Raw genomic sequence first — 61,708 nt, forward strand, 5'->3', positions numbered from 1 at the left:
GGTGTGAGAAGATCAGAGCCCACAAGCTGGGGAGGGTGCGCACTGACACCGGCTCCTTCTAGTGCTGGCCTCCTGACAGCATCCTTCCCCAGACGGATGGAAGAGGGACGGATACAGAGCACAAAGAATCCCAGAAGCTAATTTTAGCCTCGTGCGCCCCACCTCCCCTGCTGACAGTGAGCAGAGACTGGAAGGTGGGGGTTCGCACCCCTGCCTGGCCTCCTGCTTTAAATGGGAGCATCACAGGCAGGGTCTACCCCCAAACTACAAAGTGACACAGCCAGAGAGACCCTACAGCTCACCCAGGGACAGGCTCTGGGCACTGCTGAGAACGCTGAGGCCAGGGTCATAGGTTGTGTGAGTCCCTGTCTCGGCTCTGGTCAGTAAGTCCTCATTCTACCTCAGTTCCTTCACCAATGACACAGGGATAATAATAACACCATCTCAGGCAAAGCGTGTTACGTCCTGAACCCCCGACAGCTCAGAGCTGTCTTCATTTCTGTCACTACCGCATACTTCAGAGGACTGCAAACAGATCTGTCACTCCAGACTTGGGGCTCAGTTCTTCTCTGAGGTACAAAATCGAGGCAAACAGCTAGATCCTGACAGGATCAAAGCCCTGAGAACAACTGATTATTAACGCAACTGATTAATATGAAGGATCCCCATGACTGGACCTTCCAGGGAGGCAGGAGGAGGAGGGCAGAGAGGAGGCAATGGGCTGGAGAACTGTGGGACCAGAGAGGCAAGCGACCCTCCATGGGTAGGCAAAGACATGGAAGCATAGAGAAGGATGAAACCTTTCTCAAGGAAGCTCAGAACTATGGCCTGGGCAACCCACCTCCCCACTGAGATTTTGTGGAAACACACACCCCACAGCAGCCCTGCCACCCAGGGTGACCAGGTCCCATGAGCAGATTCCCCGGCCTCAAAGGTTGTCCTATATCAGCTCTAGCCAGGAAGAGGTTCCGGCAGCTGCCCCACTTACAGGCTGGTCCTCTGGTGGCTTTCCTGGCACACATGTGCCCAATGTAGGCCACACAGGCCTTGGTGAGGGGCTTGGGCCTGATTACCCACAAGACTCCCCTTGGATCCAGAACAGCCTTCTGTCTGGGCAGGTGGTCCAGGGTGCTCTAAATAGGAATTCTCAAGAGCACGGACCGATTCTGAAGCCCTCGCCAGGGGAATTCCCATGTGATGGGGATATGTTCCCACAAAGCAGGGGCAGCTGGAGGTGGGGGGCCTGCTTCTTTAACTGAATTCTGGGGTGGGACCACCCCTCTGTCATAAAAAAGGGTCTTCTGAAGGCTCTTCTACCAAGCAAACTGCAGAGGCCCCTTGTTGGCACTATGGCCACTACCCATGTCATCACTTTATTTGCAAGAGTTTTTTCCCCTATATCTGCATCTCCTTACCAACCTAGTGGTCCACAGATAGGCTCAGAGAGATCAGGAATGGGATATGAAGGAAAGGAAAGGAAAATGAAGAGCAGCACCAAAACTGACTCCAGCCCCACCCAACTAGCCGTGTGGGCCTGAGTGAGTCCTGAGAATCAAGGCAGCAAAACGAGGTGTGCCCAGCCCAGGACCTGGCAGACCTTTCCTGAACACAGGCCTACTGCTCCTTGACTCTGCATGGACAGCAATTCCTTCACTGAGAAGTTTCAGTACTAGGCTACAGGGATGGCTCAGTGATTGAGAGCACGTGTTCTTGCAGAGAACCCAGGTTTGATTCCTTGCACCCACATAGCAACTTAAAAAAATAAATAAACCTGTAACTCCAGTTCCAGGGTATGCCATGCCTTCTTCTAATCTCCATGGGTGCCAGGCATGTCAGGCAGGCAAGACACTCATACACTTTCCATTTTAAAGGAATTAGGTTATGCTGGGCTACCTGGGTGCTAGCTCCAGCTCTTGCCACTATATGTGTCTGTACGATGCCACCCGAGGCAAGTGACCTTCCCTTTCTGGGCCCTCAGAACTAGGCCCTCAACAGAGTTGGCAGAAGTGGAAAGCCTGAGGCACACAGACTACCTCCTAGGTATTTGGTGTCAGTGACAGACATGAACAATCAATCCCAGCACCACAGCCTACTGAAATACTGAATGCAGCTGACTCCCGGCCTCAGAACCGCCATACCACCACTGTTGAGAGAGACAGAGACAGAAAGGGGCAGGGGGCAAATTCCTCAGCCTGGATGTCATAATTGTATGGTTCCACGTTTCAGTTGGGCGACCTTGTGTCTCAGTTTCCTCTCTTGTAAAATGACCACACATAGCAAGAGCACGTGGGTTAAATGAGATTTAAGTAAGACTTATCGGTTTGCACTAGGACTCTTTAGCCCTACTCCAGCAGGGTGACCTCATGCCTCCATTCCCAGAGATCAGTGGCCATCTACTCCCAGGCCCTTTGCAGCCTCTTAAGTGACAGAATGATGTGGTCCAACAGAGAGATCAGGGCCTTGAGTGACCCTGTGGTCAGTGCACCTTTCTGAGTTTTATTTCCCTGATGAGATGGGGAAATGCCGGTATGAGGCTCTAGAGTCCTCAGAGCTGGCTGCCCTGCTGGGGAAGAGCCAGGAACAGGGCAGGGAAGGGCTTTCTTGTTAGATTAGCAGCAAACCTCATGTCCACTGATGGCAGTGGACACACAGGCATTTCTGGTGACTGCCCCTAGCAGATACATGGACCTAAAGAAAGTAATGAAGATGGGGAAAGTGTAGATTGGAGAAAATGTGGGAGCAGAGCATCCCCGTACCTTAGATCACTCACTGCTCCCCCCTCTATCCTCCCTAGTGCCTCCAGAGGGATCTACAGAGGGCCTCGGCCCTGTCGGTGACCTCCAGACTCCAGTTTGATGGCTCTCTCCTTGCTCTTGGAACCCGTCAGCTGCCTCTTCTGCCCTCTCTGAGGCAGAATGGCTTGGGCTTCGGGCACCTCACCAGGCCTCCCAGCTTGGAGAGCTGAGTGTCCATTTGGGATAGCTGAAGAGAAGCATCTCCATTGTGCTCACCTGGACCTAACCAAGCATAGCTGCTGTGTATACAGCGCTCCACAGTGGCCTGCCCTCAGTGGCACCTTTGCTTCCCAGGACCACGCAGCAGGGAATTCCAAACTGTCTCCCCATAGCATCAACTCTACGTGGCCTTCCCCTGCCTCAGACACTTTTTCACCTGGCCACTTTGTGCATTCCTGCTCTAAGACCCAGCCCAGCCCAAATGCCACCTCCTCAGGGACACCTGCTCTTCTCTCTTCTCTCCCTTGCAGGTCAGCTGGTCTCACCGACTTGTGCTCAGTAAGAATACTGTGAGGATGAAAAAGAGTCAGAAAGGTTGGGCAGAGAGTAGAACTTGCCCTAGGAGGGAGACTCAGCTCATCAGGCTGACACTCAAGGAATCCAAGAGTGACCTAACTTCTCCAGGCAACCCTTTAGACACAGGACTCATCTTGCTTATTACAAAATAACCTTTATTGATAAAATAGTTCAGAGTCTTAGAAACACCTGCATATCACAACAGGGGGCCTGGGTCCCAAGGAGCATCCCCAAGATCAGCCAGCAGATGGTTACAAATCAGCCCCTCAGCTGGTGGCACATGCCTTTAGTTCCAGCACTTGGGAGGCAGAGGCAGGTGGATCTCTGTGAGTTCAAGGCCAGCCTGGTCTAGGGAGTGTGAGTTCCAGGACAGCCAGGGCTACACAGAGAAAATGTGTCTCCAAAAAAACTAAAACCAATCAAACAAACAAACAAACAAAAAAATCAGCCCCCAGCCACACCCAAATCAATGTCCTGGCCTCACAACTACAGCCAACCAACCCAGGACCAAGCTGGACAGTCTTCCTTTCTAGGAGGGATTCTATCTGGTACCCACTATTGTCTCTACTTGTGAAAACTCCCTTAGCACCTTCCAAATCTGATCAATCCATCCTGGACTAATAGGCTGCTTGGCTTAAGCCGTCCCTTCCCAGAGGCTAAGAGGTCTGTTGCCCAAGCTACAGGTGCCCTTACAGGTGCCCAGTCACTCTGAGGAGCACTTCCAAAGTTGGGGAGACAATCAGGAGGCAGAGGCGCCCCGGTGCACAGCCATATCACTGTGAGGGTTCTTAACAGCCAGAGAGACGTGCTTCTGGGCTAGGGCAGAATTAGTTATGTCTCCACAGGCCCACATGGGGTTCAGGGAGTTGTCCGGGCCCTGCAGAGGGTGGCTCTGCTCTAGCCCTAGCACTCCACCTGAGGATCTCATCTCAGACTGCTTCCTTGATGTGAGTATTTTTAGCTTAGGGAAACGATTTGCCTGCTCGATGACAAAGGACTTATCCCCTAATGGGGCTGGTACCAAGCCACTGAAAACTGTTGGTGTTACAGGTAACGGATGGAGAAGCCGACATCAGCATAATAGCGCCAACCTTTTCAGGCACAAGAATGTATTCTCAAAGAAATTCTGGAATTCACCTCAACCCACTTCCAGTTTGGGGTAGGAATTCACACACCCCAAGCACAGAACAAAAGTCTACAGGAAGGCTCACAGCGGTAAACACACAGGAAAGGGATTTTTATATCACCAGATAATCACATTTGCTGGCTCTCTAGCGCTTTTCCCCCATGGAGCTCAAAGCTCTCTGCAAAGCCTTTCATCTCCCTGCCACAAGTAGGCGGCAGGCAATTGTCGCCCTGCTCTTTGCAAGGGTGAATGCCAATGATCAGGAGCCCCTATTGAGGCTGAGGCCAGACTTCCAGACCCCCTCTCCCCCGGCATCCACATGCCCACTTGCCTCCCAGAGGGATGCTGAGAAAACCAACCCATGCTTCTAGCCTTAAAAGAGCTACAAATCTAAACAGAACAATGCTAGCCCATAACTACCCCATCCCAGTAGTCAATGAACCACAGGTGCTCAACATGGGTGAATCATCTTCATTTCATCCTCTTTCTCAACATCAGGTCCTCCTGGGACATGCAGAAGACTGGCGTCCTGCTCTTTGAAGGGCATGAGGAAGATCAAGGCTGGGGATGTAGCTCAGTTGGTTGAATGCTTGCCTAGCATGCTTGAAGCCTGGAATCCAATCCCCTGTATCACAAAAACCAGGCATGGTGGTGAACACCTGTAATGCTAACACTGGGGAAGGTGACGGCAGGATTACCAGAATTTCAAGATCATCCTTAGGCTGCACAGCAAGTCTGAGACTGATCTGGGCTAGAAGACCTGTCTCAAAAAATAAAAATAAAAATAAAACAAACAAACAACAAGAACAACAAAACCACCACAAGTGGCCTGCCAAGGCACAGGGGGTCTCCAGGAAAGGGAAGCCTGCCTGTTGGCTTACAGGTGGCTGGTAGGGAGGTATTCTATTCCTGTCTGTCCTTGGCCACATTTGGAAAGGTCCAAGCTACCCTTGCTCAGGAGAGAGTAGGGAAAAGTTACCCCACAGTACAGTCAGCAAGGGGAGGTTTCAAATGGGCCCCTTGGAACAGCACTTTTGTTCTTTCCCCTTTGGGGGGGGCGGAAGGGGGCCTGAGGATGAGGTCTGCAAGTGGGTCCCAGGGAAATGGCCACATAGACTATGGGGGGGGGGGGTGGTCCTGGTACCAACCCAGGCACAGGCAGTGAGCAGGCAGGCTCACCAGGTAGTCCGAGTCCACTGCCGGCAAAGGATCCTGCGAAAGGCACGGCGGAAGTCCTGGTTGAAGATGGTGTAGATAACCGGGTTCAGCGAGCTGTTGCAGTAGCCGATCCAGAAGAAGAACTGGAAGAGGCCATGTGGTACCTTGCAGTGTTGGGGGCAGATGGCCCCCAGGCTGTAGCTGAAGAAGAAAGGGAACCAGCAGACCACAAAGACGCCGATGACCACCGCCAGCACGAAGGTGAACCTCTTCTCTCGGCTCAGCTGTGCCCGCCGGCGCCACCACTGCCCGCTGGCAGCACCCACATTCCTGCCCAGGAGCACCTGGCCACGCAGTGTGGCCAGCACCCGGGAAGCCTGAGGCTGCTGCAAGGCTGGGCCGCACACGGAGGCGGGAGACGCTGGCAGTGTTGGGGGTTCACGTTCTTCCACCTCCTCTTCATCTTCCTCTTCAGCTGCCTCCTCTGCAGTTGCCCCACCAGTGTCCCTCTTCTGGCTCTGGGCTGGTCTGGGAAGGGCAGACCAGCCGGGAGGCAGAGCCCTGGACTCAGCATCTTCAGCGCTCTCCCCCTCCTCCTTCTCTCTTGGAGGCTTGGGGTGTCCATTGGCCTCTCCCACAGAAGACAGAGGAGAGGCCAGGGCGGGCACCTTAGCTGAGGTTGGCGCTCCCCCAACGACAGGACGGGGCTTCTTGGACTCACCTTCCCCTGAGGCCCTCTTGGCCCGGGGACCTCTGCAGTGGCTGCGCTTGGCAATCACGTAGATTCGCAGGTAGACGAGGATCATGATGAGGCAGGGAGCAAAGAAAGAGCCGATGCTGGAAGCCAAGATGTACCAAGCCTCTTGGTTGAGCTCACACTGGGGGAGCCCGCGGGGCTCCGGGCGCTGGTCGCTCTTGTAGATGAGGGGCGGTAGGGAAATGACGGCTGCAATGAGCCACACAGTGAGGATGGTGCATTTGATGCGGCGCGGGGTGCGCTTGGAGTTGTACTCCAATGCTCGGCTCACTGCCCAGTAGCGGTCCAGGCTGATGGCGCACAGGTGCACGATGGAGGAGGTACAGAAGAGCACGTCCAGCGCCAGGTAGACCTCGCACCATGTGCGCCAGAAGTACCAGTAGCCCAGCAGCTCGTTGGCCAGAGAGAAAGGGATGATGAGAGTGGCCACCAGGATGTCGGCGGCCGCCAGGGACACCAGGAACAGGTTTTGTGGTGCGCGGAGCGAGCGGCTGGTCAACACGGCCAGAATGACCAGCGCGTTGCCGAAAATGGTGAAAAGGATGAGAAAGGTGATAACCGACGCGATGGCGGCGGTGGCCTCCACCGAGTAGGGCTCCTGGTAGTCCATGGTGGGGCCGGACGCGTCCAGAGGGACCGGTGCTGGCCAAACCCACGGCGCGTGGGAGACAGCGCCACCCTGGCTCCGCTACTGCTGGGGGTCGTCCCCCCGGCGGTGCAGACGTCCCATAGCCCGCCCGAAAGCGGCCTAGGAGGTCCGGGGACACTCGTGACCAGCCATCCCTCTCCCACAACCTCTCCCACCAGCGCCCGGCGTCTCCGCAGTCTGCCCCAGAGAAGTTTTCCAAGTTGTCCCACCGCCGTCCCGGGACCAGAGGAAAGTCGCGCCGTCGCGCCGCACGGCTGCGGGACGCACAGAAGCGAGCGGGGAAGGCGCAGCCGGCGCTGGGAGAAGGCGCCCTCTCTCCCGGATCCGCGCCTGCACTCCGCGGGCTGAGCAGGGGCGTGGGGAGGAGAGCGAGCGAGGCGGGCGGAGGGAGGAGACGGGGGCGGGAGCTGGAGGAGGGGAGGAGGCGGGGTGGGCGGTCTGACCGAGGGTGGGGGGTGAGGGGGAAGGTGCGCTTTGCGGGGAAAGTGGACCCGCAGCCAGCACCCTTTACTCACCCGGGCCCCAACGCCTTGCTTCTTCCCGCCGCCGCCGCCGCCGCGCAGCCAGGACCCGAGAGCAGGGAGTCTGGGGTCTGCTGTGTTCCGGGAAGGATACGTACAGACCCGGAGCTCGTCTGTCCCGCGAGTCTGGGACGGAGCACCCACCTCTGGGGTGGTAGGTGAGAGCGCACATCGCCTTCAGCAGCCCGACCGCTCTAGAAAGCGCGTAGGGGAGTGTTGGGCGCTTAAGCGTAATAAGCCACACCTCTATTCAGCATCCCAGCGACCGAGAACCTTAGGGGCCGGACCGGAGGGAGGGAGAGTTCCGAACCCCCTTTCCTAAAGCTTCCCCACCCAGGCTCCACTGGGTCCAACTTGCGAGATGCAAGTGTCGCGTCTCTGTGTTGCGAGCGCCCTCTGCTGCCGTCTAAGTGCAGAGCCTGGGGGCCAGCAGCCTCTCGGGTTATAGAGACACCAAAAACGCTGACAGCTCTCCGTGGGAAGTGACCACCCTACGGCCGGCTCAGTTTTCCTCATGAAGAGCAAAAAAGTTAAAGGGGAGAGGGTCAGCTGGAGAGATGGCTCAGAGGCCAAGGGTGCCCCTTGTAGAGAACCCGAGTTCTGGTCCCAGCAGCCACAAGGCAGCTCAAAACTGTAACTCCAACTCCAGGCAGGTATTGACACGCATCTGGCCTCCACCGGTACCTACGCTCCCGTGCACTTACCCATCCGGGGACCCACACTTTAAAACAATTAAGAGGGTTTTTGTTTGTTTTTCGAGACAGGATTTCTCTGTGTAACCCTGGCTGTCCTGGACTCACGTTGTAGACCAGGCTGGCCTCGAACTCACAGAGATCCACCTGCATCTGCCTCCAAGAGTACTGAGGTTACAGGCTTACGCCACCATGCCCGGCTTAAAAACAAACCTTAAAGAGGGAAGCCAGCTTGGGCTCAAGGCAAACGTTTGGAGAGAAGCCTATGGACCAATGAAAAAGGAGGTCCCTCCTCCAGAGCAGCATGAGGAGACCTAGGTCAAGAATGAGACCGCTCTGTAGCTCGGGGAAAAGCTGCTGCTGGTGGCTATGGTGTAGGAAGGAGCTGGCCTTGACCGCTCCAGATGCTCACGCAGCCTCCCTGGTGGCAGCGGGAAGAAGAAACTTCGAAAACTGACTCAGCAGTTAAGAGCACCTGCTGCTCTTGCAGAGGACGGATTTCAGATCCAAGCGCCCGCATGTCAGCTCACAACCGTCTGAAATTCTAGTTCTAGGGTATCCGACAACCTCACCTCACCGCCACAGGCACCAGGCACACACGTGGTGCCTATAAAGACATGCAGGCAAAAAACACTCACACATAAAATAGTAAATCTTAAAAACAAACAAACACTTTGAATAGGCCTTTCCTGACTCCCCCAGCCTCAAGGAGGTTTCTCCACAGCTTGTATGGAAAAAACCAGGCTTTGCATTTATGGCTCCTAGTTCTGAAGGGCATTATATGCATGTATAGAAATTAATCCCTGAAAATAGAGTCCACTCCCAACCCCCACTTCAAGTCAGTGAGTCCACTGGATCTTCACTCCTCATGGCCATCACTGTGCGAGCTGGCATGTGACTTTTGGGTCCCCACAGACTGGTGTAGACACTCTTTTTGCTATTTTATTTGGGTTCTTATATCTCTAACTCCCTTCCAACCCACCTCCCCAACACTAGGTAGGAGAGAAAGAAGTTGGGGGTAAGGGCAGTCTTGAGGCAAGTCCAGTCTTCATCGTCAGAATCTGCGCCAGTTCAGCAAACCAGCAGCCCTGCAATAGCAAACATGGCAACCAGCAGCAAGGAAGCAGCAGCTACTCCTCCTCCTCCTGCCAAGTGCCTCTGGCCCCTCTCAGGTCTCTCCAATTTAGTCCCTCTCAAGAGTCCCCAGAATTCCAAACATAAACAATCTGTAGCTGGCAAAACCACGCCCCTGCTAGGGCATGAGACAATCATAGTTAACAGCTGTGGACAAAGTGAAGCAGCCCCATCTCCCACACCTGGGATTTAAACAAAAACACGTTCACATAACTGGGTTTTTAAAGACACAAAAGCTCACTCAAGACCAGTCTTTCCCCAACTCAGGCTCAGACAGGCAGTGTCCAGACCACCATGCCCAGCCACCTGGGGGCACTTTGAGCCAGGCCTCCTCACCTCAGGCTGTCCTGCCACTAGCTCTCCAGTGAGGTGGAACTGCCACAACCAGAGAGAGGGCCAGAGACACAAATGTGCCCACACCCACTGTGTCTATGGTGCCCTAGAGTGACATCCCTGGAAAGACAGGTGATAGGGGAAAGGTGATTTTGCACATAGGTGATACCATCTTATTCCAAAGAGGGGCAAGCTGGCCGCGGGAACTAGGGAGAAGTGTGACATCCAGGAGCTGAGGCGGTGGCACCGGGTCTCTGGTGGAGGCCTAGCACCTTGTAGCACCTCTCTGCTTTAGGCACCCCCGGGGCTGATCCCACCCTTGTGTGCTTCACATTCTCCCTTCCAAGAGACCCTTATTTCCAGAACACTACGTCACGGTTCTCTGCCTGATGTCACAAGCCTTCGATACAGCTGATGTCGTGGTGACCCCGATCAGAAAATTCTTTCCCTTGCTGCTTTATAACTAAGTTTGCTGCTGTTATGAATTATAATGTAAATGCCTGGTATGCAGGACGTCCGATACGGCACTCCTGTGAGACAGTCGTTCCATCACACACACACAGGAATAGCAACCCACAGGTCGAGAAGCACTGCTCTGTGTGGTTAGCTTCTGTTCCACACTCCGTTCCTCCGGCTACTCCCTCATGCAGTCACTGCTCCCTTCAGTTACTGCTCCCACCCCCCCCTCAGGCTGCCTTCAATCCCCTGTGGTCCCCCCCACACACTCATTCTTTACCCCCTTGGGGTTAGGAATGCATCTGCAGCCTCCCCTCCAGAGCCCCACGAGTCGCCAAGAGCCAGGCCCTGCCTGCGTCCTCTTCCTCAGTAGACTAGGAGTGAAGACAACCCCTTAGCTGTGCAGAACTTTAAGGCACCACTCCTCATCACCCCGTTCCCTCAAAGTCCACCTCAGAGGACCTTGGTCCTATTCACCCCGCAAGGACCCTGCCTTGAGATGTTTTCCTCAGGGAGGCTGCTGCCGACGTCAACACCACAGTGAAGGGCTAGCCCACGGAAGGGGACAGTGGTGTGGAGATCCAGAACCACCGCTTTAACCTTCAATCCTGCATCTAAATTCTGCAGGAGTTTCACCAAGGGATGACACCCCTCCTGCTGGGGCGCATCTGCTATCCCCTTGAGCCCCAGGACCTTTGCGATTACCCCTTCGTTGACCCACCCAGGTGATAGCCTACAGCGGACTCAGGCCTACCAGATCCTCCACCCCTACTTCTAAGTTCAGATTTCAGAGTTGCCGCTCACCTGGCTTTGCCCCTCGCTCATGCTACCTCAAACCACACAACGTGCCCAGGGGACCCACTTCCATCCACTTCCACAAGCCCCTTCCCTCTCACTTTACCACGGCCAAGACTCTGCTTCCAATCATTTCCGATGGGGCATCTAGAATGTCTTTGGTTTGGTTTATGGTTTGTTTTTGTTTTGTTGTTGGTGTTTGTTTTTTCAAGACAGGGTTTCTCTGTGTAGCCCTGGCTATGCTGGCACTCACTCCGTAGACCAGGCTGGCCTCTGCCTTCCAAGTGCTAGGATTAAAGGCGTGACTCAAACACACAGGCCTAGAATGCCTTCTTAAGCCTTAAATTACATTCTCACTCCAGGCTATTCTGGGGACACCCCCCTCCCACCACCCATCTATCCTTGCCTGCCTCACTCTACCTAATGCACCGGCCAGAAATCCCGTTCTTCCTGCCTTTCATTCTTACAGGGGCCCTTCCTAATAGCCTGCAGTGACCCCCCCCTTCCCTGCCATTTATCACCTCAAGATGCCTATCTATTGGCCAGTTATTGTCCCTTTCCCTACCTTGGCGCCCATCATAATAGAGTCTCCCTGCCACCTAACGAATGTTCATAAGTGCTATTGAATAAATCAATCCCAGAAGTAGCACCACCACATAGCCGTGCTGCTGGAGTTTAGGTAGGTGGCTAAGCCAGTCTGATCAGCTTCCAGGTCTGGAACACCACTCCAGTACCCAGAACTGTCATGGAGACCAGGCTCTTACAGGGCCACATGGCTTCCCTCAGGGGAGGGGCTGACAGGATAGCTTTGTCCCTGGCCACCCCCAGGGAGAGGAGCCGCCAGATTCATTCATCCCAATCTCCTGAAACTGGATTTGAACACAAGAGCTACCTACATCTTAGAGGAGCTCGTGATTGTCTTGGGAGAGCAGACCCCCTCTTCTGATCTGGTAGGGCCCCTGAACAGCCTGGTCCAGTGGCAGATGCCTGGTTTGGACACTCAAGAGATGTCACAGGCAACCATATTTAAATGCTTCTGTCTAGTCTCCTTTAGTGGGGCTGTTGCCGTTCTGAGAAACGCTGCCAGAGCCCCACCTTCCTAACATCACAGGCAGACAGCACCTTCTCTTGTATCCAAGATCAAGAAAAGGGACCACGGCTAGAGAGATAGCTCAAAGGTTAAGAGCATTTCCAGAGATCCTGAGTTTAGTATCTAGCAACCACAGGGTAGCTCCCAACCATCTGTGAGATATGGTGCCCTCTTCTGGCCTGCAGGCACACATGCAGGCAGAACACTGTATGCATAATAAATCCAGAAAAGAAGGGGGACAGTGGTGCACAGCTGTAATCCCAGTACTCAGGGAGACAGAGGCAGATGGATCTCTGTGTTTGAGGCCAGCCTAGGCTACAAAGTGAGTCCAGGATAGCCAAAGAAACCCTGGAAAAGAAAAAAAAGAAAGGAGAGAGAAAGGAGAGAGAGAGAGAGAGAAGGAGAGAGAAGGGGTGGATCCCTGGGCATGCTCCTTTGCTGAGATGGATACCCAGCACTGCCCCCCATTCAATCTCAGGAAACCTACTGTTCTGAAGCTTATCCTAGACTGAGGGCAGAGGCTGCAGAGTCCTCGTGGCCCCCGAGGCAAAACCACCACGTGACCTCTCCAGGAAGGCGGCAAAAGCCAAGTTCTCACAACCTTCAGGACTCCAGACTGCTGTACCTCTTGCTTCCTGCTCTGGCACCTCGAGCAAGTCCCCCTGTGTCAGAAGCCCGGCCCTCTGTGGAGCGTGGGATAGGACTCCCTGAGAGCCCACGTGGCCATCTGAACAGTCAGTGCAGCACATAGCATGAAGCAAACACCCAACTTTTATTTCTGCCTTTTCCCCTGTGGAGGAGGTGCCCTGCCTCACTAGCTCAGGGTTCTGGTTCCCCTCCCACACCAAGCAGGGCTTCCCGGGCCTCCCAACAGGCTCCTGGAGAATGAAGGGCTCCTGGCCCAGAGCCTAGTCTAGAAGAAACCTCATGGAAGACCAAGGAGGGGTGTGGCATGGCTGAAGGATGATGAGCACTGTGATTCCCAACCCCCAGTGGCTTCTAGCTCAGCACCTTATGGGCAAAACAGAAACGGTGATCTAAGGTGGGACTAAGGTTCAAGGCTGCTGTCTGGAGACGGTGGTCTTGCCACGGCTTCCATCACAGAGACTGGTAAGGAGCCACGTCTTGCTAGTCCACCTTAGAAGGCAAAGTGGGCTCTCTGCCTCTTGGAGAACAGGGCTGAATCCTAGGGCTTCAGAACATCCTTAGAGCCAGGCATCACAGAAAGGAAGATATTCAGGATCCCAGTGCTCAAAGGAGCATTCTGGGAACTAGTCCTCAGCTGTAGAACTCCCAGAGGCCTTCAGGGCTGGAATCTTGCTCTTTGCCCACCACTCCCAGGATCCTGTCTCCATGCCCAGCATCTTCCATAGCTAGGGCTCAAGTCAAGAACAGACAGACATCCCTAGGAACTCTGCAGAGATGGGGGTGTGGTGGGGAAGAGATCAAGGAGTGTCCTGGAGATCCAAGAGCGGCCAGTGAAGAGGGCAGAAGATAAGAATGGTGCCCAGATGGACAAGGACTAGATGACCTAGCTGCTCTGGGCAGAATACACCCTCCTCCCCACTAAGGGACAGAAGTCAACAGGCTCAGTCTCTAGGTACTTCTCCAGCAGGACTTCCAGGTGCACAACCTCCTGGAAGCAGAGCTGGGCTGTCAAAGGCATCTAGGATGGGTGCTGGCTGGTCTCTGCCTTCTGGAAATGAAGTAGGAGGTACAGTGGGCTCCTGGGATAGCTGGAACTGCCCTGGAGAAATGCTGTCTGCACCTGTTCTGGGCCCCAAAGCAGCAGCTAGCATCTGAGGCGGTCCTGCCAAAGGTCCCCCACTGAACGTGTCCTGAGCAGGATGCCCCAATCCTTGCTGGCTGTCTACTAGCCCGGAAATAATACCCTGGTCTCCGGCGCTGGAGCCACTGGGGGCAGAGCTTCCAGATTCTCCCGACAGTGCCTCCAGAAGTCTCTGTAGATGTGATACGGAGGCAGGAATGAGGCTTCTTTCATCACTGTGGGCCTTGAACCCTAAAGCAGGGAAGGGCAGAAGTTAGGTCTCAGAATCACAGAAAGTGAGTTTGGCACTGCCACAAGGATTCATGTTGGCCTTCGGCTTTACTTAAGAGGGTACAGAGCCAAACTCCCAGTTTCTGCTAAGGCAGAAACTCATACATTCCTACCACACACCGGTACAGCTGTTGGGTGTGGTGGTCTGTGTCTGTATCTCTGTACTTGAGAGGCTGAAGCAGGAGGATTGGGACTTTGTGATCAGCCTAGGTAACACAGAAAAGGCCTTATCTTGAAAACAAACAGGAAAAGCCAGGACAATGGAAGTGTGACACTCTCTCCTCACTTGGCCCTTCCTGTTACCACTGTCACCCACACTTCAGCGGCCCAGTTGGGCTTCTGATAGCCCAACTGACCAAGCAGCCTGTCTCCTACCACATCCTTCTTCCGGCCACCGGCCACCCGCCCCCACCCTCACATCTCGAACATCTTGTGGGACCATTCCTGTTCAAACCAAGGGAGGACATCAGAAGCTCCCGGGTGCTCTCCAGTCTGTGCACTGCCAGGAGGGAGGAGGGCGTCTTTGCTTTCTCTTTGTTGCCACACCCAGGCCATGACTGACTGCTTTGTGGGAACACTTGAGTTTCCTGACCCAAGTTATCTGCCTCAGTGGATGCCATCTTTCCTGCTCACATACCATGATCTCCCATTCCTCCATCAGCATATAGTGACCAGTCCGTGCTCCTGTGGCCAGTGGCCCTCCTCCTGCCTGGTTCTCCTGCTCACAGCCCACGCCCGCACTCTGAACTCCAGCATCACCAGAAACCACCAGAGCCATCACCTCCATTTCTAATAATTCACCTTCAGGCAGCAGTGCCCTCTACCAGCTCTGCCGCCCACCTCAGCTGCCATCGTCCCTGTGGACACATCTCCAGCCACCTTCTGTCGCCAAGTCCCCGCCACACCTCAGTCCCCAGCACGACCCTATGTCCTGCCGTCTCTGCCAGATTCAGGTGCTCTGTCTTTCAGGTCCCTCCCACTGCTCTGCCGGCAGCCTCACCTCCCTGGGCACAGCCCAGGCCACAGACCGCCGACCGCCTCCAGATCTGCACATGGACTCAGGTCCACTGCTGCTGTCTTCCTTCCCATCACAGCCAAGTTCGTGTCCTCCCTCCAAGGGCAGGCCAGACCCTCCCTCAAGTTCTGACGGACCACCTTCCTTTCCCCTCCAGCACCCACCCTTTTTCCACTGTGCCATCATTTCAACACCCAGACATGCCAGTCTGCCCACCACTGTGACAGCAATCCTCCCGAGTACCAGTTCCTCCAACTGTGTCCCAGTTCCCTGCTCTCTGCTAGAGTCGGAGCTCCAGACTGACCTGCAATCTCACATCATCTCACCCTCTAATTTGAACAGAAAGTATGTAATATTTGATTATTAAAAGCATACACGTCAGAAAAAGTGACACTAAGAATGATACTTAAGGGCTGCAGAGACAGCTCAGCAGTGAAGAGCCACTGGCTGCTCTTCCAGAGGACCCAGGTTCAATTCCTAGCACCCACATGGCAGCTCACAACTGTCTGTTACTCCAGGGGATCTGGCACCTTCACACAGATGAAATACATGCAGGCAAAACCCCAATACACACAAAAATAAATCTTTAAAGAAAAAAAGAAAGAAATGATACTTAAGCCAGGCATGGTGGCACATGCCTTTAATTTCAGCACTGGAAAAGGCAGACTGATCTCTGAGATAGAGGCCAGACTAGTCTATATATTGAGTTCCAGGACAGCCACCACTGCATAGTGAGACCCTGTCTCAAGATAAAGTGCGGGGGGCGGGGAGGGCGGGAGGGGGTTCTGTTCATCCAGGAAGCAAAATTCAAGCACACAGCATGTGAGGCAATAGTTACAAATGCAGTATCATTAAAGAGTGGTTTTTAAAGAGTCTTATAATTCAACAAGGAAAACCTAACCCAACTGAAAATGAGGCAAAGAATCTTTGTAGACATTCATCTAAAACCAAAAAGGTATACAGATGGCCAGCCATCTCATGAAGAGGCCGGATGTGGTTAGCCATTAGAGAAATGCAAATCAGAATGACAATACTTCCATACCCACCGAGATGCTCGTAATCAAAGGCACAGACTATAAACCCTGGCAGTTATGCAGGAAAGCTGGTAGCCACCTACATAGCTAATGGAGTTTGTAAGCGGACAGCCGAGTATGGTGTCACCACGGGCCCAGCAATTTTATGCCTGGGATAGATACCAACCTAATATATTGATAGTGGCCCCAAAGCAGGAGTAACTCAAATGCTCATCAGCTGGTGAATAAAAGATATGAATGGCATTCAGCAGAAGAGGATTACAGCAACAGATGAACAGCAAAGTTCCTGCTGAGGGCAGCAAGCCAGACACAGAAAGTACATGCTCCATTTATACAAAATGTCTAGACGAGGTAAATCCATAGAGGCAGAAGGTGGGTTAGTGATTAACTGGGGCTGGTGGGGAAAGAGGGTGGGACCAGGTGGAGGTGACCTAGAAATGAAATCTGGGCCACAGGCACGCACAGCAGCTTCGCCAGGGGTCATGCTGTCTTCCAGGAGGGGAGCAGCCACCTATGGGCCCGTCAGCGGGATGCAGACATTACCCTTTGCCTCATTTGCATTTGCTATCCCTGAGATAGTAGACTTCTGCTAATTTAGGGAGAGCGAATGCTGTAATTGCTCATCGTTTGCTTTCCTCCCAGATGCCCATTAACCACCTCAAGCATTTTTCTACCGGATATTTTGACTTTCTGTTTACAGCCCTTTCTAAATTCAGAACACCACTAGTTATGTTCAGAAGCACCCCTACTTTATAACTTGTATTTTAGCTTTACCTGTGGTGTTTCTTAACAGCCCTTACTATGCTTCCTGTCAGATTAATCTTTCTAGTGTTAAGTTCCTCTGTGAAGAAGAAAGTCTTCCCTACCCCGATGTTTTAAAAGGCATTTCGCTGTGTTTCTTGCTAAATTTTTCAAAGTTTCTCCATGCATGTCCAAGTCTTTCATGCAGGACAGAATGCAGTGATGTGTGACGGTAGATACCATGGGAGATGGTAGTGGACTCAGGACCATCTAGAGCAGTGGTCCCCAACCCTCCTAACGCTCTGACCATTTAATACAGTCTCCTCCTTCCATGACCCCCTCATTTTCATTACTACTTCATTGCTGTGATTTTGCTGTTATGAATCATAACGCAAATATCTGATATGTGACCTCTGTGACAGGATCGCTCAACCCCCAAGGTTGAGAACCACTAAGCCTTCTTTTCTGTCATAACCAAGGGTTCTCACTATGTAGCTCTGGGTGTCCTGGAACTCACTATGTAGAGCAGACTGGTAGCCAACTGGGAGATCCACCTGCCTCTGCCTCTCCAGAGTAAGGATCAGATTAAAGACATGTGCCACCTTGTCCACTAAGTTTCAATTCAAATAGGATTCATTTCAGAGCTTTCTGCTCTGCACCCATCCCAGGCACGTAAATAAAGCCCTATATTTAAAATGCATACAGGCATCTAGACATGTATGTGTTTTACATTGATGTAAGGACATTTTGTAAACTCATAACTGGCTGGGGCAGGCTTTCCACATCCCTTTTGTGTTGTTGCTGGTTTTGAAGACAGGATCACTATGATGTAAGCCCAGGCTAACCTCGGATTAACTGCGGTAGCCTAGGCTAACCTTAAATTAACATCCTCTTGCCTCAGTTTACCCTGCAAGGATTACAGGTCTGTGTTACCACTCCAGGCCTCTCCACTACTTAGGAAAGTCTTGGTTCTTAGGTCTTTCATCTCACACAAGCTGCCCCTCCAATATTATCAAAATTATAATTCTTACTGTTAATTTTTAAAAGATTCACTATGTTTTTAAATATATGGAGGGGGTATGTGCAGGTGCCTGCTTGCCCTTAACCACTGAGCCATCTTTCCAGTCCCTTGAGGTGAATTTATTGAATGGAGAGACCAAACAAGGAAGTTTAAGATTTTAAACCCCGTCTTCTTTATCTGTAGCTAGAGCATTCACTGCTATATCCAAATGTTTCTGATACAGGTTGTCACTACATAGGCCAGGCTGGCCTCAAACTTCTGACCGGCCCTTCTCCCTTAGCCTCCCAAGGCTGCGTATCACACATGGCATTTTTGGTAAAGATTTATTTCTTATATATACAGTGTTCCGCCTGCATGCCAGGAGAGGGCACCAGATCTCATTATAGATGGTTGTGAGCCACCTGGGAATTGGCCTCTGGAAGAGCATGCTCTTGACCTCTGAGCTCTTAAGGCAATTTTTTAAATAAATGTTTTCCCCTATAGTTTAAGAGTTTATTTGTATGAATGCTCTATCTGCATGTGCACCTGCATGACAGAAGAGGGCAGTAGAGGGCACAGATGGTTGTGACCTACCATGTGGTTGCTGGGATTTGAACTCAGGACCTATGGAAGAGCAGACAGTGCTCTTAACCGCTGAGCCCTCTCTCCAGTACTTCCTTATAGTTTTTATATAGCTTCTGTGTTCTTTATTTTTATTATTATTATAAGAAAATATTTTAAAGTTATTTTTGAGGGCTTGCAAAAATACAATTCTTAAATTGAATATATTAATATATTAAAATTATCCTAATCCTAATAATCTGTTCATAGATTTTGCTTGTTTCAGTATCATAATCTATGATTGGTGACAATTTTTGCTTCCCTGTTTTTTTTGGGGGGGGGTATTTTTTGAGACAAGGTTTCTCTCTGTAACCCCAACTATCCTGGAACTCACCCTTGTAGACCAGGTTGGCCTAGAACTCAGAGATTCATTTGCCTCTGCCTCGAAAGTACTGGGATTAAAGGCGTGTGTGCTATCACTACCAGGCAGTTTCTGCTTCCTTTTTAAACACCAGAACTTTATCTTTTTCTTGCCTTACTTGCAGTGGCTAAGGCCTTCATTTCAACACTGACTAGATGGAGGATAGCGGGAAACTTATCTTGGCCCTAAGATTTAATATTTTGACATTAAAAGTTATTTCTACCCTAAGTTTCAGTAGATGTCCATTATCTGGGTTGTTTCTCTTTGTTTGGGTTTTAGTCTTTAGTGGGTATTAACTCCTTTCGAATGTGTTTCCAAATTCAGTTATGGTGAGTGTTAGTGACCCCGCCCACCTCTCTTTACCTCCTCACCAATCTTTGCCCCCATACTTGAGCCCCAGTCCCTAGATCAAGTCACTCCTCCTGTCACTCACCCCTCCTCTGGGAGTCAGGGACACCTGGGCTGCAGTTATATAGCCTGCAGATCCGGGTGATATCTGAGGCACTCAGGTTCCACCGCTGGCCAATGTGAACCCCGGGCTTCCAGAGCGGTATAATGGTGGGCTGCCCGCGCCAGCTGAAGGCAAACCTGGAGCAGGGGGTGGGGCCTATGTCAGGACCTCAGTAATGTAAGGGTGTGGGGAAGGAGGGTCAAGGAGAAGGGGAGGAGGGTCAGAGAAAGGGAGCCAAGAGGAGAGGGATTCAGGGAAGGAGTTGGGGGCAGAGGGGAGGGGAGCCAAGGGGGACAGGGGTGGGGGACGCGGAATGCTTACCTCCCATAATGCATCACTGATGAGTAGTCATAGGGTACCAACATATTGCTACTCCGAGACTTGATGAAGTTGATTTCGAAGCCTTAAAGCACAGACACACACGTTTGTAGATGTGTAATAGGAGGACAGGCACCGGAGAACAGGCAAAGGAGGGGAAATTGGGCAACTTCCGAGAATTCACAGTCTGCCAAGTGGAAGAGTCCCACTCCCCTGCGAAGCCTTCTTTCTGAGCTGGTCTACTTTCCGAACACCTTTGCTACCCTACTACTCCTCTTGACCCTGGAAGGAATCCATACTACAGGGTGACCTAGAAGCAGGGCGTGCCTCACCAGGCAACCATGACCCTCCTACAAGCCCTCTCCAGCTCTTCCTCCTGCCCAGTTCACTTTGTATGACACTACTCTTGGCAAACCCACAGCACCCACAAAGCTATGGCTGCTGTACCCTAGACACTAGTTCCATGTCTACTCCTTGAGCTAGATTCAAGGATGGTCTGGCTATTGAGGGGTCAGGCCTCTCCATGCCTGACCCCTCAATAGCCAGACCATCTTCATCTTTCCCTCTTAGATGACAAAGCTGAAGGTCTGAGCCCAGCAGTCACCATCCTGGTTGACCCAAATGCCCACTTCTGCCCTTGAGGCCAGTGAGGGAGGGAAGGTTGCTGCCTACTCCTGAAAGGGTTGCTATTTCTTACGCCTTTCCCCAACCCTTCCCCTTCAGACCCAGAAAGTTGGTCCCCAAGGTCACCAGTAGCCTCCTAATCAGAATCCCCCTCCCCCCCAAAAAATGCCAATTTCTTCTCTTCAGAGACCCTTCATCATTAAACATAATCTTGAATGGGCGACATATTCCTCTAACTCAAACACCAAGTATCCAGCAGTAGTGGTGACACGGTTAATCCCAACACTTGGGAGACAGAGGCCGGAGGATCTCCGAGTTCCAGGACAGTCAGGGCTACACTTGGAGACCCTGTATCCAAAACACAAAAAATATCAAGTATCTAGCATGCACCAGGCCCTAGGCTCAGTCCCCAGCACCGTGGAAACATATTATAGATATATACATAAAACTAAAGATAGGAATGAGATTCTCCACATCGGCTTCCACTGAATTTCTACCTCTGAGTCCTCACAGAATTACTGTGATTAGGTTTATGCTCTGGCAGAGCTTATGCACATTAATGCAAATATATTCTCACTTTTTGATCTTTGAGTGAACCATCTTTTCCCCATTAGGATAGCTGATTGGCACGAGGGATGGAACCCCAGTTACAAACCAAACAAGGGTTGTGCCACTTTTCTATGTCGCTAGCCCTAGCTAGGTAGCTTTTTGAGCCGATCTGATTGATAGAATAGCTCTTGAGTTCTAATTAGTGCTGTTTTCTAAGTCTAATTTATGCTTTTACCTTAATTAATCCTCCATTATTTTTTAAAGTTAAATGGGCATGTTTAATTTATTTGTTCTCTTTGCTTTTATAGATATAAGTATCAACGCCTCTGCACTTCCCCTGAGCCTACTCTTAGCCAGAGAGCATTGATTTTAAAATAGCATTTTATGATTGTTTACTTAAAGACAGAGTCTATGTAGCCGAGCCCTCACCCTCTGAATCGATTCCTCTGCCTCAGCCTCCAGAGTGCTAGGATTACATAATTTCCTTTTCCTTTACTTTCTTTTGAAAAACCTTTCACTTCCTTTAACCTCCAGAACTAAAAGCACTTGACTATTGTTCCTAAGAGAGAGCAGCTTGGGGGGTTGGTTGGTTATTGGCTTCCGTTTTACGTCGTGATCAGGCTTTTGTACCGACTGACTTTTCAAATCTAGCTTCTCACAGCCTGTTAGAGGATGAGTGCTTACGAGCACCCCAAGAGCACTTGGAAAGATCATGACCACCCTCAGCCCCAGCTCCTATCCTATCCCTTTGCCATGTTCTTCCCAGTTACCCCAAAGCTTCTCTGGAGCAAGTTTCCCACTTTTCATCTGGCCAACCCCAGAGCAGAAGAGGCCCCTCAGCAGTTGAAGGAAGCCCTGACTCTTCCTGTGCCCCCAAACACACCGTGGACCCTGTCCCTCAAAACTTCCCTCCTGCCCAAGGCAGCTGTCATTCTTACCACTGAGCCCTAATCCCCACATACAGGCTTATGCTGCCGTCTGTTCCCGGCACCACTCCCGGCACACCTGTCGCCCTCTGTCAGCCTTGGCTGTGCCACTTCCAGCTTATTCTGAGTCACATGCCCATTGATGCCCACCTCGTGCACCTCAGCCCTTCAGTGTTTCCCCTCGCCTGACCCTTGTGTCTGAGCTACTCTGAGTTTCTGTCTAGGCTCAGGGTCACGGTCCCGCCCCAGCAGCATCCGCAACGTGGGGGAACTGCCGAGTCCTCACTGATGAAGACTCATAGGGCACTGCCAACCTCACAGCCCGAGGCCTGGCAGCGGCGGAGAGAAGTGAGACACAAAGCAAATGGCTGACGTCCTTTCTCTTTCTTGGGTATAACTCTAGAGGCCCAAAGAAACAGCCACAGAGGACACTCCCACTCGCCTCACACGAGAAAGGGACAGACAGTGTGGGGGTGAACTCTGCAGGGGAGGGGAGCAGCTTCTCAACTCCAGCGGTGGCCTGAAGCCTCTGTCCCTCGGGGGGCGGGGGGGGCTGTCCCGAGGCCCAGCCCAGCCTGGGCACCAGCTGGCTTACCCGGGAGGATCTCGTTCCAATTGACACGGATGTAATGGTCCCGATCTGCCCGTGAATGCTCGTGCCAGAAGCCCAGCACATGCATGAGCTCATGTAGAACAATGCCCCGGCCCTTCTGGAGACAAGTGGGTGCCAGGGACACCACCTGCATCCCTCCGCTGCGCCCCACACCAGAGAAGCACCTGCAAGGCCATGAGAGCAAGCCGGCTTGGTGGTGAGCTAGCTGGGTGTCCGCCTAAAGAGTCAGAGCAGGAGCACAGACACCCGATGTGCTTGCTCTAGGGCCTGGGATGGACCGGTAAGACTGTCCGTCCCCATCCTGGACTCTAGCCCCAGACCTACTGTCCCATCTCTCAGGTCTCTTGATGGCTTGGCCTGTAAAGAGGGCATCACAGAAAGCCTCATCACCACCTGGGCTGCCAAAAGGTGGGACCTGATGTTCATACGCAATAGAAGGTAAGGTCATCACGTGAGCAGACCGAGGCCAGAAGCCCGAGTCACAGCTTCCGTCCACACCATGTCAGGCCCCAGTGAAGGTAGGATACAGGGATTACCACTACCCTTACCTCAGAAAGACGGCAGAAGAGGCTAAACTAGGGCACTCACCTGGACTCAAATGAGTGGCAAGAACCAGGACCCAACATTTGCTTAGGTTCATACCACAAGACCTCCAGGAGGTGAGGGCTTTGCAGAGAAGGTCCTGTGCCCAGTGGCTATCCCTTACCCACCTCTGGCCCAGAAGGTCCAGGTCAGGATAGACTGGGTTTGACCCCAAGAACTAGATTTAGATAACATTTGTGTACATGAAAGGATGAACAGAGTGCGATTGTGCTCAGCACAGGAGCGCAGATGCGTGTGCACACACACACACAAACGCACAGAGACACATACACACGTGCACACGCACATAACCCACTCCCGTATACCAACAGCACTTACCCTGACATAGGAAGGATGGAAATAAAGTCTCTCTGGCCTTTGTAGGCAACAAACCGGATGCATGTGAGACGTTCAAACTCAGCAAAGGCCTCCATAATGACCCGGCGGCTGGGCTCGTCTGGAAAGGACACACCACGGCTGACCCACGTGGAGGTCCCATAGCTCTTGAGGACCTTTGGGAATCCCCAAGGGGGCTGAGACCAGAACGTTGAGCCCACCTTTCAAAAGGGTATTCAGAGAGGACAATGCTGAAAAGGAAGCCTGGGCTGCAGAGAGGCCCAACTGTGTGACTATGAGGCCCAGGGGGGACCAGAGAGTTCCATCAGCTCTCTTCCGGAATGTCAACACCCCCTCCCTGCCACAGCTCAGGATGCCCCGGGAGTTGGAGTCAGAGTTCTGCACAGCCCTCTCAGTGTAGAAGAGGGGGTATGCAGAAGGGAAGAGGGGGGATCCCTGCAGGAGGCCTGCTGCAGGGGAAAGGAGGGTGGGAAGGCCCGCCTCAGCCCTCACACTCACCGTACTCTCTAGAGAGCAGGAAGGGAATCTCCACGATGCCACCGACACCCTTGGGCCATTTATTGTTGGACACTGACAACAATCGGAAGGGGCTCTGAGGGGAGAGGGCAGCTCAGAGTTAAATGGGGGACACAGGCCACCTAAGCTTCCCAACTCTCCAGGGTACCGCCAGGACTCTAAAAGATGTGACAGACGGGTCATGGGCGGTCTTGGGAATGAGGAAACCATTAGAAGGGGAACAAAAGCATGGGGAAATCAAAGGGCCAGCTGTGAAAATCCAGATAAGGGAAGTCAAAGGTTAGTATACCAGGAGCCTGGCTCAGAATGGCTCAGCCCCTCCCAAGCTCCTCCACAGAACACGAGTACGGCAAAGCTAACCCAAGGAGGAGAAGGCCCCTACTCAGAGTGATGCCCTCACAATGCTTCTCTTCCATCTTCCACCAACCAGAACTCTGAAGTATAGGCTTCATGGCTCCCAGAAGGCCCTGCCCCTCTAGCCACCAACGTTTGATCTGATTCTGCTCTATGGGTTTCAAATGCCAGGCACATGTGTGCACAACTCGAGTGGTCAACCTGAGCTCTCCCGCCCACGGACTCCAGCACAGCCTCTGGAGCCCCGGTCACCTCTGAACAAGCAGGACTGTCTCGCTATCCCCTGCTCACTGTTGTATTCAGAAGTGACCGATTCTGCCACCTACAACAGCACTACCTCTCCTGAACAATGTGTCCCTCTGCAATAAAGTCATCTTAGTTCCCATCACCCTCTTCCCTTCCAACTCAGCCCTCCATCCCTAGCAAAAACTGTCTCTCCATGTTACTACTTGTTCTGGCTACCTTAAGCGGGGGGTGAGGGGTGGGGGGGGTGGCACCCAGGTCTCACAAGAATTCATGAGTCAATCTGGGCTCATGTCTTGGTTTTTGTTTTTTGTTTTTTGTTTTTCAAGACAGGGTTTCTCTGTGTAGCCCTGGCTGTGCTGGAACTCGCTCTGTAGACCAGGATGGCCTCGAACTCGGAGATCCACCTGCCTCTGCCTTCTAAGTGCTGGAATTAAAGGTGCGCACCACCACTGTCAGGCCTGGGCGGGGGTGTCTAGTGAGTTCTGAGAGCCTGGATCCTCTCCTCCAGGAAGCTCTCTTAGGTCGACTAGTCTATCATTTCAGCTCTCACTGCTTTCGTATTCGTGATGACCTTGAAAGTAGTACTTAATCAACCATAAGAAGCAAAGATGGGCCCCACCTGTCAAGTGTTCGTGACACCTAGAAGGGAGTTTTGGGGGTTCTCACAGCCTCGAGGCTGCCCACTCACCGGCCGGATGATGTCCCCTTCTACCAGGAAGCTGCCTTCTGGGGTCTCCTCTGAGATGAGCCCTGGGAGGGAAAGGAGGAAGGGGACTTCCAGAACGCAGGCAGGGATGAATGAGGCAAGGCCAGTGTCTATGCCTTCTTTTTCTTTGGGGCTAAAGTTCTGTGAGAGCCATGGCTGTGTGGCTTTGGGGACATCCAACAGCTCTGCTCAGTCCCAGCCTGGAAGGGTGTGTGAGGCTTCTCAGCCTGCCTGCATCCTTCCCCTGTTCACACACAGCCCGGGGCTCCCTCAGCAGGCCCTTTGCTGTCAGAATGCAGCTTCCTCTTCCATCCAGGCCCACTCCAGCATGAGTCACACTCCCCAGAACATGTTCTCGTCCCTCTTGGCCTTACGTTGCTCCCACCCACTCTCTATTTCCCATCATCTGTTATATTCTGGACCCTTGAGGCAGCTAGGAGCTGAAATTACAAGTCATAACCACAGAAGGAAGTCAAGAAGGGTGAGCATTTGTCTCAATTTGCTTTGCCTTCTCATCTTCCTCCTGTCAGGGAACCTTCTGTAGCCGACTTCTGGGAAGAGAACTCTCAAGAGGACTTCACGAGGCATCGAAGGAAGCCACAGAAAGCTTGAGAGGAGTACAGGAGCCCTGCCTGATCTCATTAGGGCTTCAGACTACAGATGGGACACAGACTAGTCCCTTACACGTCCTCATCAGGTGTGAAGAGTCACCTCAAGATTATCTGATGACAACTGCATCCTTAAATCTAAAAGCCACTTTCCAGGACCTGTTACTGTAGTGTGGCATTCACAGCTATCATTCACAGCAGCTGGGGACAGCAGGGCTTCCTAACAAGACATCAGAAAGGGAGGGACAGCTGGTAGCTGTGAGGCTCAGTGTGGGAGGGGCTTCTCCATGGCATTGAAAGTGAGTGGCAGGGAAGACTCTCAGTTCTGGCTCCCTCCAGAGGTCAAGTGATAAGGACTGGTGCCCATCTGAGCTCCTAACCCAGAGGCCACCACCCTCCCACCCCAAGGCAAGGTTACCTCCCTGGTCCTCATGGCTGAGATTCCCAGTCAGGGAGCCCCTAAGCCACAGTCTTCTTTGTTCCTTAACACCCCCCCCCCCACTGGCTAGGTCACACCTGCACACTGTTCCTCAGTGTGATGAGCTGCTCTCAAATATCTACTGATGAGTTTGCTCAACTCCAGGGCTGAGAGAGCGCCAGCGCTCTCTTACCAGGCCATTTTTTAAAGAGACCTATAGCATCTCATATGAAACAGTACCTTACAAGTTTGAAAAATCAAAACAAACCAGAAAAACAGACTTAAGCATTTCCTCGTGAAACTTGCACTTATTTAGAACTCCCTAAGTGGGGACATTTCCTCTCAGTCTTTTCTGCATGTCCACTTCAGCGTGGCTTTTTTGAGCATCACCCGATGGTCTCACCTTGGTTAATTGCAGGAATGTCCTTGTCCTGAGATGCCTGGCTTCCCTCAGGAGTGAAGCCTTCTGGGACACTGGTACTGCAGACTCCTGAACATCTGGGTGCTGAGGGTGCTCCTAGGATAAAACCTGGCCCAAGCAGACAAGCGCAGGTACATGGATGCCCCCAGGGCGCCATTGGTGAGATAGGACAACAGGGCATTAGGAAACTGAGGGATTTAGGCAGCAAAACTCAGCCCCTTCCAGAATAAGCCTCCCAGCATGCATCCCTGAAGTCTGCCTGGCCATCCCACCAGGTCATGCCTAGTGACCAGGTCTAGATGCCTTCAGTGAAGGAGGTTCCTTTAAGGGACTAGCTCTTGGCTCAAAAAAGGCTAGGGCAACCCATATGAGGCAGGAAAGAGGCATCGTGGACTTCAAATCTTGATTCAGATTCAGGGCTAGCATCAGACTCTTCTACTTTTTCTAAAAGCAGGCTCAGCCTGAATGACTGCTACCCCAGTCAGGTTAGAACAGAGCCTCTACGTTAAAACGAGTAGGTATGCGGCGTGACGCTTGGCAATCTGTTAGGTAGGCTCTCTCTGCTCCTACAGGTATCAGGAGGCCTCTCCCTTGTTCCCGGAGGCCTACACACTGTAAACCTTCACTTGGAGCTGTGAAACTCTAGATTATTTTAAGCCACATCCCCCTAGCCTCTTTCCAGTGCCCCAGAGGCTGGAGCCAGCTTACCCGGCAAGGAGAGCAGAGTTAGCAGCCAAGGCCACAAGATTCCCACGCTCCCCATGGTGGGGGTCTCGCTGCAGGCGACGCACAGAGCTGCGGCAGGGAAGGACGCCCGAAGTGCAGGTGCTGGTTTACCTTTAATAGGAGTTTTCCAGCCCACACCTGCAGCCTCCCAACCACCTCCACCCGCAGGTCCTCCCAACAGCTACCACCTGAAGACCTCCCCGCTCCTACCTGAGGACTCTTCCCCCAAGGCCTGAGCCTTCTGGACTGTAGACCCACCCATCCTGGCTGAAGTGGGTAAAAAGTGGGGAAGGGGCACGAAAGAAACCCTTAGGACACTACATGGCTGTGTAGCTTCCCTGATACCTCCTCCTGCCACCAGAGGGCAGAGGAGCATTGTAGCAAGGTTCCTTGGCTGGACTGAGATCCCAGAACTAGAAGGGACAGCTTTTCCTGCCCTGCCCACTACCAGAGGGCTCAGACACAGAAAATCTACCCGAGAACTCAAGACACCTCCCCCATGTACTTAATGATGGAAGGTGTGGTCACACCTGTATAAGCTTCTCTCTCTCTCTCTCTCTCTCTCTCTCTCTCTCTCTCTCTCTCTCCCTCTCTCTCCCTCTCTGTCTCTGTCTTTCTCTCTCTCTGAGACAGGGTCTCATTATGTAGCTTTGGCGGTCCTGGAACTGTCTATGTAGACCAGCCAGGCTGGCCTCAAACCCACAGAGATCTGCCTGTCTCTGTCTCCTGAGTGCTGGGATTAAAGGCACCTGCCGCTATGCCCAGCCATAAGCTTTTATTTCGGAAGCCATATAGGAAAGACACAAGTTGCAGGACTCTGCAAAACCGAGCACCCAACATCATCAGCACCCAAAGACACCCCCCACACACACAGGAGAGGGGACACTTTTGGACACTCAGACCCTCACATGATTGTGGTCCCTCCAATGCCCACTGGCATGATCGGCCAGGGCCCTTCCCATCTCACTCATTCAAAATGCAAAGCGCCTCAACTCTCCTTCTACTCTTTGCACCCAGAGACCCCAACTGGATCGACAGCCTAGAGCACACCAACAAACCCACCCCATGCCCAGCAAAGGACAGCCAGAGCCAAGGGCACTGGTTATTGTCCACAAGGGCCTCGCAGGATTCCTACTGAGCCTAGGGCCACCATTTCTCAAGAGAGGGACCTCAGTTACTACAAGTTTGAGTGCCACAGCCATGTCATGTCCAGAAAACATATAGTGAAGGCCTGTCTCAAAAAGAAATATGTGTATGTATATATATATATATATATATATATATATATACACATACATACATATACATACAATGGCCTAGCAAGTTAAATGTGCTTAGTAAAACCATCATCATCACACTGGTGGAAAATCTCAGATCTGGTCAAAAAATGGAGTTTTTCTTTCAACCAAGAATGTTGTAGACTAAGTTGGAGTAACTAGTCATAAGAAGACAATACTGGTGGACATGAGACACGAGGCTCCATTCTGAGTGCAACCCGAGCCCGCTAGCGCCAGAGGGATCAGAGACTTGGCATTTCGACTCGGTGCGGCTGCGCCAGCACTTCATTTCCTAAATCAGAGCTTGTCCCAGCCTTGGCCAGAGAAACTGTTTTGCAGTCAGCGGAGGATAACTCACTGCTCAACGCACTAAGAACAGTGACTGAGGTCCTTAAATGGAACGTCTCTATTACCCTATCCCCTCCAAGGCACAGGGAGTGTCTCATCTCAGACGGAGGGGCAGAAAGCGTGTGAGAGCCTGCAGATGGGAAGGAAGGAGAGCTGTGAAATGCCGTCTCCTGGATTTGACACGCCTGTGGCACTCTAACCCGTAGCAGCCGAGGCTATGTGTGCAAGGTCAAGCCAGCCAGAATTCCTGCATGCATGTGGAGGGGCTCTCAAGGCTCTCGCCAAGCAGCTATTGTCGACTGACAATAGCTTTGGGGGTATGGCCACACTCCACGGGATGCTCCAGGAGTGTTTGGGAAGCACAGAGTGGATGTCAGGGGCTATGAAATAAGAGAACATGAAGGTGGAGAGAGCTGTGTTGGTGAGGGAGTTGAGGGAGGAAGAGTAGGGTGACTATGATCAAAGCATATTGTAAGCGTACATCTATGAAATGGTCAAAGAATAAAATGCAGATTTCTAAAAGGAGACAAATGTTGAACGGCCCCTCCCAAATGAGGTACCCAGTTCAGCACAAGGCAGAGGCCACCTGGAGGGTGGTGTGGGAGTTAATGTCACCATAGAATGTGTTCCCTTTTTTTTGACTGAATATATGTTTCTATGAGAGTGGAACAGGAGTGACAGACAGTTGTGAGCTGCCATGTGGGTGCTGGGAATTGAACCCGGGTCCTTTGGAAGAGCAGATAGTGCTCTTAACCACTGAGCCATCTCTCCAGCCCCATGTTCTTATTTTTCAAGATGGAAAGTTCTAGAGACAACTACTGTAACTATTACCTAACACTTCTGAACATGAAGGATAGAGGGGCTGGAGAGACGGCTCAGCGGTTGAGAGCATTGGCTGCTCTTCTGGGGAACCCGGGTTCTATTCCCAGCCTCCACATGGCAGCTCACAACTGTCCAAAACTTCTGTTCCAGGGGACCTGACACCCTCATACAGATATATGCAATCGAAACACCAATGTATGTAAAATAAACAATTAAAGCAAACTTAAAGGATAGACTATGAAATATCATTTGTGGTGACACATGCCTTTAGTGGCAGTACTTGAGAGGAAAAGGCAGGCAGACCCCTTGTGAGTTTGAGGCCAGCCTGGTCTACATACCCAGTTCCAGGCAAGCTAAGGCTACATAGTAAGACTCTCTCTCGGAAAAAGAAGAAAAAAAAAAAAAAGAAAGAAAGAAAGGAAGGAAGGAAAAGAAAGGCCATTTGTTAGGAGGGTGAACTGTTAGAGGCACACAAGGGGAAGGGATGGGGTGAAATGGGACAGCCAGCAATACTGTATGTGAGATGGTGATAAAATGTTAGTGCTCTGAGGCCTGGGTGTCCCTTACCTACCCTGAGCCAGACATCAAGTTCCACAGGTAGGTCCCAACAGAAACTGGTATAGTGGCCAGCCCCATGGCCTGAAGCAGGCAGGCAGGCACCACTACAATAAACAAACATGTGATAGAAAAGTGGGGAAGATGAAAAACAGATCAGTGCATGCGCTGCGGAGAGAGGCGGGACTGGAGGTGTGGTGGCAGTGACAAGGGGACACCTTGTCCTTGTCCATTAGCGTTGGCAACACCAGAAACCCGAGATGGAGGAGGGTTCACTTTCTGGATTAGACCTCCTTGAGGGCCCACCATGGTCCACGAAGGCCACATGGGTGTCTGCAGTCTCTGCTGCTGCCCCGGGATGCAGTGAGGTCTGAGATTAATGTGGACAGATGCAGTCTGTGCCGCTGACCAATGACTTGGTGATGTCCTCAGCTTTGCTGCCTGGGGGAGCATCCTGATATTCGAGCAGCACATTGAGGTCCACGGCCCGTGCAGATACTGAAGGCTGTGGGCAGGTTCAGTGGCCAAATATGGCTGGTCATGTCGATGTCTATGGCCTGTTACCACTGAAGATGGCCGCCTGAAGCCATGTTAATGTCCTGCCCCTCTCTCCTCAGTTGATGGCTTCTGGTATGGATGCAGGCAGAGAAAGACCCCTCCTTCCTGAGCAGGCTGGCCACTAAGAATTTGACCATACTCTTGAGTGTATGAACAATACAAAATGGACTTGCTTTTTCCTCTTGTGAGGGAATCCTGGAGGAGGAGGGAGTGGACATAGGGAAACTGGGAGGTGATTGTAATCGGGGTGTTTGATGTGAGATTCCCAAATAATTCATTTAAAAGGAGAGAAACTGATACCGTCCTGGAAGAAGGCTAAGAGCAGCCCTAAGCTCTTGAGCACCTTACCCCAGGGCAGAGAGAATGGGCTGTGCACCCTTCATTCATCCCCAGGAAGCCAGTGCCCTCTGATCTGAATGTCCTCAGCCAACACCCATGGGGAAACACACATCGGGAAAATGTGAAAAATCAGACCCCGAGGAAGTGGGGTCTGATCAGGGAAGCCCTGAGCCCTGAGCTGCTTTGAGACCTAGACTGGAGTCCCCCAGTTCAACCACAAGCTAGAACCTGTGTGGGAAAGACCCCGGGGGGGGGGCGGTGAAGACCACTCAGTCATTCAGCCACCCCAGACATGGACTTGAGACCAGACACTTGCGGTATTGATTTTTTTTTTAACAAAACACAGTTTTATTGACACTCCTCAATGTTCTGTATAAATATAAAGTGCTGTTTCCAACGGCCCCTCCCTGGCCCACAGGGCTGGGGGGAAGCCAGGCGGGGAGTGTGACATGTCAGTTGAACACCAATAACTTTTCAGCACCAATTACGGTGAGAGGCACACACACTTACACACGAAGGCAAGATGTCAGAAACACAACACACGCGTCACTTCCTGGCTCCCCTGGGAGCATAAGACTAGAGCTTTGGGTCAAGGGGTGCACGCCCCTAAACTTGGTTCCTGCTTGTCACAGCTTGTTTTTTTGAGCCCTTGGACTACCAAAGGCTTTAACATAGTAGGACTGCAATACATAGGTTCAGAGTCCAATTAGTTTCTGCCAGAGCTGGGGGAGGGAGAACAGATATAGCATCTGCCCCAGTCCCCTGAATAAGGGCCAGCCCTTAAGGCCCCTCAGAAGAGCACCATCTCAGAAAAGCCATCACACTGGCTTTCCTAGCACCCCACCTTGAGGACGAGGTGAGGAGAGGTGAGCCAGGCCGGAGAGGAGCCCTGCAGTCCGAAGCAGCTTCCCCAGGAGTCAGTGAGAGCCGGCCCTGTGGGGTTTTGCCTCAATGGCACAGCACCTGGGTCTCGAGCTGCAGCAGCTGCCCCATGAAACTGAAGTTGGGGGAGATGACCCCCCGGCGTTGCTTAACAAAGTCAAAGGCCTCGTCCAGCCGCACCCGGTGGCTCTGAATCAGGTACGCCAGGCAGATGGTCGCCGAGCGAGAGATGCCAGCTTGGCAGTGCACCAGCACGCGGCCCCCGCTACTCTTCACGGAGTCTGAAAAGGAAACGGAGAGGGAGGAGTGAGACTGGAAGGTGGACGGAGGAAACAGCTGCCCCCTGCCTTTTCCCCTACAGTACCCACAGAGCCCTGGGCTGAGGCTCCCTTACCAATGAAGCTGATAGCCTCCTGGAACCAGAGGCTGATCTCTACCATCTGGTTATCTTCTACTGGGATGCTCTTGTACCGGAAAAGATCCTCAAAGTGGTTGGGGCAGCTGGCGGAGACATTGAGGACGGCTGTGATGCCGCAGGCCTGCAGGCCCTGAAGGTCTGAGGAGTGGCTGCAGCTGCCCAAGTACAGGTAGGGCAAGATTTCCACAGGACCACCCTGGAGGAGGAAGGCGACAGTGGTGAGGCCTCAGCCTTGGCCTGGAGGGCTTGAACCCTGAGTGGGGCAGAGACATCATGGGCTGGGTAGAAACAAGAGAAGCTCTAGGCCAGTCTTTCTGACCAAGGACAGACCTTGAAGTCTTGAGGGCATAAGGGGACACGCCGTGTGCCACTGAAGGCTTAAAATCTCTATGAGGATATACACATTCACACCATTTACAGGTCAAACACACACACACACACACACACACACACACACACATAACTCTGATATCAATTCACCTGGTCATGGATGGGAGCCTTAGAGTCAGAGCTGTTATTTTCGGTCCCGGCAGGAGGCAGGGCCTGGGCTGGGGCTTCAGAGCACAGATCCGGACAGCACGCCTGAAAGCTTTCGAAGCCTCCTACGGGGGGAGAGCAAGACAGGAAGGCTGCGATCAGCCAAGAGACCGGGCGCGGGGTTGGGGGCGCGGGGTTGGGGGCGCGGGGTTGGGGGCGCGGGGGGCCCGGCTCACCTCTCAGGAAGCATACGGCCACGGGCCCCGCGCGCATCTCGTGCAGCAGCGCAGCTAGCAGCAGGTGAGCGGGACCGTCGGGCGGGAGCTCGGCCAGAGACGCGCTGCTCTCGTCTAGCACCACGGCGCGGGCCAGCTCCCCGCGGCCCAGGCGCGCCCGGAGCGCCCGATCCGGCAGCAGGCAGGCGAGGGCGGCGGCGGGGGTGCCCCGCGCCCGGCGCCGCAGCAGCGCGTTCCAGGGCACCGGCCGGGCGGCGCGCGCGTGGCGCCGGCAGAAGGCCAGGAACGGGCGGCAGTCGAGCAGCAGCGTGCGCTCGGCCTCCCGCGGCTCCCGCAGCATCGCACCCAGCGCCACGCACTCCAGCTCGCGCACCGCCTCCAGCCTCGGGGCGATCGGCATCGCAAAGCCTCCTGCTCCTCTTGGGCCTCTCTCTGGCTCGGCTCGGCTCGGCTCGCCTTTCCTGCGCTCGGGCGGCGCCAGCGACTGTGCGGCCGGAGCCGTCGGTTCTGGGCTTAAGTACTCCAGGGCTGGCCCCCTCCGGTCTCCGTACAAGGCTAGAGCAGGAAGGCGCCGGCGCCCGCCCCCGCGGCTTCACGTGGAGCGCTGGCTGGGCCGTCCCCGGGGCTCCCGGAGTGGACGGGGCGGGGGGGGGGGGAGGAGGAAGGGGGAAGGGACACGCAGGGGAAGAAACTGGGGACCAGACAGTGACAAGTGTCGGCCCGGAATCTAGAGGCCCCACCCACGTCTCCCCAGTGTGTACGCCCGAGTGCTCCCCACTTTGCGCCCTTGCTCCACGCCATGTGCTTGGAAACTCAGCTTCTCAGCTGCACAGAGCTGCTGCGGCCTTAAGCTTCCTCACTTTCCCCATTCTCTCCCAGGGGTTTCATTCTAGGAATTTCGATAACAAAAATGGACAAATTGCCTGTTGCTACCGATGATGATACACTGGAAAGAAGGATACCTAACTCGTCTCATTTTAGAAAACTTAGGAAAATGTCCGTCCCCTTCTCTCCGTGGCAGGGTTGGCCCAGCTGGAGTAGTCTCTTGAAGCCTGTGACGTTTCCACTTATGACTGGGACGGTTTCTTTCCCTAGGGGCCCAGGGAAACCCCCAAGGGCCCAAAAAGAAGTACTTCCCATGTCACAGACCAGGCCAGAAGGGGAACTCTGCTGGGTTCTCCCAGGGCCTAGCCAGGTCTGGCGGGAATTTCAGGGGAAGGAGAACCACTCACTTCCAACCCCTTAGAGCTGCAAACCCTCCTGGGACAGGCCAGGGCACCACGCCAGGCTGTAAGAATGGAGAGCTGGGTATCACACTGCCAGTCCACCCTCCCCAACTCAAGTGCCAGCCCCCCCCTCCCGGATGTGGTGAGACCCGACTGTGCGTGGGCCTCCCACTCCCGGGGCGCTCCTGGGTTGGGGGCAAGAAATGTTGGTAGGTGGCTGAAGTCCATCTAAACTAGACAGAGTGGGTGGGGACAGTGTCCAGAAACCAAACCCCCAAATCTTTATTCGCCTGAGGCACTCCTGTGCCCTCAGTAAGCCCTTCCAACCTCTGCAGACCCTGTGTTCCCTCTGTCTTGGAGGGCTACGGCTAGGACCTGTTTCTAGCATGGTATGTAGGTGCTGGAGCAGAATATTATGCCTCTCCCTTCTGTTTGGGGAGCTTAGAGCTTGTGGGGGATACAGAATACAAGGGAGGAGCTACGAGGACTCCTGGACCAGGTATCATGGGCTTGTGCCTCAGTGGCCCCATCATAGGTGTAGGTTCCAGGGCTAGGTTATGAGGCTGTGCCACAGCCTGGGTCTCTTCCCACCAAGCCTGTCTGGAGGCTGATACAGCAGAAGTGGCAGCCCAGCCAGGGAGTCTGGACCAGAGATCCCTGAAGCTGATAGGGGCTCTTATCCTTGGCATCGTCCTCACAGATGACTTAATGGCTGATTCCAGGGACAAATTACAGAGCAGGAGGGGGACCATCATGTCTAGTCTTGCTGACCAGAGTCACCTGCCATGCCTGGAGCCACAGCCTTCCAGCTGTGGAGAAGAGGGAGGTCCTGCAACAGGAATGAAATCAGCTTAGCTTTGTGGGAAACTCCTGCCCTGGACTCCAGTGCCACGCTGAGCTGGTGGGCCTCCTTGCAGGGTGAGAGCAGGTTTGTTGGGTGCCTCGGTCCTCGTATCTGAGCCAGTGTGGATCTGTCACACGTATATCCCAAAGCCACTCTCCTTGGGAAGGAGTCCCCTTTTCAGCTCTGACACACACAGATTAACTCAGGGAGGCCAAACCTAACCATAAAACTGTGGCTGGCCTCCGCCTTCCGCTGGATTCCCAAATCAGGGGAAAACCCCACCTTCAACACCTGAGTGAAAGTCCAAGGCTGGGCTAGAAGGGCCCACATCCCTGCCCACCTCCCGCTCTGACTAAGCCCTCCCCCAATGCTGCTACCGGTGAGTCATCTGGAAGATGTCTGCTACCCCTTGCCACCCTCTCAGGACCCTGTTCTCCAGACCCATTCCCTGGGAGCCTGCCAAATGGAGGCAGGACTCTGGACACATGCTGGGGTAGCATGAGGGGGCATTCAGCCAGGCTGGCTGTGGGTGCCTCATCACCAGACAGTGAGTGACCTCACAGCCATTGGTTTCTGTTTAAGGTTCTTCATGGCCCGCCTGTTAACAGAACAGACCTAACAAGTGAGTTTGGGGCTCAGGTTTTATTTATTTTTCTTTCTTCTTCAATTAAAACTGTGTGAGACTCAACTGGAACAAATGATGATTCTCTGTGTTATTCTTTTCTGTAACCATTTATTTGGCTGGCTGCTTAGACGTCACTGACCTTCTGCCTTTGGGATTCCGGTTTGTCCGCCCAGCCTGCTTGCAGCATGGGTTTCCCTTCCATAATCAGACGCTCCAGGCTCTACCCTGATGCTCTTTCCCTTCCTCCTCCTCCTCCTAAGCCTAGCCTCAAGCAGATGGCCCGGGGAGGAAAGGAGGCGTGAGTGGCTGGGCTGAGAGGCCTGAGCCAGGGTAGTTATGAAGGTGAGAGTGACCTTAGTGATGAGTGACAGGCCACCCCCAGCCCTGCCTGAAGAATGAGTCACGGGTGACGTCAGCTTTCCTGTGCCAGGCCTCCCACCCAGATACTATGCCACAGCCACCCCCACAGGCTCCTGCGAGGCAAAGACCCGAACCCCCGGGCCCTGAGCTTAACTGCCATCACAGCCTGACCGGCACTGTGTAGAGGAGACAGAGATGTTCAATGGCCATTCGGTCTCCTGTTGGGGAAGGTAAAGCAGGAAGCCCCAAAGGTCACGCTGGTCAGAAGTAGACGGGCATGTGGTAGAAGGGGCTGGCACATCCCACGTGTCTGCCAGTTAAGTTTATGGGAGCAGAAGGGAGCCAGGCAACTCTACCAAGGAGCCTCCCCTGGACCCAGCCTCATGCTGGATGTGGGTGAGGGGGACCTGTCACCTGAGCACTGGGTCCCTGTTAGGCCCCGGTCGGCCTCTGATGTGCAGAGCATCTGAACAGGGCACTGAAGAACCACGGAGCTCACACTGAGGAAGTTCCGCCCTTTTCAGATCCCTTTTGACAATCTGAATCTGTCTACTTGTGGCTGGCTGGCTTCAGGGCTCCTGTGACTTCCTCCTCTTCACTGAGGCTCAGGTCCTTGATTCATTTCTGCAGTCACTGACCAGGTCCTGAGAACTTGTGTGCCAGGTCCTGCTTTGGGGGTGGGGATCCAGCAGTCAACCCCCCAGTGACGCCTTCAAGGAGCTGACCTCATCGTGTCAGAAATACTTACCTTCCTTAACATGTTGTATCTCTGGCACTGCTCATCCACTAGAGTAATGATTACCTTTTCCTTTTAAAAATAAATGGTAGGGTTGTGAAAAAAATCAAGTCAACTTAGGAAGGCTATTGGGTAAAGCACAGACACTTCCCAAACACTTTATAAGGGGCGATGCACATAGGAGACGCCAGAGTGGAAACGCCTTGCCCTGGAGGGCATCGCCACTGCCCCTTCCAGCTTCGTGCACCGTGGTTCTGGGCATCTGGCTGTCCCTGTGGCTACGGTCTCCTATAAAGGCAAGAGCATGAGTCACAGGGCAGGGAGGAGCCACAGTGGACAATGGTAAGCAGCCGCATGGTCAGGGCAGAATCTACATCTTGGCATACGTACATCCATGCAAGGACTGGAGTTTTGCTCATGCAAAAACCTGTGTGCCTGGGTATAGCTGGAGGTGACCCTCTTCCTAGGGTACCCATTCCCTGCATACATTGGACTCCCAAGGCTTCATGAGCCCAACAAGTGAACTACCCCCACTCCCATGCTGACAGCCAGAGGTATCTGTGGCTTAGGCACAGGCCAGGGGGGAAGAGCAGATTAAGGGGGGGGGGCTGCCACCAATGGTATAGCTTCACAAGCAGAAATATGACCATACTGGGTTCCAAGGTGACAAGAGGACTCGTGGGTCTCTGCTAGGCCCTGGGGACTTAGAGACTTCCATGATCAGAGACCAGGCTCCCTGAGACCATACTCCCCTGAAGACTGGTGGCCGTGGCACCAGGTGACAGAGGCAGATGTAAGATAGCTCCATCAGCTCCCAGGGCTCCCAGCCATATTGCCTTGCCTGAAACACAGGTGGGCTACTTACGTACTGTGAGATTTTAGGCAAATGCTTTAACCTTTCTGGGCCCTCGATAAAGAAAGCAATGGCTAGCAGTGTGTTGGGAGCCTTATGGGCATTACTATGTCTAAGCTTCATATCCTTATTTCTCTCTCTCTCTCTCTCTCTCTCTCTCTCTCTCTCTCTCTCTCTCATTCTCTCGGAGACAAGAGAAACTGCAGTGTCTTCAATGCACCTACACACAAGTATGCCTTGGCCACTTACAATGGTCCATGCAACAAGGTCTAGGGCAGTGTTTCCCAGTATGTAGGTAGGTCACGACCCCACTGGGGGTCCAAGGACCCTTTCACAGGATTGCCTAAGACCTTCAGAAAACACAGATATTTACTTACGACTCATAGCAATAGCAAGATTACAGTAATGAAGTAACAAAGAAAATCATTTTTTATGGCCGGGGGGGTCACCATGACATGAGGAACTGTGTTAAAGGGTCCCAGCATTAGGGAGGCTAAGAACCACTGGTTTAGAAGAGCCTAATGAGAGGTGACTAGGCCAAGATGTCTGTATTGTGGAAATGAGTTCATCCTCTAATGTAAGATGGCCCTCCACTGAGGCCAACCCTTGGACTTTTTTTTTTTTTTTGAAATTTTTAAGCAAATATTTATTGAACAGAAACCCTTGGACTTTTTGAAATCTTCTTGGTCTGTCCCTGTTTGTTATTAATTATGCAGTGTCAAGCATTCAGTTACGGCAGCACAAATGAACTGAGACAGAAGCCAAAGTTCAAAGCCATGCCAGCGGAGGTACCAAGGCCACTGTGCTGGCTCATTTTATGTTAACTTGATGTGAGCTAATCATCAGAGAAGAGGGAGCCACAATTGAGAAAATTTGTCCACAACAACAGGCTGTAGGCAAATGTACAGAGCATTTTCTTAATTGGTTATCTGATTTGGGAGGGCCCAGCCTATTGTGGGTGGGGACAACCATGAGCTGGTGGTCCTGAGTTCTATAAGAAAGCAAGCTGAAAAGGGCGGTGGTGGCACACGCCTTTAATCTCAGCACTTGGAAGACAGATGCAGGTGGATCTCCGAGTTTGAGACCAGCCTGGTCTACAAAGTGAGTTCCAGGACAGCCAAGGCTACACAGAGAAATCCTGTCTCAAAAAAACAAAAAAGAAGAAGAAGTGGAAAAAGAAGAAGAGGAAGAGGAAGAAAAAGAGGAAAAAGAAGAGAAGAGGAGAGAAGAGAAGAGAGAAGAAAAAAGAAAGCAGGCTGAGCAAGCCATGAGAAGCAAGCCAGTAAGCAGCACCTGTCTATGGCCTCCGCCTCAGCTTCAGCCCTGTTTGAGTTTCTGCCCTGACTTCAGTGATGGAACAGAGATGTGGAAGCATAAGCAGAATGAACCCTTTGTCTCCAACTTGCTTTTGGGCATGATGTTTCATCACAACAATAGTAACTCTAACTAGGACAGCCACCCAGCCTATGGGAGTACTGACTGGAGCCTGGGTTTTAACTGTTAGACTTTCCTGCCTCTAGACAGAGTCTGTAGGGTCCTGCCTTTGTCCTGCATTCATCCCTTCCCCAGATACATGCCATCCATATGCCTTTCTTCATAATAACAACTATATTGCCTGTTGACTTATGCTTGTCACAGGCCCTGCCCTGCCCTGCCCTGCCCTGCCCTGGGACCTTTCTAAAAAACGATCAGATTCGAACCCAAAAAGTCCTCAAAGGCCAGAAATAGTGCTTCACCAAACATGCATGGGGAACCCAAGACACTGAGAAACTGTATAATTTGCCTGAGATCTTGAAGTCATTAGACAGTAAAGCCACACTTGGTACCTGAGTTTTATGTCTCTCCTACCATGCTCCCAGGATCCAGGCCCTAGATCCACTGCCCAGGTCCTTCTCACCGGATGCCCTGCTCTGCCCTCTTCTTGCTAAGCCCTTGTTCCTGGAACCCTCATCCTAGAGATGCTGACGGTTGACTGTCTCAGGAACAGGAGTTCTCCTGAGTGCCCAGGGCTGCAGACACACACAGGCCTCTGTTCGCCACCAAAAGTCCACTGTATTAGCTGGGCATGGTGGCACACGACTGTAATCCCAGCATCCGGGGAGGCAGAGGCAGATGGATCTATCTGAGTTTGAGGCCAGCCTGGACTACAAAGATAGTCCAGGACAGCCAAGGCTATGCAGAGAAATCCTTTCTCAACAAAACAAAACAAAACAACAACAACAACAAACCAAGTCCATTGTGCTCCTCACCAAAAAGCACAGTGCCCATGTCTGGGTTGGGGAGTGAGGCACCTCTACTGGCAGCTATGCTTCAACACAGAACTTGGCCCTTACTCCCACCATGCCCCAGCGTCCAAGAGAGACATGTCCTTAGGTCCTCAGAGCAGTGGATGGTCCCAGAAAGCAAACTCTCCAGGCATATTGAAGAATGCCTCGGCCACACCTGCTTTGATGACCCTGGGCACACCACTTGCTTCAAACCTCCTCACAGGCCAGTGCTCATGGCTCACCAGGTATATTTACAGGGTGCCAGGCTCTGTTCTGGGTGCCGGGGATGTGGCCATGAATGAGACAGACAAGGCTTCTGTCCTCTGAGGGGTGACCCTCTGTGGGAGCCAGAGACCGGACCGTGAACAAATCAGGAAGACCATGACAGCGTGGCAGAGACTGTGACAAGCTCTCAGAGGGCAGGGGGAGAGGGTACCGGTCATGAGGAGGGTTCCTCCAAATGTGGCCTTTAGCTATATCTTAGGGGCCAGCAGGAAGGAGGTCGCCCAGAACAAAGCGAGAGACAGAAGGCCCAGCTGAGGGGTGGGGGTGGGGAGCAGCTGGTGGGCAGGCCCTTTACTTCTGGTGAGGATCTGACAATATTGAAAAGCCAGTGGGAACCCTTGGAAGGTTCTGATGGGGCCGAATGAGTGGCACTTAGCTGTGAGAGGCGGCCGAGAGTGAGGTCAGAAGCTATCGGGGTGGTTTGGGGGCCTGGAACAGTGACTTCAGCCTCGGTGGCAAATGAAAAGAGCCATCAAGAACTTTGATCTGACCGGAAGGGTTAGCTGTGAGGAGGAGTGGGGAGGACTCTTGTAGTGGCCAGATTCGTAGGGCATGATGAGCCTGAGCCTGAACCAGCAGGGCCCTGCTGTGTGTGTACCCCCAACTCAGACTTCTACAACTGCAAGAGGGGTGCTTACTCAAAGCTGAGGGGAAGCCACAGACTGAGAGAACTGGCAGCAGGGGAGGGGGCGGGACGGACGCAGCAGGATGTGGGGCCAGGGGCTCGAGTTAGGAGCAGACAGCTTGTGGGTGAGAGGAAGCGTCTGGGAGGATCAGGCAGGATTAACGCTTGAGTTAGATAAAGTGTTTCCTGCAGACGGCAGTTCCGGAGAAAGCCCAACCATTGCAGGTCGTCAGTGTCCCCAGACACCGGGGATCACATGTACTCACACACAGAAGGTCATCACAGAGTGTTGTCCCCAGACACTGGGGTCACATTCGCCCACACACTGACGTGTACGCAGCTTCATACACGTGTACCGTCATGCTTACACAGCCCTACCAGGATCCCTGCCCTCAAACCCACAGTGCTACACAGTCAAACCGAGACATCGCCTCACCCATGGGCTCCTGAACACACCCGCCATGATGTGGGCTCCCACGTGCCAGCATGGCCCGCAGAAACCCGGCATCATCAGTTCCACCAGGACCCCAGGAGCTAGACCCCAGGTCCACAGGCCAGCTCCTCATACACTCCCACCTGTCCCTCTGCAGCCAAAGACTTTGCCCCTGACCACTCATCCTGAGACACAGACTGCCCGGAAGCACCTGTCCACTTCTCACATGGCACTTGTCTCTCCTAGATTCAAGGCCTCTAATCCATGTCTCAGTCAGCCCGGAAGTAACAATCCCCTTCCTTTCTTTTTCTTTGTTCCTTTCTTGCTTGCTCGTTTTGTTTTGTTTCGAGACAGGTTTTCTCTGTATAGCTTTGTCTGTCCTGGACTCGTTTTGTAGACCAGGCTGGCCTCGAACTCACAACAATCTGCCTGCCTCTGCTTCCCCGAGGGCTGGGATTACAGGCCTGCCTCCCCTTTCTCTCATTGGCCGGGGCACCCTCCTCTGTGCTGCCCTGGAAGGAGCAAGCTCTCAGAGAGCTGGGGGCCATATCTGGGGCCTGATTCTACCCTCTCCTCACACAGGTACTGACACCCACAACAGCACAACACACGCCATCGCATATAGCTTACTCCGACATACCCACACATATACCAGTTACACACACACACACGCACACACACACACACACACACCACGTAAGTCCTCGAGCACACCCTTCTCACGTGCACGCTTCTGTCGTCGGTGCTGCTTTGAGAAGAGATGTCAACTTGGAAGATCTGCAGGTTGAAGGACACGGTTCCCGACTTTAGGCTTTGACTTGCAGGTTTAGCAGCAGGCCTTCCTACCCCTGGTATCAGGCACTATACCGCATGTGCCAGGAACTTTGTCCTGCCAGCTGGAGATGAGCTTCGTGGTCACAGCAAGGCAGTCCCGGAGCCCTCCGCTGCTCTTGGGTGAGGCGGTCCAGGCAGTGCTGCGGTAGCACTGTGCTATGCAACATACTTAGCAGGACCTTTCGGAGCACTGCCAGAAGACCAAATCGCCCTCTGTCCCCTGCTTCCTTCCAGAGGGAGGCTGCTGGCCGGGTGGCCCCTGACCCTACCTCCAGCCTTTCACCCATAGCAGGGCCTCAGCACAGAGCAATGGCCTCAGCTTCCCAACACACAGAGGCAGGACTCAGGTTTGCACTGAAGAGGAAGAATCTCTGAAGAGACGGCTCCCAGTGGCCAGGGAGGGCTTCCCAGGCTAGACTGGGCAGGAGCTGTAATGCCCTACACCTGCCCTCTGGATCAGAACCCGCAGGAACCAGACACATCCCATGTGCCAGCTGTCACAGAGCAGTTGGCTGGAATGGAGATCTCCCAGGAATGGCTCAAGAAAGAGAGGGGAAGCCCAGGCCTCGGGTGCATCGCCAAAGACAATAGTCATTAGGCCAGAGCCAGAGCTGTGCCGAGGCTCCTCCCTGTTGAGGGCGAGGGCACACCAAGGAAGATGTGCCGCCAGGGAAAAGCAAAGGGCAGCACCTTCTCCCTTCTCAAGTCTGGCTTTGTTTTCTCCACCCTGACAGCCCTGCCCCTCCTTGTCACTCCTGGCCCTCTTTAGGCTGCCCCAGCCTTAGCAGGAGGACAGGAGGACGCAGGAAGGAGGTCTGAGCAGTTGCTGAGGTAGGGGCCCAGTTCTTGCATGCCTTTTCCATGTCAGCCTCCTTTCACAGACATAAAGGTTGAGCCCTTGCCACCCAGCCACTGGAGCCTACTTCTCTCTGTTCAAATCCTCAGGATGGCATGAACCTGATTCTCTCCTGTAAGCCTGGCTTAAAGAAGTCCACACACATACCCAGGCTCGGTGGCACATGCCTTTAATCCCAGCACTCAGAAGGCAGAGGCCAGCCTGGTCTACAAAGTGAGTTCCAGGACAGCCAGGACTACACAGAGAAACCCTGACTTGAAAAAAACAAAAACAAAACAAAAATCATCCGAAAAAACTCCACACACAACTTCATTCTCTCTGTCCCCCAAATTCTGCACCTTTGCTCTTGGTGTTCCTTGCAATGTGGGAGTACAGAGGGTGCACCTTGGCTGTGGAACTTTCTATACATCCTAGCTGAACCGGCTGACCCAGCCAACTTCCCTCCGCACTACTGCTTCCCCAGCTCACTGGCAGCCCCACTTTGAGACCAGAGTTGGCACTCAGTGCACCCCCTCCACTCCCCTGAGCCCTGGGTCTAAGGAGGGACATGGGCATCCTGGCTGAACCCAGACCAGGCCCACCCCCAGCATCAGGTGTTTGTTCCCTGGGGCAGAAGAAGTAAGACAGGAAACTGCATGGTGAGGGAACAAGGTAAGTATTCTGAAGGCACATGCACACAAACACACACGCCACACACACACATACATACATACACATATACACACATACATACACATATACACATACACACACCATACAGAGCCTTTTCCCTCTGGAAACTGCAGCCTCCTTGAGGCAGGGAGATGGCCAACGCAACCTTCACAGTTCCTTCTAGTCAAGTACAAGAGCTTTGGTGATGTCCTTGTACATCTTTTTGCACCCTTCATCTGCCAGCCCTCTATGCTTATATAGGTAGGTTTCTGATCCTACTCTAGTTGCTAATGGGCCTAACCCAAAGACTCCCCCCCACACACACCCCTACCACCATGCTTCCTAGATCCCTAGACTAGCCCTGACAAGAAACCAAGCCTGTTTGCAGCAGCCTGAGCCCCAGGCGCTGAGGGGTTTTGGGCTCTACTCCAGAAGCCCCAATGCCAATGGCACTGCCTCTCCTTCAGCTGAAAATATGAGGCACATTCCCAGATACTTTGAGGCCTGGAGCCAGCTTTCAGCTTCCCATCCCTCTGAGAGACAGTGATGAGCAGCCCCACTACAGAGCCCTCCCAGAGGTGGGAAACAGCTGGTTCTTCCCTGCCCCACCACCTCTGGCAAAGGCTCCGGAGAACGGGTGCAGCCTTGCTAGCCCTTCCTGCTGCCTCCAGCAGCTTCTGAACTGGGGTACAAGCAGCCTGGCCTACACCCCACCTACTGGGAGCAGAAGAGAGACAAATGTCTGTCTAGGACCTGGGGCATAAGACTTCACATGTGGCCGCCTTCTGAGGGCTGGGACTCTCTCCCCATAAACCTGTCTCACTCTTTAAAAAAAAGTGTGTGTGTGTGTGTGTGTGTGTGTGTGTGTGTGTTAGGGCAGGGGAGATAGTGGGGCATGTCATGCCACAGCCATGTGTGTGGAGATCAGAGGATAACTTCATGGAATTGTTTCTCTCCCTCCATCTTCCATACTTGTGCGGCCAGAGCCTTCCCTGATGAGCCCTCCCCCAGTTCCTCCACCTGACTCTCAGAACTTGTTTGGAATGAGAACATAAGGAAGGCAAAGAGCAAGGCTTTTTTGTTTATCTGTTCTGGGGCTTTTGTCTGTTTGGTTTTGTTTGTTTGTTGTTTGTTTGTTTGTTTGTTTTGGACGCAGGAGATCCCAAGGTATTTTGGGTACGTATATCTAAGGCTGCCAGGAAGCCTCTAACTCTGAGCACAACACGAATGACCGAGAGGCGAATTTCTGCTCCTCTTGCCTTTGCCTCGTTAAGAGCTGGAACCATAGGTGAGCCTGGTTTTACACACTGCTGGGGATCGAACACGGTGCTCTGTGTGAGCTATGAGCAGAGCAGAGCATTCGACCAGCTGAGCTGTGTCCCCAGCCTGCATGACCAGCTGAGCTGTATCCCCAGCCTGCATGACCAGCTGAGCTGTGTCCCCAGTCTGTGTGACCAGCTGAGCCATGTTCCCAGCCTGCGTGACCAGCTGAGCTGTGTCCCAGTCTGTGTGATCAGCTGAGCCATGCTCCCAGCCTGCATGACCAGCTGAGTTGTGTCCCCAGCCTGTGTGACACCATTTAACAGGAAAGCAGCAGGGTAGTTACCACCATGGTATAAAAGGACGAGAGACTGGCCTCCCACACATGTAAGTGACAGAACAGGCTGTTCTGAGGCCAGTGTGAGGTTGTGGCAGAGAAGTTTCCCAAAACAACCCATTTTGTTTCAGATGTAACCAGGTCCTGTCATCTCCTAACCAGATTTTTTTTTTTTCTTTTTAAACCAGCATTTCACTATATAGCCCAGCCTGGCCTCAACAGTCTCTGCTATCCTGTCTCAGCCTCCCAGGTGCTGGGATCACAGGCAAATGCCACCACTCTCAGCTCTGACCAGATTAGACTAACAGTCCCTCACGTACAGGCGCCTCGCCTCGTGAGGGAGTGTAGTATAATCCTGCCTCCCAACTCCAGCCTGCTTCCAAAGTACAGTCAACATTATGTTTCTAAGGACATCTGAGAGGGACGTGAACCCTTCAGCGGGACAGTCAAGGCTGTCATCTCTTTTTATGGTTCATGTTCCCTGGCAAAGCCAAAGAGCTCCTCCTACCAAGCAGCTCCCTAAGTCCCCAGACCTCCTTTCCTCACAGCAGCCCTTTTCATCCAAGAGCCCAGATAGACTCAGAATGCCCCAAGCTCCCTTGCTGGACACCAATACCAGCACCAATACCACCTCGTCCAAGAAGCCTTCCAGTTTGCCATGGTGAAGAGCAATGACTACTTCTTGAGTGCCTAGCCCTCAGCACTGTGAAATCCTCAGAGTCATGGTCCCCTGAGACAAGCAAGGGTACACACAGCTTTCACCCTCACATCTCCCCAGTGGCCTCCTCTATCCTCACCCCAGGGACTATCTTCAGGCCTCCTTCAGGGGATAAATCTGAGACCCAGAGAGGGAAATGAGTCATGGTCTGGTGAGGCCTAAGCAAGGGGCTGTCAGGGCAGAAGACTGATTCAGGCTGTCCTCTTCCCCCATCACTCTGCAGGCCTTGGCTGGTCCTGCCTTCTCCCTAGAGCCAATCAGCATCCATGCTGGGGTGAGCCACCAGCCTCAGTGCCTGTGGGATGGAAGGAATCATGGGGAGCCAGGTCTGGTCTTCTCTGGGGACATGAGAAGTGGGAGGAAGCACAGGAAGAACAGGCTTACGGGTCAATGGACCACTGGAGAAAAGGATGCCGGGGCTGATCCTGGGGGCACCCAGTATGGTGCTGTCCAGAGGCCCGAAAGCCCCAGACATTTCACCACACCCACCCTGCAGGGCAGCAGGAGCTTCTCAAAATAGAGTTCAGTTTGGATGACAAATCCCCCAGCAAGGAAGAGACCCAATGGTCAAATGAGGGAAATAGAAACTGCTCACAGACCAACAAGGAACCTTCCCAGCCAAATGTTAGGCCTTTGATGAGTCATGGCCCTTAGCCTCACTGAGGAAGGGGCCAAAGCAGGGCCACTTCAGAACACTGCTGTGGAAATTCACTGAGGCTCGCCATCCGAGAAGGTGTTTTGAAAACCAGGAAGGGTTGTCTATGGGGAAATGATTTAAATAATTAAGGGATAGCAGATTCATGAATTCAAGAAAGTCCATTGGCCTGGGGACAGGGGCAGCACCCATCTTTACTGAGACCCCATGCTTGCATCCAGCCCAGGCACAGAGCTGTCTCTGTCCTGTGTACCCTCTTCCAGCTGAGGGTTCTCATGTTCTTCCCTCAGGGCCTTTCTTTTCTTGGTCCTTCAATTTCCTGGCCCCTGCCCCCACTTCTGAATCTTGCAAGGCAAGAGAAGGCAGTCAGAGAGAAGAGAAAAGAGGCCCTCATGGTTGTCTACCTTCAAGCAGGGTCCACAGGCAGCCAGTGTCAGCACCAGCCTGGCTGAGCTGCCTTTGTAATGCTTTCTGTTTTGAGGTTTGTTTTCTGGGAACAGGGGCAATAATGTACTTGGGACTGGGAAGGCCTGGGACCAGGAGGAAATCTGTCCTAGGCGGTCAGTCACCTGTTCCTGAAAGAATTCTGTCAAGGTCAGCTGCCTCACACATACTCAATGAAAGCTTACCCCATCAGGAGTCTGGACATGACGGGAGACAGACTCCACCTGCATAGGCCCAGCAGGACAGCCAACCTGGTTTGCTCCATCCTGCTCCACAGTTTAGGAAGCTAAGTCAGGTCAGGGACATTTGTAGGAGCCAAGAGTATGTGGAGGACGCAGTGTGGGAAGAAGGCTATCTACTCTGTCCTGGGTCCCATTCCTTTCTCGTGCCTGCAATAACACACACACTCTCTCTCTGTCTCTCTCTCCAGCCCCCTTCTCTCTCTCTGTGTGTGTGTGTGTGTGTGTGTGTGTGTGTGTGTGTGTGTGTGTCTTTCATTCTCTGTCTCCCCCTTTCTTCTTGAGATGGGGTATCTCTATGTAGAACTTGTTATGTAGACCAGGCTGGCCTTGAACTCACAGAGATCTGATCTGCCTGCCTCTGCCTCCCAAGTGCCTAGATAAAGGTATGCACCACCACACCTGGCAGTACCCCCAAGAGCAGCATACAGCCGAGGATGAGGGCAGCCACCATGGTTCTGGAACAAGTTTAAGCATCAGGCAACTCCTCAGCTTTGGAGATGCGCTGTGTATAATGGTTGATTGCTTCACACTCTGTCTACCTGACCCGTTTCCTCCCTGCTCTGGACCCTCAACACCCATCTTGAGTTCCCTCCTCTGCTTCCTAAAGGTTTTGCCAGGAGGCTCCAGTAGGCAGAGATGAGAGATTTGCACTCCCTAGCCAGCCCCAGCCCCGGTACTCATGTATAGCAGTAGCTGGTTTTCCTGGGCTCTAGGTCCCAGGAGACAGCTGCTTTTGCATGGCCCCAGCCCTGATGGCCCTCTGTCCTCCCATCTTTCCTGTGGCCTTCATCATGTGAGCGCTCTGAAGTGCAATGCAAAATGCCCACAATATTTTGATACATTTCTACCCAGAGCTGGAGCCTCACTCTCCACACTTTGCCCAAACAAGTTACACGGGAGCTGGCAAGATGTCTCAGCGGGTCAGGCACTTGCCACACAAGCCTGATGCCCGGAGTTCCATCCCCAGAACACATACAAGTGCTGAAGAGAACCGGCTCTGAAAAGTTGACCTCTGACCCCCACCCCACTCCACCCCTCGGCATGTTCACACACAAAGGTAATAAACATTTGTAGATGTGTGCGTGCATACGGGCACCAGAGCACACGCGTGCACATTCATGAGGTGCCCAAGGAGAACTTTGAGTCCTCTGGAGCTGGAGTCACAGGCACTTGTGAGCCATTTGATGTGGCTGCCAGGAACGACAAGGTCAGTATGTGTGCTTAACCAGCGAGCCATCTCTTCAGCCCCAGTGATAACACATTTTACTTTTAAGAAGTCACGACGACAGCCTAAATCCTGAGCAGGTTCTTCCCCACTCCTTTATTGAGACACCATGGCTTCCTGCATTTTATGTTTCCTCACGCTGCAGATAAGCCTGGTTCATTCAGTCCCAGATGTGTCCCTGGTAGTCTCCGGTGGAAGAATCGACAGACACCACCTCTAGCTTAGCTGAGCCGTAGGTAGGAGTTCAAGGTTGGCATGAAAGCTCCCAGGGACTAGCTCCTTCCATCCTTACCTCTGCAATGTATGGCATCCATTTCCAAGTTTGCCTCACAGCCTACGATGCCTGCTGCAGCTCCTGCTATCACAGCGACATTTCAGCCAACGAAAAAGAGAAAGGGGCAAGGGAGGATCTCTCTTTAGGAACTTTCAGGAAGGATTACTGTCATTTCTGCTTATATTCCACAGTCCAGAACATGATCACCTGGCCCTGGCTAACTATAAGGAAGGCTGTTATCCGATGTACACAGCTGTATGCCCAGAAATCTTGCCACAAGACTGACAACACTCAGTTCTCAGTGAGCTCACGGGAAGCGGGTTATTAAAACACATCTTAACAGTGAAATACAAAAACTTAAAAATGGCCAAGCCCATCACACTGCTGACTGACACTCTTTTGGAGAAGCAAGATATACAAGAATAACTATGGTTCCCTGTTCCAGGAGTGCTGGCCCTTCATGGGAGAAGGAAGAGATGACAAGGAAAAGACAAGAAAATAACCCTAACCCAGGGAAATCAGCAATGTAAGCAAAACTGAGATCACACGTGAATCTTTAAGAAAGCTTTTCCACACCCGAGGAAATTCAGTGAGAAATGATTATCAAAAAATGTTATCTCCCGAATCCCAGAACTTGGGAGGCAGAAGCAGGTGGATCTCTGTGAGTTTGAGGCGAGCCTGGTCTACAAAGCAAGTCCAGGACAGCCAGGGCTTGTTACATGGAGAAATCATGTCTCAAAAAAACAAAAAAGAAAAACAAAAAACTAAAAAAGTTATTTCAGCTGGGGTGGTGGCGACACACATCCCAAACATTTAATCCCAATGTTTGGAGGGCAGAGGCTGGCAGATCTCTGAGTTCAAAGCTATCTTGGTCTACAAAGTGAGTCCAGGACGGCCAGGGCTACACAGAGAAACCCTGTCTTGAAGAAACAAAAATAAAACAAGAAAAGAATGAACCTCAAAGCCTGCCCCTAGTGACATGCCTTCTCTACCAAGGCTACACTTCCCAATTCTTCCCAAATAGTTCCACTAAGTGGGGACCAAGAATTCAAACGCTTGAGCCCACGGAGGCCGTTCTCATTCAAACTACCACAATCCACACTGTAGTGAGAACTTTGGTTTCTTTAAAAACCCAGTTATGTCATGGGAATATGTTTTTTGTTTTAATCCCAGGTGTGGGGTATAGGGCTGCTTCAGATTGTCCACAGTAGCTAATTATGATTTGTCTCATGCTCTAGGAGGGAGTGTGATTCTGCCAGCTGAAGATAGCTTATGTTTGGAATTCTGGGGACACTGGGCATAAAGATACCAGAGCCCCAAGGGGGAAGGCAGTTGCTGCTCCCCCTGCTACTATGGCTTGTCAAGTAGTAATGTGTGTAGAGGAAACTCAAGAAGAAGAAGAAATTAGATATCCTGACATCGAAGATCAAATTTGCCCCAAGGAACTCAACAGCCCTAATCAGCAGGAAGTAGTCTAAAGAGAGCTACACCCCTTTCCCCTCTATCCTTTCTCTCCTACCTAGTATTGGGGAGTTGGAAGGGTTTGGCATGGAGAGGGTGCTAGGTAAAGAACCCAATAAATTAACTAAAAAGTACTGTTTACACCGTGTGGATTAAATAATATGAAATAAGAACAAAATACACAGCCAGGTGTGGTGTCACATGCCTTTATTCACCTGTCCAGAGGCAGAGGCAGGTGGATCTCTGTGAGTTCGAGGCCAGTCTGGTCTACATAGCAAATTCTAGGACAGGGAAAACTACTGACATGGTGGCTCACAACCATCTCTAACTCTAGTCCCAAGGGATCTGATGCTCTGTGGGTACCAGACATACATGAAGGCAAAGCACCTATAATTGAGAAGTAATGGTTCTAATCTGTCCTTTCACTTGTTCATTCATTCAACAATTAGCGGGAGGGCAGGTTTTAAGTTGTTCCTGTTGAAGTTTCCAGCACTTTTGGACAGACACCTTTGAGGCCATCATGGGACAGGAGGGTGTGGTAGGAGCTCCTCCCATCACAGCTGACCATAACAGCAACTAGGTAGTGTTGTATTTATGATTTACTATTAATTATCTTTTGGTAATGCTTGCTGTTAATCCTAAACAGCTGTATACCCAAATCACACAGACACTGGGATTTATTTAATTAAGCTAGAACACAATGCTGGGCAATTGTTACTCCATCGTAAACCTCCAAGCCCTCATAGTTTCCTAACATTTGGATTCACCCATTATACTTGCTTTTTGTGAAATCTTAGGTCCAGTCCATCTCTCCACGTCGTTCCAAGACCTTTGCTCCTGCCTCTGTTCTCCCAGCTCTCCTCTGCTCTTCTCTCCTCCTCTGCCTCCCACCTTCCTGTTCTCTGGCTCCTCCCTCTCTTCCTGCTTCCTTTTCATTGCCCAACATTGTCGCTAGTTGCTTTATTTTGGCATGTTTACACAAAGTTGAGACAGGTGACGCTTAGAATAAGTATCACAATGCAATGTCTGGATTGAAACCAGAGAGTTGGGGAGAAAAATCAACATTTGAATGAACAAGGGTAAAGTGTATACATTCCAAAAGGCCATTATATCAACAAGGAAGCCAAAGAACCCGGCTATAGCCTTCAGAGGCCCGCCAACCTCTTCAGGTCCTGAATGCTCAGGATAGCGCCAAACTCTGGGAGCTCTATGAACTCTGAGAAAGAAAGGAAGCTTACATTAGGAAAGTAAAGAGGTGAGCTAGTCCTTAAAAAAAAAAAAAAAGTCAAGTCAAGCACACGGTGTTCCCAGGAATATGAAAGTCACAGGCCAAGGGGTGGGAGAATGTCAGTTCACCCACTGAACGAGATGAGTGTGTCAGCCATCAGGGTGAGCCCCTGGACATCGGGCAGGGCAGGTAAATGAGAGGTCAGGGCCCTCTGCTAGGAATGTACATTGACACACTTTTTTCAGAGAGCAATTTGGTCTTGCAGCCCCTCTTCTGGACACCAACGCTGAGAAGGCAGAGACGCACACGGAGACTTCCAACTCAGCACGGTCTGTGATTTTATAGTCCTTGTAAGGCTCTATTTGAGAAGATAACGAGGGTAAGGAGGGGCAGCGGGATGGCTCGGGAGGTGAAGGTGCTTGCAGCCAAGCCTGGAGACCTGAGAGCTACCCCCAGGGACCCACATGGTGGAAGGACAGAACCAGCTCCACCAAGTTGTCATCTGATAGCCATCAGTAGGAGACAGCTTGTACACATTCTCTTCAAATGAATGATGACAATAATGTTGAATTTATACCTGCTTTTTTTCTAAAACTCCTGCCCTGGGAGTAGACATTTCATACTCCCTCTCCGAAGGTCTCAGTGATAAACTGAGCACCACTCCACCCAAGTTCATCCTGGGAACCAGTGAGTTTAGTGGGCTTCCTTATAGACCACAGGTGGGTGGCTGCTTCCCCCTCCCCCGCCCCATCCCTCCTGGAAAGCCTTTACCCAGCAGGGGTGAGGGCTTCCCCTTCACTGCACAGTTGGAAGCCCCTCCCCATATACTCTAGCCCCTCTCAGAGGCCACAGCAATTAAGACAGAGTTGCAAATACAGGCGACTGGATAGTCTGGTGTAGGTTTCACGACCCTCCTGTCCCTCCATGAGGGGCATAAACAGGCTGCTGGGGATAATTGTTTTGTAGGAAGGAGCTTAATCACCTGAACTCCCAAGGTAGTGGTTGCTTGGTTCAGAGGGCAGTCCCTCAGACCACTGATCTAAATCAAACTCGAAGCCAAGTTGGTACAAGGATGCTTCAAAAATCAGGTCATAGCTGGGCGGTAGTGGCAACCCACACTAATCCCAGCACTCAGAGGCAGGTGGGTCTCTGTGAGTTAGAGGCCAGCCTAGACTACAGAGCAAGTTCAAGGACAGCCCATGCTATACAGTGAAACCTTGTCTCAAAAAAACAAAACAAAACAAAATCCCCCCCACACACACACACCAGTAAGTCAAAGGGTGGGCTCTTGCTGATAGAAAGCGCCTATGACACAGATCCACACAGAGACTCACAAGCTCCTCTCTCCTTTATGCACACACACACACACACACACACACACACACACACACATATACACACCCTTCTCCCCATCCTCTGAGACTCGTCTCAGGCCTTACTTCCTCCCAGAAGCCTTTGAAAGTGCCCAGGCTGAATCAAGGGCCTGTCCCTGAGCCACTTGGAACTAATGTTATGCCCCTTGTAGGTCTGATTCTGTGTCCACCCACCAGGGCTCCCTGACATCAGGGAGTGGGCTTTGGCAGTTCTGCTGTGCCATCTCAGCTAGTGCCTGGACGTCACTGTTTTTCCATTCACTGGACGAACTGGGCAGCCCATTCTGCCTGCCTTCTTTCTCCTTCGTGTTCAGGCTTGCCTGGGGAGTCAGGAACACTAGTTAACATTTAATCCCATCTCTCTGAAAGGTCACATCCTCTCACCAGCCACACAACCCCACCCCCCTGCCAGCCCAGGGGTCAGGCTGTCCCAGGCAGGACTGGGGGAAGACTGCTAAGCGGCAGGATGTGACGACACCCACGCAGCCCAGGGTCTTTTTCCATAGCTAAGAACACACAGAGCCACGCGGCCGTTCTGCTGGAAGCCACCTTGATTCTCACAGCCCCCTCTCTGCTCACATCCTGTTTCCGACCCTCTGACAAAGCTGGGCCCCAAGCCCTGGGCCCCCACCCAGCCTCCTGGGTTTTCACGTGGTTTTTCTGAGGTAAAGACAGGCCACAGATCTCTTGTTTTTAAGCTTCTTGGTGAGGAATTTACTGCTGAGGTGACAGTCTCAAATGTGTCTAGTGTGGCTACTTGGAGCAGCCTCCTCGTGGGCCATGGTTCAGGTTGAGGAGGAGAGAGGAGGGCAAGAATGAGATTAAGGTTGGAGGTTCAGGCTGGAAGCTAACCGCCACTAATATGCTGTATGGCTCCAAGGAGGGTCCTGAAGCAGGCTAAGCCCCTCTTGGGCTACCAGAGTCCTGTAGGGGTGGCCTCTTGGTGTGGGCTCAAATAAGGGAATCCACGGGGTGGACCAGAGAGGCCTCTGAGGCCCCCAGACAGGAGCCTTCAACCACACAACATGTTATTTTTTATACTTCCCAGAAACCCTTCCATAGGCCATCGTGGAGTCACTTCCCTCACACACCAGCTCTTTGTCTCAGATCAAAGAGACAGGAAGAGACTGGGAATGACTGGGGACGAAGGCCTGATGTTGTCCCAGGAGACCTGGTGGGATCCTGGCAGTGTCCATTGCCCTCCTCAGGCAGCAGGGGGATCTGTCCCCCTTTCCCACTGTCTGATGCCACCAGCCCCTCTCACAGCCTGAGTCTCTCCTCTCCGCGTCTCTCCTTCCAGGGCAGGGCAGGGGAAGCTGCCCTGACTGAGGTCAGGGCAGTGTTGAGCGTGGCCGATTGTTTTATGGTCTCAGACCTCCTTGCTAGGCGAGCAGTGTTCTAGTTACTTCGTAGCTCTCCTGACAGAAACATGTGACTAAGTCCATCTTACTGGTGAGCCTGGGATACAGGCTGCCATGGGGATGTGGGTTTCCTGTGGTCTTCTGGCAGCACATCCATACAACCCCCAGGCTGCCTCACCTAAAGGTCTCCATGTGTCTCTACCGTTCCTGGTCCATCTGCCCGAAATTCCCACCTTTTAAATCACACTGGGGAGTGGCTGCCACCCGCCATCTGGACACTGAGCTTTCAGTGCTTAGACTTGCATAACTTGGTCGCCCTACCTTCCAGCTCAGAGCCAACACATGCAGGAAAGTGACAGTCTGCGTGAGGGGCCTGATCCTGCTGCTGCTGTCCTAGGAGCCTCCTCCCACCCTCACCGTGCCCTGACCTTGGCTGAGAGCACAGGGCTATGTCGCACACCCTGCCTCCTGTGATATAAGCAGGCCCCCCTGTCTAAACAGCTCTCCTCAGGCAGTCCTGACCTTAACCATGGTATAGCCACGGTCATTGTGGCCACCTGATGGAAGAGCATATGGGAAACTCTGAATCGAGTAAAGGCTTCGTCTTCTTTTTAGTTTTGTTCAGCCTTTTCTCTTTTTTGTCTTTGTTTTGAGACAGGGTCTCACTATGTAGCCTTGACTGTCCTGAACTTGCTGTGTAGACCAGGCTGGTCTTGAGCTCACAAATATCTACCTACCTGTGCTTCCCAAATGCTGAGATTAAAATCCATGTGCCACCACACTTGGCCAGATTTTTTTTTTTAAATCATTTTTTATTTGTAAGATAAGTTGCGTGCAGGCACAAGCTGTGAAGTGTACTCCTTACCCCCACATGAGTGCCCTAGGAGACCGGATGAGGCAATCAGGTCTGCTGGCACTGGAGTTTCAGGAGGTTGTAAACTGCTTTACATGAGCGCTGAGAACCTAACTCAGGTCCTCTAAAAGAGCAGCAAATACTCTTAACCCATCTCTCCAGCCCCTAGGCAAAGGTTTCTTAGGACACAAAAACACAACATAGAAGTTGACAAATTGGATTCCCTCAGAATTGAAACCTTCTAATCTTTGACAAAGACCATAAGAAGTCAAGCCACAGACAGAAGAATGTCATCAACACACATACAGGTGAAGGACTTGCATTCAAAACATATCCACGTGCAGCTTAACAACGAAGTGACAGTCTGCAGACGGGCAAAGGTGGTGGATAGGCAGCCCCCTCAAGAACATACAGAACCAGCCGACAAACACACAAAAAGACACCTGATGTCATCGGGCATCAGGAAAGTGCAAATCAAAACCACAGTGAGATACCACTTCTTACAAAAACAAGTAACGGTGCGTGGCGCTGGCAGGAAAGCATTTCCGGTATGCGTATAAAATGGTACATGTTGCTTTGGAAAGAATTTGGTGGTTCCTCCAAAAGTTAAACACAGGATGGCGGCATGACCCAGCAATTCCACTCTTAGTGACAACCCACAATAGGCCCACACAGCACGCGTACGTGAGTGTTCAGAATGGTATCGTTCATAGCTGTCCCCATCCCCCCCCAAAAGCAGAAATCACCCAAATGCCCAGCGACTCGAGGATGAATAAATAAAGTATAGCATAGCCACATAACAGTATATCACATGGCTATGGAGCAGAATGAAATACTAATGCACGGTACAATGTGGATGAGCCTTGAAAACGTCACGCCAGATGAAATAAGCTAGGCACAAATGCTACATGCATGGCTTGTGCGGTGACTACAATGAGAATGGCCCCCATGGGCTCATATATTTCAATGCTTGGTACCCAGTTAATGGAACTCTTTGAGAAGGATTAGGAGGTGTGGCCTTGTTGGAGGAGGTGATACTGGTTGGGCTTTGAGGGCATTGCCAGTTAGATCTCTCTCTCTCTCTCTCTCTCTCTCTCTGCTTCCTACTTCTGGATAAGGATGTAAACTCTCAGCTACTTCTCTAGTGCCTGCCTGCCTGCCTGCCTGCTGCCATGGTTCCCGCCATGATGGCTCATGAATTCACCCTCTGAAAATTTAAGCTACTTATTAGAGATGCAAATTAAAACCATGGCAGGTTCAGGCAAGGAGATGGGGTCTTGGGGCTCTCAAACACTGCATGGCGACACACAATGGTGCTATACTTTGTAAGACAGTTTGGTAGTGACTTTATCTAAAAAAAAGACCACCATACTTGTCATTTTATTCATGGCCGTTTACCCTAAAATAATACAAAATGGATCGGGGGGGTGTAGCTCAGTTGGTAGAGTGCTTGCCTAGCATGTAAAAAGCCCTGGGTTCAAACCCCAGCACCCATATGGATACTCCAGTTCCAGGGGGTTCTATGCCTCTGCATTCCACTAGGTGTGCATGTGGTATATAGACATACAAACTAAAACAAAAAAAAAAAACAAACAATTTATGCATAAAATAAAAACTAGGTATATGGCAGGACATGGTGGTACAGGCCTCTAATTCCAGTGTTTGGGAGGTAGAGGCAGGCAGTATTCAAGGCCAGCCTGGCCTGCAGAGACCCTTGTCTCAAAAAATAATAAATATTAGAAATAATTAATAAAGTCTATATGGGAGCGAGAGAAATGTCTCAACAGTTGAGAGCACTTGCTGCTCTTCCAGACCAGAATTTGGTCCTCAACACCCAACGGAGGCTCATAACCACCTGTAACTCCTGTCCCACAGGATCTGGCACCCCCTTCTGGCACCTCTACTTAGAAACACATACCCACAAAAGCATAACACAGAAGACACAAAACATACACATAAATAAAAATAAAATACATCTTCAAAAAATATATGTATATATTTAAGACTGCATTCATACAGAATTCCAGAAAATGCACTCTGGCTGCCTAGCATGCACAAGGCTCTGGGCTCCATCATTACTCTTACAGGGACAGAAACAACAAAAACAATCCTCTGTTGATTTGGGGACACAGTCCAAGATAGAGGGCTTGCCTGGCATGCTGAGTGAGGAAAGGAGCACCCAGGCATTTGAGGCCAGTCTGGGCAACAGAGAAAGACCTCTACTCCTAGAAATAAAAATTATCAGACAATATGAAAACTTCTGATTCCCTCAAGACCCCAGACTGAGCTCTCTTGTCCTAGCGTTTCCCTGAGTAGCTCATAACTCCATACGGTGTTATTGGACCATGGTTTGAGATATGGAGAACTTTCTAGCTTTTCATTTCCGCTTTCATTTGGCCCAGCTGTTACTCAGACAAGTCACCTAAACTTAGCCTGTAATGGTCCTCTTTTTCTCCTCTTCTTATTCTACTCCCCAGCCCCATACCCGCAGTGTTTTCCAGCTTGCGTGTTTATATGTATGTATTTCTGTGTACATGCATGCATGCATGTTTCCAATTGACATTTCAGCACTTGGAAGAACTGGCCAGTACAGGTGGGACTCCAGGATTATCCCCTCTATCTCCCCTGGCAACCACTGAGATACACCAAGAGAGAGAAAGTGGGACTTACAAGTCATGGACCTCTGGCCATTGATGGTGGTGTGGTGTGAATAAGAATGGCCCCCACGGGCTCAATGGTAGGATCATAAGGAACTTTGATAGGAGTAGGTTTGGCCTTCTTATAGAAAGTGTATTACTGGGAGTGCGCTCTGAGAGTTCAAAGGCCCATCCCAGGCCCAGTCTCTCTACCTGCAGATCACGGATGTAGTTCTCAGCTACCGCCCCGGCAGCATGCCTGCCGCCCTGATAAAGGACTAACCTCTGAAACTCCAAGTAAGCCCCCGGTTAAATGCTTTCCTTGTAAGAGTTGCTGTGGTCATAGTGTCTCTTCACAGCAATGGAAAGGACAGTGATTAAGACAGATGAAGTTGCTGAGTTGTGGTGCCCATGCCTTTTAATCCCAGCACTCTGTGAGTTCAAGGCCAGTGCTGTCTAAAAAGAAAATTCCAGCACAGCCAGGGCTGTTACACGGAGAAACCGTGTCTTGAAAAATCAAAACAAACAAACCAGTAAACAAAAAACTAAACAACAACAACAAAAACAACCAAAAAACAAAAACAAAAAGACAGATGAAGTGAGAAAAATTATGATTACCCTCAAGTGACACTCACAAGGTTGGACTTATTAACATTCCCTTGTGGAGTCCTGGAGGGCTCCTAGGTTTGCAGAAGGTCTTGCCCCTCCCCAAGGATACAGGAGTGGTTAACAGTTGCTGTGGGGCCTCTTTTTCAGTGGTATAACTATCTATAAAATTAAAAATTAAAAATAAATGCAACATGCATCCTAGGCAGGTATAAATTTTAGCCAGCCAGCTGGTTGCCTCCTACTTCTATTCTTCTTGTTTTCCTAGCAGTTACTTCTGAATGGGTTCATGAATGCTCAGAATTTAAAATAGTGTTTCTCAAACTGTGGGTCTCTACCCCTTCTGGGGTCGAATGACCCTTTCACAGGGGTGGCCTAAGACTATTGGAAAACACAGTTATTTACATTGCATTCATAACAGTAGCAAAATTAGTTGTGGAGTAGCAATGAAAATAATTTTATGGCTGGGGATCACCACAACATGAGAAACTGTTAGGAAGGTTGAGACTTAAGTCTGACTTAGAGTCTACTTCCCAGAAGCAGTGGGGTATTTTGACTAAATTCTGACTGTCAGGTTATAGAAAGTGTGGATCTAAACACGTTTTTTTTTTTTTTTTTTTGTGGGACTGATTCAGATGGTCCACAGCAGCAGACTATTTGCCTCATGTGGGGCTCTGACAGGAACTCTCTGCCAGCTGCAGATAGTTTAAACCTGAGGACTCTGGAAAGAGAATAAATGCCAGAGCCCAGAGTGTTGGAGAGCTCTGAGAAAGAACATGGCTGCTGCTGCTTCCCCCTGCGGCCCCTAGTTGCTGTTGCTGCAGTGAGACAAGAAGTTGGAGATCTCCTGAAATGAGGATTGCACCGGCTCCAAGGAACCCGACAACCCTAACCCGCAGGAAGCAGCTAAGAAAGAGAACTACACTCCCTCTCCCAGTAATTCTCTCTCTCTCTCCTACCTGGTGTTGTTAGAGTGTTGGAAGAGACTGGGGTGGAGTAGGGAGAGAAGAGAAAAGAAATGTAAATAAAAGAGTTTTTAAAAAGTACACCAACACCCAGGAGATTGCCCTCCAACCAAGAGCTTGTCCTTGCTTCCTTTTTATCCCCAACCCAGACGGGAAGGCTGACAATGAAGCAGGAGTAATCAAGGGGCCAACGACACTGGGCAGCATGGTACGTTCCTTGTGAGAGCAGATGGGGTCCAAAACCCTGAACCCCACAGTTTAGAAAGGGCACTGCCATGCTACAGTATATATAAAAATATAGCTGGGGAAAACAAGATAGCTGAAACGGGTTTGGTACTGTCTCGGCACACTGTAAGCACAGCTAACACGAGCGTTAACTCTGCAGGTCCGTTTTTATGTGGATTTGTCACTGTTGGGATTTTTGACAATTAGGAAAAAAAATCAGATGAAGTTTGGAGCCTAGAAACATAGAAAATGTTAGGAAAAGAGTTCTGAGGGCTGGAGAGATTAAAAGCACTTGCTGCTTATGAAGACCAGAGTTCAGACCCTAGCAACCCAGATCAGACTGTTCACAAATACCGGTCACTCAAGCTCCAAGAGATCTGATGCCCTCTCCTGGCCTTCATGAGTAACTACACAGACACAGGAACAGACATAGAGAAAAAGTTACATAGGTAACAGTATCAATCGTTTACTACAGTAAGATACACACATAGCTGGGTATAGAGGCACACACCATTAATCCTAGCATTTGGAAGAAGACGCAGGCATAACTCTGTGAATTTGAGGTCAGCCTGGTCTATAAGGGCTACATGGTGAAGACCTGTCTTAAGAAACAAAACAAAAAGACATACACAAATCTAGTATAAAAAGTTGCAAGGGTCAGGAGTGATGGTGCAGACCTTTAATCCCAGCATTCAGAAGGCAGAAGCAGGTGGATCTCTGAGTTCAAGGCCAGCCTAGTCTTCAAATCGAGTTACAGGGCGGCCAGGCTACGGAGATACCCCAGTTATCAAACTTAGGCACACAAATGCAGAACATGCAGTGCCGTTTGTAGAGGAGAAACAAACATAAAGCTACAGTTTGAGTTGTTAATAGCATAAAATTAACCATCCTCCATTATTTTTAATTGTTTTAAATCACGTGTATCTGTGTGCGTACCCTCGGAGGCCAGAGGTCACCTGGAGCTGCAGTTGTATAATTATATAAGGCTGTGAGCCACCAGATGCGATCTTAACTGCTGCGCTCTCTCTCCAGCCCTCCCCCTACATTCTATGTGAAAGCCTAGTGAACTCCCTGCCATTCATCACCCTAGGCAGCTTAGCTCTAAGAAGCCCCCTAGCACAGTCAAAAGGTCCTCTCCCCAAGCTTACTACATGTAACACAAAGTGTGTCCCGCACCTGCTTTCAGTTACGGCTTCCAGCCAACAGCAGGTTTTTGATGGTGTTTGGGGGGAGGGACAGAGGTGGAAGTGTGTGTGTGTGTGTGTGTGTGTTGGGGGATATGAGACAAGGTTTCTCTGTGTAACCTTGAACTCACTTGGTAGACTAGGCTGCCCTCGACCTCAAAAGAGGCTCGCCTGCTTCTTCCTCCTGAGTGCTGGGATTAAAGGTGTGTGCCAATACCAACCAGCTCTTGGTGATTCTTTGGACAAGTGGATAGTCAACTATATGCAGGTTAGTGCCTCCAACTCCAAGGCTGTCCCCAAATTTTAGGGTATTATTTAATCTTCACAAACACACCACAAGGCAAGCACTCTGACTCCTATTTTACTGATGAGGAAAAAAGAGGTCCAATCGTTTGTCCGAAGTCAGGTAGCTCTTGGCTCTCTCCAGAGCCCACACCTTAGACATCTCACTGGTGTTTCCAGATGACACTGCACATTAGCCCTCTTGGAAATGTAAAACAGGATGCTAGGTCCCAACCCTGAAATGCTGTAACTGACTCCACCTCAGAGAGGGCAAAGGCCTGGGACTGGGGCCCACGAAGCTACTGCACTAGCTGTGGACTGGCTACGCTCATGATAATTTCAGCCACACTGTTGCTTTCTGTTCCTTGGCATGCAGCATAATCCTAACCTGCACAGCAGAGCCATAGGACAGTAGGATGCAGTAACTGTCTAAATGCAAATATTACTGCTTTTAAAGACTTGTCCTGCAATTTTAGGTATGGTCAAGTCAGACAGATGTAAAGTCAGGTCGTGACTTACCTGGTTTTTGTTTTTCAAGACAGGTTTCTCTGTGTAGCCTTGGCTGTCCTGGACTTGATTCGTAGAGCAGGCTGGCCTTGAACTC

The 61,708-nt window shown here is 51.7% G+C and overlaps 3 protein-coding genes and 1 non-coding gene across 5 annotated transcripts; 1 reads left to right on the forward strand and 3 right to left on the reverse strand.

The window, feature by feature from the left end:
- Nucleotides 1–3,445: 3,445 nt before the first annotated feature.
- Adra2b (adrenoceptor alpha 2B) lies at nucleotides 3,446–7,702 on the reverse strand. Of its 2 annotated transcripts, XM_060371395.1 has the most exons (2): nucleotides 5,617–7,702; nucleotides 3,446–5,197 (listed from the first exon to the last, which is right to left on the reverse strand). In XM_060371395.1, the coding sequence occupies exons 1-2, from the start codon at nucleotides 6,960–6,962 to the stop codon at nucleotides 5,155–5,157; spliced, it is 1,389 nt and encodes a 462-aa protein (XP_060227378.1). In that variant the 5' UTR covers nucleotides 6,963–7,702; the 3' UTR covers nucleotides 3,446–5,154. The 2 variants fall into 2 exon arrangements, with proteins under 2 accessions (XP_060227378.1, XP_021512780.2); XM_021657105.2 differs by having other exon boundaries at nucleotides 3,446–7,702.
- Nucleotides 7,703–12,775: 5,073 nt separating this feature from the next.
- On the reverse strand, nucleotides 12,776–27,305 carry Astl (astacin like metalloendopeptidase). The gene is made up of 9 exons (XM_060372157.1): nucleotides 27,251–27,305; nucleotides 26,525–26,650; nucleotides 25,078–25,280; nucleotides 23,772–23,865; nucleotides 23,256–23,373; nucleotides 22,317–22,498; nucleotides 19,626–19,707; nucleotides 19,287–19,441; nucleotides 12,776–14,042 (listed from the first exon to the last, which is right to left on the reverse strand). The coding sequence occupies exons 1-9, from the start codon at nucleotides 27,303–27,305 to the stop codon at nucleotides 13,612–13,614; spliced, it is 1,446 nt and encodes a 481-aa protein (XP_060228140.1). The 3' UTR covers nucleotides 12,776–13,611.
- A 4,186-nt stretch (nucleotides 27,306–31,491) lies between these two features.
- Dusp2 (dual specificity phosphatase 2) lies at nucleotides 31,492–33,675 on the reverse strand. The gene is made up of 4 exons (XM_021657091.2): nucleotides 33,181–33,675; nucleotides 32,948–33,069; nucleotides 32,444–32,663; nucleotides 31,492–32,330 (listed from the first exon to the last, which is right to left on the reverse strand). The coding sequence occupies exons 1-4, from the start codon at nucleotides 33,578–33,580 to the stop codon at nucleotides 32,116–32,118; spliced, it is 957 nt and encodes a 318-aa protein (XP_021512766.1). The 5' UTR covers nucleotides 33,581–33,675; the 3' UTR covers nucleotides 31,492–32,115.
- Nucleotides 33,676–56,629: 22,954 nt separating this feature from the next.
- Trnaa-agc (transfer RNA alanine (anticodon AGC)) lies at nucleotides 56,630–56,702 on the forward strand. Its single transcript has one exon. It is a non-coding gene; the product is annotated as a tRNA-Ala (tRNA).
- Nucleotides 56,703–61,708: the final 5,006 nt, after the last annotated feature.

The sequence above is a fragment of the Meriones unguiculatus genome, chromosome 18, assembly GCF_030254825.1.
Source record: "Meriones unguiculatus strain TT.TT164.6M chromosome 18, Bangor_MerUng_6.1, whole genome shotgun sequence".
Lineage (NCBI taxonomy): Eukaryota > Metazoa > Chordata > Mammalia > Rodentia > Muridae > Meriones > Meriones unguiculatus.

What these genes read in the sequence shown, in the direction of transcription:
- Adra2b (XM_060371395.1), bottom strand. Translation starts at nt 6,962, where the DNA reads ATGGACTACCAGGAGCCCTACTCGGTGGAGGCCACCGCCGCCATCGCG. An exon ending in CAGTGGACTCGGACTACCTG is followed by an intron (nt 5,198 to 5,616) that starts GTGAGCCTGCCT and finishes TTTTTGAGACAG; the next exon opens with GTCTTCTAGCCCAGATCAGT.
- Astl (XM_060372157.1), bottom strand. Translation starts at nt 27,305, where the DNA reads ATGGGGAGCGTGGGAATCTTGTGGCCTTGGCTGCTAACTCTGCTCTCC. An exon ending in AACTCTGCTCTCCTTGCCGG is followed by an intron (nt 26,651 to 27,250) that starts GTAAGCTGGCTC and finishes TGCTTGGGCCAG; the next exon opens with GTTTTATCCTAGGAGCACCC. An exon ending in TCCATCCTTCCTATGTCAGG is followed by an intron (nt 22,499 to 23,255) that starts GTAAGTGCTGTT and finishes ATGGCCTTGCAG; the next exon opens with GTGCTTCTCTGGTGTGGGGC.
- Dusp2 (XM_021657091.2), bottom strand. Translation starts at nt 33,580, where the DNA reads ATGCCGATCGCCCCGAGGCTGGAGGCGGTGCGCGAGCTGGAGTGCGTG. An exon ending in AGGCTCCCATCCATGACCAG is followed by an intron (nt 32,664 to 32,947) that starts GTGAATTGATAT and finishes TTCCTCCTCCAG; the next exon opens with GGTGGTCCTGTGGAAATCTT. An exon ending in GGAGGCTATCAGCTTCATTG is followed by an intron (nt 32,331 to 32,443) that starts GTAAGGGAGCCT and finishes TTTCCTTTTCAG; the next exon opens with ACTCCGTGAAGAGTAGCGGG.